This window comes from Lolium perenne, chromosome 5 (genome assembly GCF_019359855.2).
Source record: "Lolium perenne isolate Kyuss_39 chromosome 5, Kyuss_2.0, whole genome shotgun sequence".
NCBI classification, from domain to species: domain Eukaryota; kingdom Viridiplantae; phylum Streptophyta; class Magnoliopsida; order Poales; family Poaceae; genus Lolium; species Lolium perenne.
This window is the reverse complement of record NC_067248.2, coordinates 153,164,664-153,236,752: the sequence shown is the minus strand read 5'-3', so window position 1 is coordinate 153,236,752 and position 72,089 is coordinate 153,164,664. Positions and strand designations below refer to the sequence as shown.

The following is a 72,089-nucleotide window of genomic DNA, read 5'->3' as shown; positions in this document are numbered from 1 at the left end:
AAAAGTCCAAAAGAATTGCTTGATATTTTCTTCCGTAAATACTTTCCTGCTAGTGCTCAACATATTGCTTTGCAGAGAATTTATAATTTTGACCAGGAAGATGGAGAGAAATTGCCTGAGGCTTGGGCGAGATTTTACTCTCTTATTAGAGCTTGGCCTGATCATGATTTGGAAAAGCATGATTTACTTGATATATTTTATAGTGGACTAACCATTGAGTCTAGGGCATACCTGGATAGTTGTGCTGGTTGTGTTTTCAGGAAAAGAACTCCGGATGACGCTGAAGAATTATTGGCTGAAATAGGCCGGAATCATGATGATTGGACTACGCCTGAACCAACTCCAACGCCAATATTGAAGAAGAGGGGTTTAATTAAATTGAATGATGAAGATATGAGGGAAGCCAAGAAGTCTCTCAAGGAGAAAGGTATTAAATCTGAAGATGTGAAGAATCTACCTCCCATAGAAGATGTATGTGAGATAAATCCCCCTTCATCCATGATTGAGGTAAACTCCCTTCAACGCTTTACTAGGGAAGATATTCCGTATTCGAAACCCCCTGCACAATGCTTAGATGAGTTTGATAATTATATTGTTAAGCAAGAAAATTTTAATATGAGAGTAGAGAATCATTTAATGGAAAATTCTCGAGCTATTAGTGAATTGCATGATATTGTAGAGAGAACCTCCAATGATGTTAAGATGCTTGTTAAACATTTTCATATGGTTCAAACTCAAATTGATCAACTCACTAAAGTGCAAAATGACTTGTTGGGGAATAATTCTAAAGAAAAACATGCTTATGAAGTAACAACTAGAGGCGGTGTTTCTACTCAGGATCCTTTATATCCTGAGGGACATCCCAAAAGAGTTGAACAAGATTCTCAACAAACTAAAACTAGTGCTCCATCTAAGAAAAAGAAAAAGAAACATAAGAATGTTGTAGAATCCTCTGAACCTGTTAATGATCCTAATAGCATTTCTATTTCTGATGCTGAAACTGAAAGTGGTAATGAACATGATAAAGATAATGATAAGAATGATGCTTCTGATAAAGAAGATGTTGAAGAAGAATCTGAAAAGCATGCTAAAAATAAAAAGTACACTAAAGAAGATTTTATTGCTGAGAAACATGGTAATGAAAGAGAACCTTGGGTTCAAAAGCATATGCCTTTTCCTGCTAAGAAACTAAAATCAAAGGAAGAAGAACACTATAATAAATTTTGTGATTGGATGAAACCTTTATTTTTGCAAATCCCTTTGACTGATGCTATTAAATTGCCACCTTATTCAAAGTATATGAAAGATATTATTACTAACAAAAGGAAAATCCCCAATGAGGAAATTTCCACTATGCTTGCTAATTACTCTTTCAATGGCAAAGTTCCAAAGAAGTTGGGCGATCCAGGTATACCTACTATTCCTTGTTCTATTAAGAATAATTATGTTAAAACTGCTCTATGTGACTTGGGAGCCGGTGTTAGTGTTATGCCTTTTTCTCTTTATAAGAGACTTTACTTAGATAAGTTGATACCTACTGATATATCTTTGCAAATGGCTGATAAATCTACTGCTATCCCTGTTGGTATATGTGAGGATGTTCCTGTTCAAGTTACTACTAACTGCTTGATATTAACTGATTTTGTTGTGTTGGAAATGCCTGAAGATGATAATATGTCTATTATTCTTGGGAGAACTTTTCTTAACACCGCAGGGGCTGTTATTGATTGCAATAAAGGAAAGGTTACTTTCAATGTTGATGATAAGGAACATACCGTTTATTTTCCCAAGAGGATTGAGAAAGCGTGTGGAGTTAATACTATTTCTAATGTGAGAACTATCAAAGTGGGAACTATTGATTGTCCTATATATGAGCCTAAAGAAGAATATCAAACTCTCGTGATTGGATCCATATCAATACAATTCAAGGTAACATGATTGATTTGAGGTTTATTTCTTCTTATGCTATGTAAAATTTATTTGGTGGCAAGACTTGATCAACCTTGTTAACAAATACTTTTTATATGCATAGAGGAGGTAAACAACATCTCTTTCTTCCTCCACTTGCTCTAGTTGCTGTAGCATTTTTAATTTGCAAAGTTCCTTAGTTAATTGGAGATTTCAAAAAATTTCCTGGCCAGTAATAATAAACTTAATACCCAGAAATGTGCATTTTTCAAAGTTTTCAAAAATTCACAAAAATTATACCGTTGGTCCTATTTTTTGACGAGGCACCTGGGAGCACCAGAGGATGACCTGTGGGGCACCCCAGGGGGCCACCCCACCAGTCGGCGCGGCCAAGGAGGGGGGCGCGCCACCCTGTGGTGTGGGCCCCTCCTTGCCCCACTTTGCCATCTCTTTCTCCCAGAATCTTCTCTCTCCCGAAAAAACTCGAACCAGCTTTCTCTCACTCGCGTTTTTGCTCAAGAGCTCAGGATTTTTCGATCTCTTTGCTCAGCCCAGATTTCTTGCTGAAATTTGGCACATTTGCTCCTTGGTATGTTACTCCTTCAATGATCCAAGTAGAATTTTGTTTGGTGGAGTATATCTTGAATATTTTGCTGCTGTAGGTAACATGTTTAGTGAGCTTGCATGCTTGTTCTAAGTGGTATAAACTAGTTTTGATGCATGATTAGTACTCTAGCAAGTTCCTATAGTAGTTCCCCTTGATTATATGTCACCAAATCGAATTTTTATATTATTTGTTGAAATTTCAGAAAATGGAGTGGAATAGATATCAATTGAACCTACAAGAATTGGAGGTTCAACAAGTCATGAGAGTGAACCGTGAAGAGGGAGTATACCCCTCTTACTACCCGTGCGCGTATTTCATGAGAAGCACGGGAATATTGGAGGATGTTCGGAGTCTAATTTCTCGTGCAGGGCTGAGTGATTTTGTTGAAGGAGAGCCAAGCCAATATGCAAAACTAACTATGTATGTTGTGCAGGACTTTAAATTCAATTGGTCGCGATCTAACCCCACGGTTCAGTATAAGATTTATAATAAAGCTATCAACTTGCCATTCAGTGATTTTTGTGCAGCAATTAGAGTACCACAATGGGGATCATGTGAGAAGATAAGGGGATCGCCGCAAGAGTTCTTGAATCTCTACAAGATGATTTGTCATGAAAGGAGCTTCTCAGAGGATAGTGGTAAAATCAGTAGTATTCAACTCCCAGCCATTCGTTACTTTGCTTATTTCATCACCAAGTGCGTTCTTGCCAGAAAGAATGGGAGTAAGTTATCTATCCCGGATTTAGCCTTCTTAGCTGCTGCATTACAAGGTGATAGGACTTATAACTTGGGTGCTTTGATAGCCTATAGACTTGCTACTAACCGTGAGAAGGGAGGAATTTGTGGAGGTCTCATCGCCTCTCGTTTATTAGCTATGCATGGGGTAGAACCTCACCATCTTGATATTCCGTTCTCTGTAGAGAAACTTGACATAGCCTCCATGATTAAACATGAATTTGTTTCTAATTCATCTAACTTGGGTAACCTGTTGTACAAGATGACTTTTTATAAGAAAACTTGGAGATTAACTAAGAAAACTGAAAAACTAGTAAAATTGCCTGCGCCTGTTCTATTTAACCTTGATTCCAGGAATGATTGGTCAGTCACCGAAGGTGCGCTGAGTGCACACATAGAAGGAGGAGGCCACCATGCAAGAGACAACACGGAGGGCGAGGAACACCTCGACTCATCATCCGATGCAGCAAGTTCCTCGCATCAACATATTGGGTATATGGAGCCTCCACGCTTTTCTTCTGCACAGGAACCTTACTATGACTACGCCATGCATTATCCACCGGCAAGGAACAACGACCCTCGCTGGGGTTGAACTCCACTTAGGCCAAAAGCCTAAGCTTGGGGGAGGTATACCGGCATCACTCATTCTTTGCATATTATGGTTGCTGGATACTTGCACATACTTGTTTAGTCTCTTTGAGTGGTTTTCTAATGAGAGGGAGATGATATTTGGGGAAGTGCTGCCTGAAAACAGATTTTGGACTGTTACTAGAAAAATTCGTGCGCACAGCCAGAACGTTATTTTGAGTTGCCAATTTTTTTGCATGTTCCCCAGGTTGTTATCTAACTTTAATTAGTTGAACACTTTTCGATCTGAGCAACGTAAGATTTTTGTAAAAATCGATTTCTGTACTGCTGTCAGGTTTTGGCAGATTTCTGCCATCTCGCTTTTCTGTGTTTCTTTTAGTTTTCATTTTCTTGTTCTTACTTTGTTTCTTTCCTAAAACACAAAAAGACCAAAAATATTTCTGCTGTTTCTCTTCACCATTTGTTTATCTTGGTTTCTTGCATTTGTTTCGCTTTATTTGCTATTGCCAGTTTGCTATAAGAAAACCCAAAAAGATTTTGCTTTGTTTGTTTGTTTCCTTTTGTTCTTGTTTCCAATTCGAAAACACCAAAAATATTTGCTGTTCTTCTTTGGTTTGTAAAGTTCATCATGAGTTCAATGGTCTTTGGTGGCTGGAGCGTGGTTTTCATTTCATATTATCCAAGCTACACAAGTGAAAGGCAATAATGACGATCTACGACAATTGGATTGTGGTGAGAGGCTGGTATGAACTCTATTTGCTTTCATTTTTGTACATATACTCATCCATGTGAGCATGCTTAGTTGGTTCATGTGAGGTATATGTTATTTGAGAAAGTCTAGTAGTTCATGATCTCTCATGTTTAGCTCCAATTTATTAATATGAGTAGCATGTCATGGATGTTTGCTTGCATTGTTTTATTCATAAGTAAGTATGGCATTGTGGTATCCTCCTCTGAATAATTCATTTATATCGACTTGGCACATGCTCACGCATGCATATGACTGAACAAAAGTCAATTAAGCCTCGATGATTTATATTGCTTCAGAGTTCTTGTATCACTTTTATGCCTCTGTTAATTTATTTTGCCGCAAGCATGATTATGACAAGCATCGCTCTCTTGATTTGTCGCTCCCTAGTCTTTTGCTAGCCTTCACTTGTACTGAGCGGGAACGCTGCTCGTGCTTCCAAACACCTGAAAACCAAGTTGTTCCAAAGTGTCCACCATAAATACCTATGCATGGCATTTCAAACCATTCCAAGTAAATTCTCATGCGCTACCTTTAAAACCTTCAAAATGCTTCTCAATTTGTGTTAATGTTTCATAGCTCATGAGGAAGTATGTGGTGTTTAGCTTTCAACCTTGTCATTTACTTTTGACGGACTCTCATATGGACTAGTGGCACATCCGCTTATCCAATAATTTTGCAAAAAGAGCTGGCAATGGGATTCCCAAATTCCGAATTAATTAACTTAAATAGACACTCCTCCATGGTTTGTGATTGTTGGACGGCACCCGAAGGATTCGGTTAGCCATGGCTTGTGTAAGCAAAGGTTGGGGGGAGTGTCATCATCATAATAAAACTAAAATAAAAAGGCACTCCTTCATGGTATGTGATTGTTGGCAGGCACCCGAGGATTCGGTTAGCCATGGTTTGTGTAAGAAAGGTTGGAAGGAGTGCCACATAAACATACAAATAATTCATGGGAGCCGCTCTTGAAAGTCCGGTTGGCAAGGTAGTTAGTGTACCCATTACCATTCGTTGACAACGACAAACACCTCTCAAAATGATTTTACTCCTGATTTCAAAAATGAAAAGCTCTAGCGCATGTTAATCCCTGCTTCCCTCTGCGAAGGGTCAATCTTTTACTTCTATGTTGTGTCTCCATTATTTCTTTGAGCACTATCTTGAGAGCACAACTGTCATTCTTAGTATAATATGCTTGTCTCAAAATATGATCGATTGTGGTATAACTTTGATGCTTTTATCTTTGACAATCACTACTTCTAGTCTTTCTATGAACCTCAGAGGTGCCTGAGCATTTATGTTTTGCTATTCAAATACAGGCAAGCGAGATACCACTTTATCATACTCTTTTATGAACATTGCAATCCTGCCTACATACATGATTCATGATGCTTATTATTAATTGTTGGTACCTCTCCATGATTGACATAGCTGTTAGATGATCTTATTTGCATATATCTTATTATGAACTGCTTAAGTATTAGCCATATCATGAGAATATATACATCATATGAGCAAATGTGTTCGTGAAAGTTCTTTTATCGCTCAGTTGTTAACTGAATTGCTTGAGGACAAGCAATAAGCTAAGCTTGGGGGGAGTTCATACGTCCAAAACGTATCTACTTTCCTGAACACTTTTGCTATTGTTTTGCCTCTAATTTGTGTATTTTGGATACAACTAACACGGACTAACGCTGTTTTCAGCAGAACTGTTCTGGTGTCTCGTTTTTGTGCAGAAATCCAACTTTCGGGAAAATCTTCGGAATTTATGCAGAAGGCCCTATTTTCCCTGCATCATCGACGGAGCTGTAAGGTCAAGTAAGGTGGAGGCCCGAGGTCCCACACCATAAGGCGGCGCGGCCTAGGGGGGGCCCGCGCGGCCCTATGGTGTGGCCCCCTCGGCTGGCCTCCGACGCCCTCCTTCGGACTACTTATCGGCCTCGACCTAAAAACGCACGGAGAGAGGTCGAAGTCGCCAGAAACCCTCCAGAACGCCGCCACATCGCGAAACTCCGTCGCGGGAGCCAGAAGTCTCCGTTCTGGCACTCCGCCGGGACGGGGAATTGGAGGAGATCATCGCCGCCATCACCGCCAACACCTCTACATCAACCAGCCATGTTTCCCCCATCCATGCGTGAGTAATTCCCCCGCTGTAGGCCGAAGGGGATGGTAGGGATTGGATGAGATTGGTCATGTAATAGCATAAGATTGTTAGGGCATAGTGCCTAGTGTCCGTAATTGGTACTTTGATGATATTGTTGCAACTTGTTATGCTTAATGCTTGTCACTAGGGCCCGAGTGCCATGATCTCAGATCTGAACATGTTATTGTTTCATCAAGATATTCATTGTTTATGGTCTTACCTATAAGTTGTATACACATGTCGCTGTCCGGAACCAATGGCCCCGAAGTGACAAGAATTGGGACAACCGGAGGGGTTGGTAGCGATGCGAGGATCACATGTGTTCACGGAGTGTTAATGCTTTGCTCCGGTACTCTATTAAAAGGAGTACCTTAATATCCAGTAGTTTCCCTTGAGGCCCGGCTGCCACCGGCTGGTAGGACAAAAGATGTTGTGCAAGTTTCTCATTGCGAGCACGCACGACTATATATGGAACACATGCCTATTGATTGCTTTGTACTTGGACACCGTTTTATTATTATCTGCAAATGCCCTGCTATGATTGTTACATGAGTTTCTCTCATCCATGCAACGCCCGTTCATCCGTCCCCGTGCCTACAGTATTTTAATCCTGTTGTTTACTAAAATCATTACTGCTGTCTTTGTTACTCTGCTGCTGTTATTTCACTACTGCTACTGCTATAAAACTGTTACTACTGATAAACTCTTGCGAGCAAGTCTGTTTCCAGGTGCAGCTGAATTGACAACTCCGCTGTTAAGGCTTCCAAGTGTTCTTTGTCTCCCCTTGTGTCGAATCAATAAATTGGGTTTTACTTCCCTCGAAGACTGTTGCGATCCCCTATACTTGTGGGTCATCACGGTGTTGTACCCAGATCTTCCACCGGTAAATCATGCTTAAGAATAGGTTGACGAAGAAAAATTTCCTCAAGCTCATCTCTTTCTTTCCTAAAAACTTCACTCTCGCTATTCTCCAAATGTTGCTGCAAAGGATTATTAGGAACAAGAACAATAGATGCACACTGTTCCATTTTAAATCATTATTAGGCAAATCAGCTTTATAAGGAGTTTTGGTAAATTTAGAAAAGTTAAACTCATAAGATTCACCAGCAAATTTGGTCAAAATTTTCTCTTTCTTGCAATCTATAATAGCTCCACAAGTATTTAGAAAAGGTCTACCAAAAATGATAGGACAATAATCACTAGCAGCAGAACCAAGTACCAAAAAGTTAGCGGGATATTTAATCTTACCACAAAGAACTTCCACATCTCGAACAATACCAATTGGAGAAATAGTTTCTCTATTAGCCAGCTGAATAACCACATCAATATCTTCAAGTTCACAAGAACCAATTTCGTGCATAATCTCCGTATAAAGCTCATAAGGAATAGCACTAATACTTGCACCAATATCACATAAACCATAATAGCAATGATCACCAATTCTAACAGATAGCATAGGAACACTAACTTGTTTGGGTTTATTAGGATGTGAAACAATATTAGAAGCATCTTCACAGAAAATAATATGACCTTCCTCCAAATTTTCAGTCACAAGATCTTTAACTATTGCAGCAGCAGGTTCAACTTTTATTTGTTCTTCAGGTTCTATAGGTTTATTTTCACTTTTATGAACCGCACTATTTATAAAAGAGTACTCCTTCATTTTAGCAGGGAAAGGAGTTTTTTCAATATAAGCTTCAGGAATAACATGATCAACAGTTTCAACTACAACGCATTTATTAATAGATGAATCAATTTTATCTTTATACGGTTCATGATACTTATCAAAATTCTTCTTAGGCAATTCATAATGAGAGGCAAAAGCTGTATAAAGATTTGCAGCAACTTGAGAATCAAGACCATAAGTAGCACTCGTATTACGAAATTTATCAGTATCCATAAAAGCTTCAATGCATTTATAATCATATTTTATACCTGATTCTCTATCTTTGTCGATTTCCCATCCTTCAGTATTTTCCTGGATCCGATTGAGAAGGTCCCTTTTAAACTCTTCCTTGTTGCGCGTGAATGATCCAGAACAAGAAGTATCCAGCAAGGTCTTGTCTTCAAAAGAAAGTCTTGCATAGAAATTATCAATAATAACATTACCAGGAAGCTCATGAATGGGGCATTTGAGCATTAAAGACTTCAATCTCCCCCAAGCTTGGGCAATACTCTCTCCATCATGAGGCCAAAAATTATATATGCGATTCCGATCCTTGTGAATTTCACTTGGAGGATAGAACTTAGAATAAAACCGGGGCACAATATCATTCCATTCAAGAGAATCCCCATTATCCAGTAATTTATACCAATGCGCCGCTTTACCAGACTGCGATATAGAGAATAGTTTCTTCCTCACTTCATCCATAGCAATACCTGCACACTTGAATAAACCGCATAATTCATGTAAGAACAGTAATTGATCTCCAGGGTGGACAGTTCCATCCCCTGTGTAACGGTTATTCACCACGCGTTCAATAATCTTCATAGGTATTTTGTATGGTATCTCTTCTTTACCTGGCGCCTCATCCACTACCTTTGCAGTAGTAGCAGATTTTCCAAATAAACATTCAAGAGGAGATCTCTCCATAATGAATTATGGCAGCAGGCAGAAATAAAATCAGCACAAACAGTAGATATTTCCCTTACCAATTCCACTTACCAATAGCGCTTCACTCCCCGGCAACGGCGCCAGAAAATAGTCTTGCTGACCCACAAGTATAGGGGGTGTATCGTAGTATCTTCGATAAGTAAGAATGTCGATCCCAACGAGGAGCAGAAGGTGTTGACAAGCAGTTTCGATGAAGGATTCACTGTAAATGCTCACAGACAAGTATTCAGGGGGTTTTGATATAATAAAGTACGAGTAAGTAAAGTGCGAGAGTAACAATTGCAGCGAGTGGCCCGATCCTTTTTAGCACAAAGGACAAGCCGGGTTGTTTACTTATAATGACCAAACGTTCTCGAGGACACACGGGATTTTAGTCTAGTGCTTTCGCTACATATGGCTAATTAATCTTCATTATTTTGATAAGTGTTGTGTGGGTGAACCTATGCTAATGTACCGCCCTTCCTAGGACTAATACATACTTGTGATTATACCCCTTGCAAGCATCCGCAACTACAAGAAAGTAATAAAGAATAAATCTAACCACAGCCTTAAACTCTGAGATCCTGCTATCCCTCCTGCATCGATATACCAACGGGGGCTTAGGTTTCTGTCACTCCGGCAACCCCGCAATTGGCAAACGAGTACAAGATGCATTCCCCTAGGCCCATAAAGGTGAAGTGTCATGTAGTCGACGTTCACATGACACCACTAGAAGAATAACACCACAACTTAAATATCATAACATTGAATATTACTCAACCATAGTTCACTACTAACATTTAGACTTCACCCATGTCCTCAAGAACTAAATGAACTACTCACGAGACATCATATGGAACACAATCAGAGGTGATATGATGATGAATAACAATCTGAACATAAACCTTGGTTCAATGGTTTCACTCAATAGCATCAACAACAAGTAGAAATCGATACCAGGAGAGTTTCCCCTATCAAACAATCAAGATCAAACCCAAATTGCTACGGCGGCGACGATGTCCAGCGGTGGAGACGGCGGTGATGATGGTGGAGATGATGATGATGGTGATGGAGATGATGTCCAGCTCGATGACGGTGACGATGGCGTCGATTTCCCCCTCCCGGAGGGAATTTCCCCGACGGATCTCAGCCCGCCGGAGAGCTCTTTTCTCTCTGGTGTTCTCCGCCCCGCAGAGGCGGCTGTAACTCTTCGCGAGGTACCCTCTGTGGCTTAGGTCTTCGGGACGAAGGATTTCGCGAAGAAAAGGAGGCGAAAGGGGCTGTGGTGCCCCCTCACCACCAGGTGGCGCGGCCAGGCCATGGGCCGCGCCGGCCTGTGGTCTGGGCCCACCTTGGGTCCACTTGGCTCCCCCTTCTGGCTTCCTTCGTCATCTGGAAAAATAGGATTTTTGGTATAATTTCCTTCCACAGTTGATCTTCCGAAATATTGCGTTCTGACGGTGCTTTTTCCAGCAGAATCCTGGCTCCGGTGCTCGATCCTCCAATGATCATGAAATATGCAAAATAGATGAAATAACATAAGTATTGTGTCCAAACATGAAATATATCAATGAATAACAGCAAATTATGATACAAAATAGTGATGCAAATTGGACGTATCAACCACCGCCATCTTCATAAACGCTGTTGTCTCCCATGAGGAGGGAGTCGTTCTCCATCGAGGCTCGGGGCTGTACCGGTAGCTATGTGGTTAATCTCTCTCCTATGTACTTCAATACAATGATCTCATGAGCTGCCTTACATGATTGAGATTCATATGAGTTTTGTATCACAATTCATCTATGTGCTACTCTAGTGATGTTATTAAAGTAGTCTATTCCTCCTCCATGATGCAATGTTGGCAGTGTGTGCATCATGAAGTACTTGGTTTATGCTATGATTGTGATCTCTTGTAGATTATGAAGTTAACTATTACTATGATGGTATTGATGTGATCTATTCCTCCTTTCATAGTGTGATGGTCACAGTGTGCATGCTATGTTAGTACTTGGTTTGGTTGTGTTGATCTATCTTGCACTCTAAGGTTATTTAAATATGAACATTGAATATTGTGGAGCTTGTTAACTCCGGCATTGAGGGTTCTTGTAGCCCTACGCAATTAGTGGTGTTCATCATCCAACAAGAGAGTGTAGAGTCTAGCATCTACTTATTTATTCTGTTATGTGATCAATATTGAGAGTATCCACTAGTGAAAGTATAATCCCTAGGCCTTGTTCCTAAATACTGCTATCGCTGCTTGTTTACTGTTCTACTGCATCTGTACTGTCTGCAATATTACCACCATCAACTACACGCCAGTCCTGGATAGCAAAGCACTTTTCTGGCGTTGTTGCTACTGCTCATATATATTCATACCACATGTATTTCACTATCTCTTCGCCGAACTAGTGCACCTATTAGGTGTGTTGGGGACACAAGAGACTTCTTGATTTGTGGTTGCAGGGTTGCTTGAGAGGGATATCTTTGACCTCTTCCTCCCTGAGATCGATAAACCTTGGGTGATCCACTTAAGGGAAACTTGCTGCTATTCTACAAACCTCTGCTCTTGGAGGCCCAACACTGTCTACAAGAATAGAAGCTCCAGTAGACATCAGGCTGCTTCTTTGTCTTGCCCGCCAAGGAATCTTCTGGTGCGCTATCCAAGTGGCCCGCCTTGCCTTCAAGTGCCTTCATGGGCCTCCAACTAGATTATACAGGGTTACCCGAAGGGTAATGCCCACGTCAGATGGTAAGGCTGTTGTTGTTTCCAGTGATAATTCTGATGGCGATTGCCTAGTTTTTTTTGCTGGTTGTGTTTCTGGTAATGATGAGTGGATCCTTGATTCTGCATGTTCATTTCATATTTGTTGTAACAAAGACTGGTTCAGTTCTTATGAGTTTGTGCAGAGTGGAGATGTTGTGCGTATGGGAGATAACAACCCACATGAGATTGTGGGCATCGGCACCGTTCAGATCAAGATGCATGATGGCATGACACGCACTCTGACAGATGTGAGACACATACCTGGCATGGCCAGAAATCTGATCTCTCTCAGTACCCTTGATGTTGATGGGTACAAACACTCCGGTTCACGCGGAGTTCTGAAGGTATCAAAAGGTTCTCTCGTTCACATGATAGGTGATATGAATTCTACAAAGTTATATGTTCTTAGAGGTAGCACTTTGTCTAGTATTGCTGCTGATGTTATTCCCGATGAACCTGGTAAAACTAATCTGTGGCATATGCATCTTGGACATATGAGTGAACATGGCATGGCATAATTGCACAGGAGAGACCTGCTAGATGGCTGCAATTTGAGTAAGTTCGAGTTCTGTGAGCACTGCATTTTTGGTAAGCATAAAAGAGTTAAATTCAATGCTTCCGTTCGTACCACTAAAGGGATTTTAGATTATGTACATGCTGATGTGTGGGGACCTTCCCGCAAGACTTCTCTTGGTGGTGCAAATTACATGCTTACTATCATAGATGATTACTCCAGAAAAGTGTGGCCTTTCTTTCTGAAACATAAATCTGATGTGTTTGATGCTTTTAGAAAGTGGAAAGTTATGGTAGAGAAGCAAACATAAAAGAAAGTTAAATTGCTTCGTACTGACAATGGCATGGAGTTTTGTTCTACTGTTTTAAATGATTATTGCAGCGACGAAGGCATTGTCAGGCATCACACCATCCCATATACTCCTCAGCAGAATTGTGTGGCGGAGAGGATGAACATAACCATCATCTCCAAGGCTCGCTGCATGTTGTCTAATGCTGGTATGCATAGACGTTTCTGGGCTGAAGCAGCCTCCACCGCCTGTTACTTGATAAACAGGTCACCTTGTATTCCGCTTGATAAGAAAACTCCTATTGAGGTATGGTCTGGTTCACCTACTGATTATTCACAGTTGAGAGTTTTTGGTTGCACTGCTTATGCTCATGTTGATAATGGAAAGCTAGAGCCTAGGGTTGTTAAGTGTGTGTTTCTTGGTTATGGTTCAGGAGTTAAGGCATACAAGTTATGGAATCATGAAACTAAGAAAGTGTTGCATAGTAGGAATGTAGTCTTTAATGAGGCTGTCATGTTTTATAAGAGTTCATCTCCAGATGTTACTGATGTTGTTGATTTTTCTGATAATTCTGATGATGAACAACAGAGGATTAGCGTGCAGGTGGAGCACGTGGAGGAGAAAGAAAATGATGTTGCTGAAAATGATAACACTGTTGTTCAGCACTCACCACCTGTTTTGCAGCAAACAAATAGTTCCATCGCTGCTGATAGACCGAGGCGTAACAAAGGTCCACGTCCTCGTTTAATTGAAGAATGTAATCTTGTTCATCATGCTTTGAGTTGTGCTGAACAGGTGGAGCATGATACTGAACCTGCTACATATACTGAGGCCATTGCATCCGTTGACCGCATGAAGTGGATTTCTGCTATGCAAGAAGAGATGCAATCGCTTGACAAGAATGGCACATGGGATGTTGTGCCCTTGCCTAAACAAAAGAAGGCTGTCCGCTTTAAGTGGATATTTAAAAGAAAGGAAGGTTTGTCTCCTAATGAGCCTCCGAGGTTTAAGGCAAGGTTAGTAGCAAAAGGTTCCAGCCAAATCCCAGGTATTGATTATAATGATGTATTCTCTTCGGTTGTGAAGCATAGTTCCATTCGTGCATTCTTTGGTATTGTGGCTATGCATGATCTTGAGATTGAGTAGCTAGATGTAAAGACTGCTTTTCTGCATGTGAGCTTGAGGAGGAGATATACATGGACCAACCTAAAGGTTTTGTTGTGCCTGGTAAGGAGGATCTTGTTTGCAAGTTGAAGAGGTCCCTTTATGGTCTGAAACAGTCTCCAAGACAGTGGTACAAAAGGTTTGATTCATTTATGCTTGCACATGAGTTTAAGAGATCTCAGTATGATAGTTGTGTTTACATCAAGTTTGTTAATGGTTCACCTATATACTTGTTGTTATATGTTGATGATATGTTGATTGCTGCCAAGAGCAAGAAAGAGATCACTACTTTGAAAGCACAATTAAGTAGTGAATTTGACATGAAGGATCTTGGTGCTGCTAAGAAAATACTAGGTATGGAAATTACAAGAGACAGAAAATCTAGTGTGGTATTTCTTAGTCAGCAAAATTACATTCAGATAGTTCTTCATCGTTTTAATATGCACGATGCAAAGTCTGTTAGTACACCAATTGCTTCTCACTTCAAATTGTCAGCATTGCAATGTCCTAGTACTGATGAAGATATTGAGTACATGTCACGAGTTCCATATTCTAGTGTTGTTGGTTCCTTGATGTATGCCATGGTTTGTTATCGTCCTGATTTATCATATGCTATGAGTTTGATCAGTCGATACACGGCTGGTCCTGGTAAAGAACATTGGAAAGTTGTTCAGTGGATTTTCAGGTACCTTCGTGGCACATCCAAAGCTTGCTTGAAGTTTGGCAAGACCTGTGAGGGACTCGTAGGCTACGTGGATTCAGATTTTGCTGCCGAATTGGATAAGAGAAGATCCCTCACAGGTTATGTGTTCACTGTTGGTGGATGTGCTGTGAGTTGGAAGGCAACGTTACAAGCTGTTGTTGCCCAATCTACAACCGAAGGAGAATATATAGCAATTAATGAAGCTTGCAGAGAGTCTGTTTGGTTGAAAGGTTTGTATGCTGAGCTTTGTGGAGATGATTCTTGCATTAACTTGTTTTCTGACAGTCAAAGTGCAATATACCTTACTAAAGATCAAATGTTTCATGAGAGGACAAAGCACATTGATATCAAGTACCATTATGTGCGCGACATTGTTGCTCAAGGTAAACTGAAGGAATGCAAGATAAGTACTCATGATAATCCTCCTGATATGATGACAAAGCCAGTTCCTGTTTCCAAGTTTGAGCTTTTCTCGAGCTTGGTTGGTATAACTGTTTAGCCCAAGTGGTTGTTGGCGCCAGCAAGTGTTTTTCTTTGTTGTTCAGGAGATTGTTGAAGTTCATGCTACAAGATGGAATTTGTCTCAAGGTGGAGTTTGTTATATTGTGATCCAAATTCATATACTAAAGGGAGGCTAACTTCTGACGAGCGGAGCGAGGCCCGTCACCGGAGGCTTGGGCCGAAACGTAGCGGAGTGATACGTCTCCGACGTATCGATAATTTCTTATGTTCCATGCCACATTATTTATGATATCTACATGTTTTATGCACACTTTATATCGTTTTTATGTGTTTTCCGGAACTAACCTATTGACGAGATGCCGAAGGGCCAGTTGTTGTTTTCTGCTGTTTTTGGTTTCAGAAATCCTAGTAAGGAAATATTCTCGGAATCGGACGAAATCAACGCCCAACATCTTAGAATCCCCGGAAGCATCCAGAACACCCGAGAGTCGCCAGAGTGGACCCACAGGGGGCCCACACATGGGGCTGGCGTGGCCCAGGCCCTGGCCGCGCCGCCCTATTGTTTGGTGGCCCCAAACCCCCTCTGACGCCGCCTCTTCGCCTATAAGAAGCCCCTCGACCTAAAACCTCGGGACGGAAAAGCCACGGTACGAGAAACCTTCCAGAGCCGCCGCCATCGCGAAGCCAAGATCTGGGGGACAGGAGTCTCTGTTCCGGCACGCCGCCGGGATGGGGAAGTGCCCCCGGAAGGCTCCTCCATCGACACCACCGCCATCTTCATCAACGCTGCTATCTCCCATGAGGAGGGAGTAGTTCTCCATCGAGGCTCGGGGCTGTACCGGTAGCTATGTGGTTAATCTCTCTCCTATGTACTTCAATACAATGATCTCATGAGCTGCCTTAAATGATTGAGATTCATATGAGTTTTGTATCACTATTCATCTATGTGCTACTCTAGTGATGTTATTAAAGTACTCTATTCCTCCTGCATGGTGTAAAGGTGGCAGTGTGTGCATCATGTAGTACTTGGCGTAGTCTATGATTGTGATCTCTTGTAGATTATGAAGTTAACTATTACTATGATGGTATTGATGTGATCTATTTGGTTATGTTGATCTGTCATGCACTCTAAGGTTATTTAAATATGAACATCGAATATTGTGGAGCTTGTTAACTCCGGCATTGAGGGTTCGTGTAATCCTACACAGTTAGTGGTGTTCATCATCCAACAAGAGGGTGTAGAGTCTAGCATCTATCTATTTATTCTGTTATGTGATCAATGTTGAGAGTGTCCACTAGTGAAAGTATGATCCCTCGGCCTTGTTCCTAAATAATGCTATCGCTGCTTGTTTACTGTTTTACTACATCTGTACTGTCCGCAATATTACCACCATCAACCACACGCCAGTCCTGGACAGCAAAGCACTTTTCTGGTGCCGTTGCTACTGCTCATACTTATTCATACCACCTGTATTTCACTATCTCTTCGCCGAACTAGTGCACCTATTAGGTGTGTTGGGGACACAAGAGACTTCTTTCTTTGTGGTTGCAGGGTTGCATGAGAGGGATATGTTTGACCTCTTCCTCCCTGAGATCGATAAACCTTGGGTGATCCACTTAAGGGAAACTTGCTGCTGTTCTACAAACCTCTGCTCTTGGAGGCCCAACACTGTCTACAAGAATAGAAGCTCCAGTAGACATCAAGCACTTTTCTGGCGCCGTTGCCGGGGAGGAAAGGTAAAAGTCACTCATACTCCTGTTCCAGGTAACGGTACTTTTCTGGCGCCATTGTGTGTGTGCTCGAAGCTATTTCCTTTAGATCCTGCAATTGCATCTTTTTGTTTCTTGTTTACACTAGTTAGGCATAATGGAAAACAACAAAAATATGAGAGATCTTTATGAACTTTATCTTGAATTAGGACATGATGTGTTTGAAGAGAGAATTAAAAAACCCATGGAACTTTATATGCATGCTAATGGGAATGTTATTAATATGAATGCTTTGAACACTATTGCTGCTAATGCTATGGAAAATTCTAAGCTTGGGGAAGCTGGTTTTGATGAGCATGATCTTTTTAGTCCCCCAAGCATTGAGGAGAAAATTTACTTTGATGATACTTTGCCTCCTATTTATGATGATTATAATGATAGTAGTCTTTTGTTACCGCCTGTTATGGAGGATAAATTTGATTATGATTACAATATGCCTGCTATATTTGATGATGAGAATAATAATGATAGCTACTTTGTTGAATTTGCTCCCACTACAACTAATAAAATTGATAATGCTTATGTGGGTAGTAATAATTTTATGCATGAGACTCATGATAAGAATGCTTTATGTGATAGTTATATTGTTGAGTTTGCTCATGATGCTACGGAAAGTTATTATGAGAGAGGAAAATATGGTTGTAGAAATTTTCATGTTACTAAAATGCCTCTCTATGTGCTGAAATTTTTGAAGCTACACTTGTTTTATCTTTCTATGCTTGTTGCATTATGCTTCATGAACTTGTTTATTTACAAGATTCCTATGCATAGGAAGTGGTTTAGACTTAAATGTGTTTCAAATTTGCTTCTTGATGCTCTCTTTTGCTTCAACTCTTATTTCTTGCGAGTGCATCATTAAAATTGTTGCGCCCATCTTAATGGCTATAAAGAAAGAACTTCTTGGGAGATAACCCATGTGTTTATTTTGCTACAGTAATTTTGTTTTATATTTGTGTCTTGGAAGTTATTACTACTGTAGCAACCTCTCCTTATCTTAATTTTGTTGCATTGTTGTGCCAAGTAAAGACTTTGATAGTAAGGTTCATACTAGATTTGGATTACTGCGCAGAAACAGATTTCTTGCTGTCACGAATCTGGGCAAAATTATCTGTAGGTAACTCAGAAAATTATGCCAATTTACGTGAGTGATCCTCAGATATGTACGCAACTTTCATTCAATTTGATCATTTTCATTTGAGCAAGTCTGGTGCCTCAATAAAATTCGTCTTTACGAACTGTTCTGTTTTGACAGATTCTGTCTTTTATTTCGCATTGCCTATTTTGCTATGCTCGATGGATTTTTCGATTCCATTAACTTTCAGTAGCTTTGTGAAATGTCCAGAAGTGTTAAGAATGATTATGTCACCTCTGAACATGTATATTTTGATTGTGCACTAACCCTCTAATGAGTTGTTTTGAGTTTGGTGTGGAGGAAGTTTTCAAGGATCAAGAGAGGGAGATGATACAATATGATCAAGGAGACTGAAAGCTCTAAGCTTGGGGATGCCCCGGTGGTTCACCCCTGCATATATCAAGAAGACTCAAGCGTCTAAGCTTGGGGATGCCCAAGGCATCCCCTTCTTCATCGACAAATTATCAGGTTCCTTCTCTTGAAACTATATTTTTATTCGGCCACATCTTATGTACTTTGCTTGGAGCGTCTGTTTGCTTTCGTTTTTGTTTTTGTTTGAATAAATGCTTGTGTGGGAGAGAGACACGCTCCGCTGGTTCATATGAACACATGTGTTCTTAGCTTTTAATTTTCGTGGCGAAGGTTGAAACTGCTTCGTTAATTGTTATATGGTTGGAAACGGAAAATGATACATGTAGTAATTGGTAAAATGTTCTGGATAATGTGATACTTGGCAATTGTTGTGCTCATGTTTAAGCTCTTGCATCATATACTTTGCACCCATTAATGAAGACATACATAGAGCATGCTAAAATTTGGTTTGCATAATTGGTCTCTCTAAGGTCTAGATAATTTCTAGTATTGAGTTTGAACAACAAGGAAGACGGTGTAGAGTCTTATAATGTTTACAATATGTCTTTTATGTGAGTTTTGCTGCACCGGTTCATCCTTGTGTTTGTTTAAAATAACCTTGCTAGCCTAAACCTTGTATCGAGAGGGAATACTTCTCATGCATCCAAAATCCTTGAGCCAACCACTATGCCATTTGTGTCCACCATACCTACCTACTACACGGTATTTCTCCGCCATTCCAAAGTAAATTGCTTGAGTGCTACCTTTAAAATTTCCTTTCTTCACCTTTGCAATATATAGCTCATGGGACAAATAGCCTAAAAACTATTGTGGTATTGAATATGTACTTATGCACTTTATCTCTTATTAAGTTGCTTGTTGTGCGATAACCATGTTCCTGGGGACGCCATCTACTACTCTTTGTTGAATATCATGTGAGTTGCTATGCATGTCCGTCTTGTCTGAAGTAAGGGAGATTTACCGCTAGAATGGTTAGAGCATGCATAATGTTAGAGAAGAACATTGGGCCGCTAACTAAAGCCATGATCCATGGTGGAAGTTTCAGTTTTGGACAAATATCCTCAATCTCATATGAGAAAATTAATAATTGTTGAATGCTTATGCATAAAAGAGGAGTCCATTATCTGTTGTCTATGTTGTCCCGGTATGGATGTCTAAGTTGAGAATAATCAATAGCGAGAAATCCAATGCAAGCTTTCTCCTTAGACCTTTGTACAGGCGGCATAGAGGTACCCCTTTGTGACACTTGGTTAAAACATATGTATTGCGATGATAATCCAGGTAATCCGAGCTAATTAGGACAAGGTGCGGGCACTATTAGTATACTATGCATGAGGCTTGCAACTTGTAGGATATAATTTACATAACACATATGCTTTATTACTACCGTTGACAAAATTGTTTCTTGTTTTCAAAACCAAAGCTCTAGCACAAATATAGCAATCAATGCTTCCCTCTGCGAAGGGCCTTTCTTCTACTTTTATGTTGAGTCAGTTCACCTATTTCTCTCCATCTCAAGAAGCAAACACTTGTGTGAACTGTGCATTGATTCCTACATACTTGCATATTGCATTTGTTATATTACTCTATGTTGAAAACTATCCATGAGACATACATGTTACAAGTTGAAAGCAACAGCTGAAACTTAATCTTCTTTTGTGTTGCTTCAATGCCTTTACTTTGAATTATTGCTTTATGAGTTAACTCTTATGCAAGACTTATTGATGCTTGTCTTGAAGTAATATTCATGAAAAGTCTTTGCTATATGATTCATTTGTTTACTCATGTCATTTACCATTGTTTTGATCGCTGCATTCATTACATATGCTTACAATAGTATGATCAAGGTTATGATGGCATGTCACTCCAGAAATTATCTTTGTTATCGTTTACCTGCTCGGGACGAGCAGAAACTAAGCTTGGGGATGTTGATACGTCTCCGACGTATCGATAATTTTTTATGTTCCATGCCACATTATTGATGATATCTACATGTTTTATGCACACTTTATATCGTTTTTATGCGTTTTCCGGAACTAACCTATTGACGAGATGCCGAAGGGCCAGTTGTTGTTTTCTGCTGTTTTTGGTTTCAGAAATCCTAGTAAGGAAATATTCTCGGAATCGGACGAAATCAACGCCCAGCATCTTAGAATCCCCGGAAGCATCCAGAACACCCGAGAGTCGCCAGAGTGGACCCACAGGGGGCCCACACATGGGGTTGGCGCGGCCCAGGCCCTGGCCGCGCCGCCCTATTGTCTGGTTGCCCCAGACCCCCTCTGACGCCGCCTCTTCGCCTATAAGAAGCCCCTCGACCTAAAACCTCGGGACGGAAAAGCCACGGTACGAGAAACCTTCCAGAGCCGCCGCCATCGCGAAGCCAAGATCTGGGGGACAGGAGTCTCTGTTCCGGCACGCCGCTGCGACGGGGAAGTGCCCCCGGAAGGCTCCTCCATCGACACCACCGCCATCTTCATCAACGCTGCTGTCTCCCATGAGGAGGGAGTAGTTCTCCATCGAGGCTCGGGGCTGTACCGGTAGCTATGTGGTTAATCTCTCTCCTATGTACTTCAATACAATGATCTCATGAGCTGCCTTAAATGATTGAGATTCATATGAGTTTTGTATCACTATTCATCTATGTGCTACTCTAGTGATGTTATTAAAGTAGTCTATTCCTCCTCCATGATGTAATGTTGGCAATGTGTGCATCATGAAGTACTTGGTTTATGCTATGATTGTGATCTCTTGTAGATTATGAAGTTAACTATTACTATGATGGTATTGATGTGATCTATTTGGTTATGTTGATCTGTCATGCACTCTAAGGTTATTTAAATATGAACATCGAATATTGTGGAGCTTGTTAACTCCGGCATTGAGGGTTCGTGTAATCCTACACAGTTAGTGGTGTTCATCATCCAACAAGAGGGTGTAGAGTCTAGCATCTATCTATTTATTCTGTTATGTGATCAATGTTGAGAGTGTCCACTAGTGAAAGTATGATCCCTAGGCCTTGTTCCTAAATACTGCTATCGCTGCTTGTTTACTGTTTTACTGCATCTGTACTGTCCGCAATATTACCACCATCAACCACACGCCAGTCCTAGACAGCAAAGCACTTTTCTGGTGCCGTTGCTACTACTCATACTTATTCATACTACCTGTATTTCACTATCTCTTCGCCGAACTAGTGCACCTATTAGGTGTGTGGGAACACAAGAGACTTCTTGCTTTGTGGTTGCAGGGTTGCATGAGAGGGATATCTTTGACCTCTTCCTCCCTGAGATCGATAAACCTTGGGTGATCCACTTAAGGAAAACTTGCTGTTGTTCTACAAACCTCTGCTCTTGGAGGCCCAACACTGTCTACAAGAATAGAAGCTCCAGTAGACATCACGGAGTCAGAATTTAGCCCATACGTTGTGCCCTACAGGGACGCCTGTGGGGGGTGCGGGGGCGGCATTGGTACGGTACGGATCGTTGGCACCACCTATATATACATCTTGTAAGCCGCCGGCTAGGGTTTATCAGATTATAAGATAACCCACGGCGTTTGTAAACACTCCCCGATATAGTGAACTTTTACTGGCTGGCGCCCGTGGTTTTTTTCCCTTCTGTGTTGGAAGGGGTTTTCCACGTTAAATCTTGTGTCCCCTGCGTGTGTTCTTGTTTCGTTCTTCGTTATTTGCTTGTCGCTTTTATAACACCATTGCTCTCAAGACATATGATGGGATGACATCAGGAGTGCATTGCATTCATCTATATTTTTTCGTTTACAAATAAATATATTTCTAACTTTAACCTATTTAAAATTTTGAACAATTTCATAGGAAAATGAGACAATATTTAGTTTCATGACTACTTATAGTACAAGTACATAGGAAAATCGCCGGCGTGAAGGCTTCGTTTCCGCTTAGCTCTGAGGAGCAGAAGTCATCTGTGGTTGAGATCACGCCTGAGCTTCATGAGTTGTGTGGGGATTCATTTGTGGTGCCTGAGCTCCTGGAGTTGGGTTGTGATGAGGTTATGCCTCCTTCCGTCGATGAAGTGAGGCATGTGGTTCCTTTTGATGTTGGAGTTGCTAAGTCAGGCTTGCAGACCACGGTTTCTGGTGGTGTCGTCGCTAGAGAGGTTTGCGATTTTCTCGCCACCTTGGCTACTACCTATTCTGCATCCGCAGTTGATTGATGGGTGCGGTGCCCCTAAAGTCTTGGCATGTCTTTGTCGGCGCGGTGTTGGAGTGTCGTGCTGGAGTTCATTCGTGTCGCCATGTGGTTCTTTGTGTTGGGTTCTTGTTAGGCTTGGTTGTGTGTGTGGGTGCATCCCTGTTGTTTGGGTTCTTGTTAGGCTTGGTTGTGAGTGTGGGTGCATCCCTGTTGTTTGGGTTCTTGTTAGGCTTGGTTGTGAGTGTGGATGTGGTTTATGTGGGCTTGGTCATGTTGTTATGGTTTTCGCCCGTTTTCTCCTAAAAACTGGGCACCTCCTTCTTAATTAATGAATGAGGCAAAGATTTTGCCTCCGTTTGAAAAAAAAGTACTAGAAGTAACTTCTGGAACAACTTAGTGTCCAACTCGACAAATTTGTTTGTGTGCAGTGAGTTAATGAGGAGAGACCATGAAAAAGTAACATAGGTAGTTACTATAACATCATATTTTTTAAGATACAATGAGTCTACAAGCTAATTAATGAAGCGATGTATGATAGCACTCTAATGTTAGTATGCACTATGAAGGCATGTCACTAGTCTAAGTTACTATGCACTATGACTAGCCTAATGTACCAACTTAATACACGTAGGCCTAGGTGTGTTTTGTACGGTCGATTTATTTCTCGAGATTTCTACTTACCATGGCAGATGAAAAACTATATATGTCTTTTCTCTTATTATCCGAATCTTAAAACAAAACCGATGGTAATGGAAACACATCCATGCGTACAAGTACAAAAATATTTCCCCCCAACTTTATATCATATCTTGTTGCTACTATTTTCTGAAAAGTAAATCAAATTATAAAATTTTTATTTAGTACAAAACTAGAAAGACACTCTACCTGTGGACGGAGGGAGTAAAGGTGAATAAAGTGTGCACGTTTCATCCGTACACAACAGAAGCTATGATGTGCCTCTTCAATTGCTCCTCCTCAAAATAGGCTTTCGCCCCGCTATATTAATATAGTAACAACCCGATACAACTTGCTGGGGCAGCAGCACAAGCACGCCCAAAAGAAAACATAAAAGAAAGAAAAGAGAAAGAATGTCGACATGGTCGGATCAACAAAAAACGGAGATGTCTCGCAGCCGTTGCGCCCTCCGGAAATTTCTACCACACTCCTAGCACTCTGGAACGCCGTACCAAGCAAAACCTCCAAGAAGGAATGCGACGATGATGACGCTGCTGCCCGGACGGATCCTAGGGTTTCCCCCGGTACACACATGGCAGCGGAGGAGGGCTTCACCCAACGCCCTTCAGGAAGGTAGGGTGGAGCCCTCGGGCGTCACCACGTCGGTGTCAGCCAAGCCGACAGGGATTTCCCCCGACCCTCGCAACCCTGCCCCGGACGCGCCGTCGTGCTCCACCATACTTGCCGCCCACCAGCACGCGCCACCACGGCCTTGCAGACATCGCCGCCGTCTCACCGTGGCAAACAGAACGGGACCAACAGGATCAAGGAGAACCAGCCGAGAACGAGAGACAGCAGGTCGGCGGACATGCTGGAGAGACCCGTCTCCACCGCCGCCTGCGAGCACCGGCCGGACGCATCGACAGGAGCAAACCAGGCCCACCTGGCCCGGCCGAACTAGAGGGGGTTCGTGAAGCTCCCGTCTGCGCGCTGCAGTACATGTGCCGCCAGCACCGCTGCACCCAGCCCAGGCCGTCTCCTCTCACCGCCGGAAGCAGCAGGGGCAGAACCCGGCCTGCCCGGACCCAGATGGGCCCCGAAGGGCCCAGATCTAGGCCAGGCAGGCGCCAGCCCTAGCCATCCCGCCGCCCCGCAACCAAGCGGTTGCGCCGCCGTCCCCCTGCCACCCGACGTCGCGCCGCCCCGGGATGCGCCGCCGCGCCACCCAGGAAGACCCTCACCGCCGGAGCCGAAGCCGACCTGAGCGCACCGCCGCCGATCGAGGAGACCCCACATCTCCCCTCCACGCGCGCGGGGAAAGGCTGCTCCGCCGCCGCCGGCACCGTACGGGGCTTTGCCCGGCAGCCTGCGCCGACGGCGGCGGCTGGGGAGGCCGGAGGAGGAGGGCGAGGGGGCGCTAGGTGCTGGGGGCCCTCCTGCCGCCCGCGGGGAGCGGCAGCAAGGGCCGGGGGAGAGGAGGGGGTTGGGCCGGAGGCGAGGACGGCCTGGCGGCGGCGGCGCGACGGGGCGGAACCCTAGGCCTTCACGTCGCGGGAGCTCAACCCAACTTCCGAAAGCCTCTTCAATTGCTCATGCGGTCTTCTTTTAAGATCCAGCGTCAACCAGCTCGTGTTGTATGAACTTGTGTGTGGCTTTTGCAATGTGTGCACGATGATAGGAACTTCATAGTTATTATTATTATTGGTAGTGGTGTTTCTTACTTCCTCTGTCCATGAACAAGTATATATTTTTTCTTTATTGAAGGTCAAACATTTTTTAATTTAATTATTTTTTATGCAAAAATAGCAAAATATGTGGATTAAATTATTATTATCGAACTACATGTTAAGATGAATCTAGCAATATTAATTTAGTTTTATAAATGCTTTTACTTTTTCCTAAGAAGTTGGTCAAAGGAAATAAAGCTTGACTTAAGATATGTGTAAACGTAAGCTTTTTTGAGAATGGAGGGAGTAAGATACAACCACTTCAATACATTGTCTCTTAAGTTTGTATCTACATTTAATAATTTTTATGACATGCATGCACGTGATTGTGCTAGCCATATTTTTTTTCCTATGGCTCCATGCAATTTTTATATCTTAGCTACGATGCCACATAATCATTATACCCTATATAATTGCTAAACAGTTTGGCACCTCTATTAGCGATTGGAGCACTGTAGATCGATAATTTTTACGTATCCTTTCTTGCCATCTGTCCCACGTTCTGATCGGTTACTCATTCCCCTTGAATTTTTCCTTTTCTTTTTTACTTCCTTTCTTCCGGTGAGCTTCCGGTTCCCGGTTACCTGTGGTTGATTTCCTTCATATTTTGTCACATACGTCACCACATCGCTTGTGGGTCCATCTTTTGCGGTCGTGGCAGTTTCTTAGGATGGCACCGTCTAATGACGTTTCTGGAAACCATTGGTCACATTCTTTTCTTATCCCCCAATCGAAATCTCCACCCTTGCCCATGTGCTTCTGCCTCCATCAATCTCCCTCTGCCTCCCCTTTCGCGAGGTACCTTTGGCCAAGCTCCTCAATGGCATGCAGCCGTACCGTGGATTGGATCCTCCTCTTGCGATCTGTCGATAGGTCCCTCTCCTCCACTTCTTTCTCATCAGCCGACTTTCTGTTGCTCAACCAATCGTGAATCCTCCTCTTTCCCCAGGTGAGGCACCCACAACCATGTCGTGTGGCGGCCAATCCTAGGTGCGGCAGCGCCCCTCGGCCGCTCCTCTCCTTGGTTGTACCAGCTGCCGAAATCTTCTACCCATTCCAATCACCCAATCCATCCCTGTTTTGTATTATTCTTTGAATCGGAAGCCTTGAAGACATATAAGTTCACTCCACTGACATAAATAATAAGGAGTACTCCCTCCGGCTCAGTTTACTAGTCTTTCCCGTATCCCTAGGTCGCCAATTTGATCTATATAATACAAAAATTATATTATTAGAAAATAGAACATCTAAACTTTCTAATGATATAATTTTTATAACATATAACTAATGCTAACTTGATCAAATTTGCGATCTAGGGTTACGCCCACGCCTAATAAACCGTGAGAGAGGGAGTATGTCAGTCAATCTCGATGCTCCACGACACCATTTTTATTCTTATGTATATGCTCTATGGATGTGTGCCCATGTATGTGTGTCTAAATTTGTACTTGGTATTTCTCAAGAAAAAAGAAGGTGGAAAATAAAAAACAGCAGGTCGGTGACAAGGGATTAACTTATCAATGCCTACAGATTGTAGACTAGGGTTTTAGTCGGAAGTAGAGGGCAAGTAGATCTCGAAAGTTTCAGCCGAAAAGTACTCGACGATTATGAAAGCTAGGGTTGCGTGAAACAATGGGTTGTTCATTTCTTTGTCCCTCGACTCCCCCTTATATAGGATGCGGAGCCGAGGGAGTCGTAATACACAAGTTACAGAGTCCGGAGGGTTTCTAACCCGTCCCGTAATATTACAGGTATGTATTTCCTAATACAACTCTAACTTTCCTTAGTACTTATCTTGGGCTTCCAAACTTCATATTCATCGAGTCGTGAGCCTTCAGTAAACCCCGGGTACCATCTTTGGCAGGCCCATTGGGGATGCCTATGTCAGTGGCCCCCGAGATTTTGCTTGAATCGAAGAATCAAGGAAAAATCTCCAACTTTATAATCATTCAATAACTTCGCCAAGCTTATCACATATCTTTGGATATGCAGTTATATATTGTACAGGGATAACGGTAGTTGGGGCTGGTTCATCTGACGGATCAGGTAATAGTTAACTGCTCTAGTGGCAATCCGCAAAAACCTACTTCAAGATCACGTCCCTGGACATGATCTCGGGATACTGGTGTTAACTCGACAGGTGCCACTTAAGGTCTTACCATCTGTCGAGTCCCAGTCATGTTTTATCGGGTACCTAACGCGTCCGTTAGGATTTTTCTTCGTATCTGTTGATACGGAAAAAAGTAGCAAACCGACGTCAGAGACGGTGCCACGCCGCTCAGAACGGATCTGGGGTCTTACCTTCGCAAAGTTTTGCGGCATTCAGAGATTATTCGCAACTTTGGCGTTCTGAGAATATATTGTCAAGTGCTTTTTCGGCTGTTTGAATAGCATATTTTATTGAGTCAACGGATGACTTATCTTGCCTTCCCGATGGGAGTATATGTAGAGTTATTTGTATAACTCGAAATATGCTCACTTCTTTTTATAATTTCATCGGGCACGCGAACAGCGTTCCCGATGGGAGTAGCCCCCGAGGCTACAACCAAGGACTTGTGCTTGGTTGTAGGCTCAATATTTTAACGCCTTATGTCGCTATATTGTCATTCTTTCTCGAGCTTTTCATATCTATCGGGTGCGCGACCAGCGCTCCCGATGGGAGTAGCCCCCGAGGCTATGAACAAATGCTTGCTTTTGATGATAGGCTCTCGCCATTTCTATTTTGTCATACTCGAGTTTTTCTTTTTTCCAAAGTAGCCCCCGAGCATTTGAGTAAAAACTTGTATTTGATCAAAGGCTCTCGAGATAATCAATAGTCCTCTGCTGCCGCCAATTTTATTAATGTTCACAACCGAGATTTTCACTTGGCAAGGTGACATCATTACTGACGATAGCCACGATCACTGTATCGGGAAGACGCGAGTACTGCTCTCTCTCTGTCTTGCGGGCCCAAAATCATCATCAATTTGACACATCGTGCAAGTGGGGGACACACGTCCTCCGCTTTTCCTGGCGCACGCACTGTAGCGCCTGTTCCTTTCCTTCAAAGTGAAAATACACTTTTACCCCTTATCCACGTGTACAACATCCATCTCACAATTTTTCCATCCAACGGTGCGTCGATTCGCTAATTCTCTATTTAAGGTCTTCTTCTTCCTCCGTTCACCCTTTCGCTCGCGCCGCACCTCTGCTCTCCTCTGCAAAAACTCCCCATTGCGCCCAACACTTCTTGAGCTCGGCCACTCTCGCACTTCTCGCCTACGCCATCGTTGATGCCACCACGCGCACGGCTCACCAGGCACATCACTCCTGAGTCGAAGATGGCGGCGGAAGATCTGGAGTGGGAGAGATCCAAGATCTCCAACCAAGACCTGAACCTGATGAAGAAGCTCGGGTTCATGAAGAAGAAAGAGGCTCTGCGCTTCCCCAGCGAGGAAAGCTATCCATCGCCTCCTATCCAGTATCGGGTCAGTTTTGTTGACCACCTCATTCGCGGCCTCTCTACCCCCATTCATGATTTCCTCCGCGGTCTTCTTTTCGTTTACGGGTTGCAGCTGCATCAGCTGACTCCCAATTCCATCCTCCATGTCTCGATTTTCATCACCCCCTGCGAGTGCTTCCTCGGAGTCCATCCTAATTGGGCTCTGTGGAAGCGCATCTTCTGCCTCCGCCGTAATGGCTCCCACAACATCGCCTACAACATAGACAGTGTTGTTATTTGCGTTCGCCCTGACGTCAAGTATTTTGACTTCAAATTCACCGACTCCGTCCAAGGGTGGCGCAAAAGATGGCTCTATGTGCACGAAGAAAGCTCCAACTCGAAGGAGTACAGCATAGCTCCTTTCGATGGAAGTGCCAAGATTCTTCGCCACCGATCCTGGGACGCTGAAGCCACCGAAGAATAAAAAACGGTGACAGAAGCACTGATGTCCCGTATCCATGAGCTGCAAAACACCCGTGGCAAGGAATTGTCAGGTATCCAGATCACGGCGTACTTCCTTAGGATTAGAGTGCAGCCTTTATAAGCTCGCAGAAATCCCCTTTGGATGTATGCTGGCGAAGAAGACGTCGATAGGCTCTCCAAATACCTTTCTGTAAAGGACTTGGAGAAGCTTATCCAAAGAATTTCATCTCTCAGCAAGAAAGATGCTATTCCGACCTCTTGCCGCGTGGAGCCATATAGTGGCACCAACGCCCTCCCTGAGGTAATTTTTTGACTATCCTCTCTACTTTTTTTGTCCTCTCGACTTTTTTTGTCCTCTCGATTCTTTTGAATATTTTTCGACTACTATTTTGCTGACATTCCTTCCGTAACTTCTTGTCGTCATTCCTTGTCTTTGTAGAATCATCCAGTTGTAGCTTCTCTTCCTCCTCTTCCTGAAGGTGGAGAAGTCGAAGAACGGACTGTTGTCACCGACGACAACCAGGGTACTTCTCGCCCTGAGAGTGAAGTCACGTGTTCTCCAAAATCCGCGGCCTCCTCTGAAAAAGAAATTGAATCCGAGGCTACCGCATCGACACACGCCCTCCCCTCTGCTGTTTCTCCAAGGAACAAGAGAAAAAGGGACGAAGTTGCCGATTCCGGCACCTCCAAAGCCGGCGCACCTCCTGCCGAAGAAGTTGTTCCTACTAAAGGAAGGACAACTTTCAATCCTTACGAAGATGCCCTTGTCAGCTCGTAAGTTCTTGCTGATCTTTGTTGTTTGCTCTCGATATTTTGTCTATGTTGTTTCTTATATTGTCGACTATTTATTGTAGTGGTGACGAGGATGAAAATCCACCTATTGACGCGACTGCTCGAACGAGTACGTCGCGTACTTTAGTTGTCTCTGAAGCTCAACCTGATGGGGATGAAACCTCGCCTCCTCAGCAAGACATCGAGCACCCAACTCCAGTTGTGAGCCCCCGTGCCTCTTCAGCAAAGAGAGCTAGGGTCGAGCCAGCCAAGGAGCCCACCCTGCTAATTGGTGGTTCCACGACTCCTTCAATGGATGATGTAAGTTTTCACTTCTTCTTTTACGTTCTGAATATTTCAATGCTTTCGACTCTCCTTTGTTTTTTGCTTCTCCTTTCCTTGTTGCTGTCGAACTTTTCGCTTTCTATATTAATTACTCTTTCTCTGTTTTTCTTTTCAGCCTTTGATGAAGGAGTTTATCCGTCTCGGTACCCAATTCGTCGGGTACCGTGACCATGCTAAAAAGCTTGAAGGTACTATTTTTGTTGCTTCTTCTGCTAAATAAGCTCTCCCTCATTTTTTTGTCATGACATTTGTTACTGTCAATTGTTTTGCCAGCCAACCTTGCGGAAGCTAACAAACGTGTTGATGCTCTTGCTCTTAAATTGTAGCAAAGCGAAAAAGCTCGCAAGAAAGCTGAATCAAATGCCGCTGTTGTCGAAGATCTTCGAAAAAGACTTCACGACGCGGAAACTTCTTTAAGTGACCAAATAGCTCAGCAATCTACTCGTGAAGATGAAATCTTCACTCGCTTGGAGTCGCAGAGTCGACGTTTTGTTAGTAAGTACTCAGATCATTGCTATTTCTTCGGGTCATCACATTCTTCCTGATTCGCTTTTTTGACAAGCTTCCTTTTGCTCATTTAGGGAAAACGCAGCAAGATTATGATCTAGAGAATCCTGAAGGTGATCGCCTTCTCGATGCGCTCTCCCTCCTTGAGATTCATGGAGATGAGGCACGCCAAGGCCTTGCTGACGCTAGAGCAGGTCTGTCGTGGCTTTTTCCATACTTCTTTGTGAAGAAGGAAGAACCCGAGACTTTTACTGCTCTCGCTAAGTGCTTCAATTCTAAAGAAGATCTTGGGCTCAAACTTCGACAAGAAGGCCTGAAGATTGGTGTTGAAGGCACCATTGCCTTGGTTGCTGATAGCCAACAAGACGTCGACTGGGCTAAAGTTGGCGATGTAAAGGAGATGGAGACGAAGAAGTGGCAGTCTTTGATTAAGGCTGCCAAGCCACACTCGAAGAAAATCCTTGCCTTCCTTGGATGCAAGCCAACTCCAGCTCCTAGTTCATCGAAGCCGGAGGTCAAGTAGACCACCTTGCCTCTTGTTTTGTTTTGTTTTTCTTTTGATGCTGTCGCCATAATAGCTTTGGCGAAAACTACCCCACTAGTTCAGTAGGAACCCTTCTTTGTAATAGTCATGTAAATATCTGACCTTATTAATGAAAAGCTATATTGCCGAGTTATTGATATCGAAGTATTTCTCTCCAGTTGATTTTTGACAACTATACCGTGGTGCCTTCCTCGGCTGCTTTGCCTGCTGCGTCTTGCTCGAAAAGGTCCTCCGCCGACGAGTTTATTGGAGGTTCTTCGAGTGCTGCACATAATGAAGACTTGGACGAGCTCCGTCAACAACTGCAGTCGATGAGAAAACAAGCTCTCGTGATAATGGAACAGTCTCGAAGATCATCTGAAAATGAAAAACTTGCTATTCATCAAGCTCAAGAAGCCATAGCATTGAAGGAAACTGCGGTTACTGAAGCTGCTAAAGCTGCTTCCCGAGAAAATTATATGCTTCAACTGATGAACGACTCTAGCTTGGATATGACGGGTACGCTTTGCAAACTTGGTCATACTTTATTTTGCCCTTATTATCCTTTATTCCTTGCTGATGCTCTCAGTGAAATAGGTTCTTTTTTGGATACTGCTGCCGAAGATCAGCGTGTTGAAGCCCGGACCAATGTTCTTCTCAAACTTGCTCGTCGGCATGGTTCCAATTTCTGGGTTACTCCTGACCGTACTCGCCAAATCGTCAGATTTCAAGATCGTGCGAGTCGGGTCCGCGATTTTCTCGACTTCTGCACAAGAACATTGTCTCTAGTGTATAGTACCATGTTTCCACGCAACAAAATACCAGAAACCCTTCCTGCTCTGATGGAGAAATTCCGAGATGCCCCTCGTATTCATGACTTTGTGCGGGCTCAACTATCTGCTGGGGCAAGATTCACCATGATTATGATACAGATCTTCTACCCGAAGTTAGATCTGACTCAAATTGTCACCAAGTGTCTGGCCAAGCAAGCGAAGCGGAAGAGGAACATCGACAAAATCAACGACACTGTAACCCTTATAGCAGAAGAGATGATGGACGAACTTCTTTGGATGGATGCTGAATTCTTTGTGAAGGGTAGTGATACGTCTCCAACGTATCGATAATTTCTTATGTTCCATGCTTGTTTTATGACAATACCTACATGTTTTATACATACTTTATGTCATATTTATGCATTTTCCGGCACTAACCTATTAACAAGATGCCGAAGAGCTAGTTGCTTTTTTCTGCTATTTTTAGTTTCAGAAATCCTAGTAAGGAAATATTCTCGGAATTGGACGAAATCAACGCCCAGGATCTTATTTTTCCACGAAGCTTCCAGAAGTACGAAAGGGAAACGAAGTGGGGTGACGAGGCGGCGACATGCCAGGGCGGCGAGGCCCACCCCCTGGCCGCGCGGCCCTGTTGTGTGGGCCCCTCGCGTCGCCCCTAAACCTACCTCTCCGTCTATAAGAAGTATTCGTCGATAATAACTCCAGTACCGAGAGCCACGATACGGAAAACCTTCCAGAGACGCCGCCGCCGCCAATCCCATCTCGGGGGATTCAGGAGATCACCTCCGGCACCCTGCCGGAGAGGGGAATCATCTCCCGGAGGACTCTTCACCGCCATGGTCGCCTCCGGAGTGATGTGTGAGTAGTTCACCCCTGGACTATGGGTCCATAGCAGTAGCTAGATGGTTGTCTTCTCCTCATTGTGCTATCATTGTCGGATCTTGTGAGCTGCCTAACATGATCAAGATCATCTATTTGTAATGCTACATGTTGTGTTTGTTGGGATCCGATGAATATTGAATGCTATGTTATGTTCATTATCAATCTATCATCTATGTGTTGTTTATGATCTTGCATGCTCTCTGTTATTAGTAGAGGCTCTGGCCAAGTCGTTACTTGTAACTCCAAGAGGGAGTATTTATGCTCGATAGTGGGTTCATGCCTCCATTAATCTGGGACAGTGACAGAAAGTTCTAAGGTTGTGGATGTGCTGTTGCCACTAGGGATAAAACATCAATGCTATGTCTAAGGATATTTGTGTTGATTACATTACGCACCATACTTAATGCAATTGCCTGTTGTTTGCAACTTAATACTGGAAGGGGTTCGATAACCTGAAGGTGGACTTTTTAGGCATAGATGCATGCTGGATAGCGGTCTATGTACTTTGTCGTAATGCCCAATGAATTTCACACTACTCATCATAACATGTATGTGCATTGTCATGCCATCTTTATTTGTCAATTGCCCAACTGTAATTTGGTCACCCAACATGCTATTTATCTTACGGAGAGACACCACTAGTGAACTGTGGACCCCGGTCCATTTCTTTACATCGAATACAATCTACTGCAATACTCGTTCTACTGTTTTCTGCAAACATCATCATCCACACTATACATCTAATCCTTTGTTACAGCAAGCCGGTGAGATTGACAACCTCACTGTCACGTTGGGGCAAAGTAATTTGGTTGTGTTGTGCAGGTTCCACGTTGGCGCCGGAATCCATGGTGTTGCGCCGCACTACACTCCGCCACCATCAACCTTCAACGTGCTTCTTGGCTCCGACTGGTTCGATAAACCTTGGTTTCTTACTGAGGGAAACTTGCCGCTGTACGCATCACACCTTCCTCTTGGGGTTCCCAACGGACGCGTACTGTACGCGTATCAAGCACATTTTTCTGGCGCCGTTCCCGGTGACCTGAAGAAAAGTTACACCACAGAGATCTCTAACTCCCACGTCAACTGCACGCCAGCAACATTTTTCTGGCGCCGTTGCCGGGGAGATCAAGACACGCTGCAAGGGGAGTCTCCACTTCCAATCTCTTTACTTTCTTTTTGTCTTGCTTTATTTTATTTACTTCTTTGTTTGCTGCATTATATCAAAATACAAAAAAAAAAATAGTTGCTAGCTTTACTTTATTTACTATCTTGTTTGCGTTCTCCATATTAAAAACACAAAAAAATTAGTTACTTGCATTTACTTTATCTAGTTTGCTTTATTTACTATTGCTAAAATGAGTAATCCTGAAGTTGAAGTTCGTTCGTTTAAGCAACAAGGGGAAGAATGTTTAAAAGATGCTTGGTATAGAATTAGTGATGCTCATAATAGGTGCACTAAGAAACACTCCACCACTATCCTACTTAGGAATTTTTATGTTGGCATCTCTATCTGCAATAGGTATGTTCTTGATTGTCTCACGAGAGGAAATTTCCTAGGCACTCCTGCCTTAGAAGCTAGTTGCATTATCAAGAGTTTATTTGGAATACCACCTGTTAATGAAGTTAAAATTGAAATCTCTCTTGAAGATGTCATGAAAAAGTTGGAAATCATAGAGCAAAATCTTCCAAGTATTGAGACTAAATTGGGGATGTTACTTAATAGCACTGATAAACTTGATAAATCTCTAGGTGGGATTAATGAGAGAATTGCCATCTTAGAAGCTTGTGCTATTCATGATAATCAAACCCAGAGGATTAATGAACTTGAAGAAGCTATGGAAACTTTAGGTTCAACTTTTTCTTCTATTAAGTTTAAGGAGAAAGCTTATGTGGGTAAGGAGCAAAAGTTCATGTATGTCTCTAAGGTGCCTAAACCCAAAAACTATTATAGGCCTAAAATTGACAAAGCCCTTAATACCACTATAGATAATGGAGCATCTAAGATACCTACTGAGGCAAGTGTTGAAAATTATGATGTTGATGCTTCATCTCTTGATAATACTTGATATACACTTTCTGCGCCTAGTTGAAAGGCGTTAAAGAAAAGCGCTTATGGGAGACAACCCATGATTTTACTTCTGCACTTTTGTTTTATATTTGAGTCTTGGAAGTTGTTACTACTGTAGCAACCTCTCCTTATCTTAATTTTGTTGCATTGTTGTGCCAAGTAAAGTCTTTGATAGTAAGGTTCATACTAGATTTGGATTACTGCGCAGAAACAGATTTCTTGCTGTCACGAATTTGAGCAGTAGTCTCTGTAGGTAACTCAGAAAAATCTGCCAATTTACGTGAGTAATCCTCAGATATGTACGGAACTTTCATTCAATTTGAGCATTTTCATTTGAACAAGTCTGGTGCACCTAAAAATTCGTCTTTACGGACGATTCTGTTTTGACAGATTCTGCCTTTTATTTCGCATTGCCTGTTTTGCTATGTTTGATGGATTTCTTTGTTCCATTAACTTTCAGTAGCTTTGTGCAATGTCCAGAAGTGTTAAGAATGATTATGTCACCTCTTAACATGTGAATTTTGATTATGCACTAAACCTCTAATGAGTTTGTTTTGAGTTTGGTGTGGAGGAAGTTTTCAAGGATCAAGAGAGGAGGATGATACAATATGATCAAGGAGAGTGAAAGCTCTAAGCTTGGGGATGCCCCCGTGGTTCATCCCTGCATATTTCAAGAATACTCAAGCATCTAAGCTTGGGGATGCCCAAGGCATCCCCTTCTTCATCGACAACATTATCAGGTTCCTCTAGTGAAACTATATTTTTATTCCGTCACATCTTATGTGCTTTACTTGGAGCGTCTGTATGTTTTTGTTTTTGTTTGTTTGAATAAAATTGGATCCTAGCATTCATTGTGTGGGAGAGAGACACGCTCCGCTGTTGCATATGAACACATATGTTCTTAGCTTTATTCTTAATGTTCATGGCGAAGGTTGAAACTGCTTCGTTAATTGTTATATGGTTGGAAACAGAAAATGCTACATGTGGTAATTGGTATAATGTCTTGAATAATTTGATACTTGGCAATTGTTGTGCTCATGTTTAAGCTCTTGCATCATATACTTTGCACCTACTAGTGAAGAAATATATAGAGCTTGCTAAAATTTGGTTTGCATGATTGGTCTCTCTAAAGTCTAGATATTTTCTGGTAAGGGTTTGAGCAACAAGGAGGATGGTGTAGAGTTTTATAATGCTTGCAATATGTTCCTATGTGAGTTTTGCTGTACCGTTCATACTTGTGTTTGCTTCAAACAACCTTGCTAGCCTAAGCCTTGTATTGAGAGGGAATACTTCTCGTGCATCCAAAATCCTTGAGCCAAAAACTATTCCATTTGTGTCCACCATACCTACCTACTACATGGTATTTCTCCGCCATTCCAAAGTAAATTGCTTGAGTGCTATCTTTAAACAATTCAAAAATGTATTACCTCTTATTTGTGTCAATGTTTTATAGCTCATGAGGAAGTATGTGGTGTTTATCTTTCAATCTTGTTGGGCAACTTTGACCAATGGACTAGTGGCTTCATCCGCTTATCCAATAATTTTGCAAAAAGAGCTGGCAATGGGGTTCCCAGCCCCAATTAATTAACCTTCATAATTTTACAAAAAAATAGACACTCCTCCATGGTATGTGATTGTTGGACGGCACCCGAGGATTCGGTTAGCCATGGCTTGAGAAAGCAAAGGTGGGGAGGAGTGTCATCTAAATAAAACTAAAATAAAAGACACTCCTTCATGGTATGAGATTGTTGGCAGGCACCCGAGGATTCGGTTAGCCATGGTTTGTGAAAGCAAAGGTTGGAAGGAGTGTCACCCAAAAATAAAAAAATTCATGGGAGCCGCTCTTGAAAGTCTGTCTGGCGAGGGGGTTAGAGTACCCACTACCATTCGTTGACAACAACAAACACCTCTCAAAACTTTACTTTTATGCTCTCTTTATGTTTTCAAAATAAAGCTCTAGCACAAAAATAGCAATCCATGCTTCCCTCTTCGAAGGGCCATTCTTCTACTTTTATGTTGAGTCAGTTTACCTACTTCCTTCCATCTTAGAAGCAAACACTTGTGTTAACTGTGCATTGATTCTTACATACTTGCATATTTGCATTCATCATATTACTTTATATTGACAATTATCCATGAGATATACATGTTACAAGTTGAAAGCAACCGCTGAAACTTAATCTTCCTTTGTGTTGCTTCAATGCCTTTACTATGAATTTATTGCTTTATGAGTTAACTCTTATGCAAGACTTATTGATGCTTGTCTTGAAAGTACTATTCATGAAAAGTCTTTGCTATATGATTCAGTTGTTTAACCATTGTCTTTACCATTGCTTCGAATCGCTGCATTCATTACATGTGCTTACAATAGTATTTATCAAGATTATGATAGCATGTCACTTCAGAAATTATCTTTGTTATTGTTTACCTACTCGGGACGAGTAGGAACTAAGCTTGGGGATGCTGATACGTCTCCAATGTATCGATAATTTCTTATGTTCCATGCTTGTTTTATGACAATACCTACATGTTTTATACATACTTTATGTCATATTTATGCATTTTCCGGCACTAACCTATTAACAAGATGCCAAAGAGCCAGTTGATGTTTTCTGCTGTTTTTGGTTTCGGAAATCCTAGTAAGGAAATATTCTCGGAATTGGACGAAATCAACGCCCAGGATCTTATTTTTCCACAAAGCTTCCAGAAGTCCGAAAGGGAAACGAAGTGGGGCGACGAGTCGGCGACACGCCAGGGCGGCGCGGCCCACCCCCTGGCCGCGCGGCCCTGTTGTGTGGGCCCCTCGCGTCGCCCCTAAACCTACCTCTCCGTCTATAAGAAGCCTTCATCGATAATAACTCCAGTACCGAGAGCCACGATACGGAAAACCTTCCAGAGACGCCGCCGCCGCCAATCCCATCTCGGGGGATTCAGGAGATCGCCTCCGGCACCCTGCCGGAGAGGGGAATCATCTCCCGGAGGACTCTTCACCGCCATGGTCGCCTCCGGAGTGATGTGTGAGTAGTTCACCCCTGGACTATGGGTCCATAGCAGTAGCTAGATGGTTGTCTTCTCCTCATTGTGCTATCATTGTCGGATCTTGTGAGCTGCCTAACATGATCAAGATCATCAATTTGTAATGCTACATGTTGCGTTTGTTGGGATCCGATGAATATTGAATGCTATGTTATGTTGATTATCAATCTATCATCTATGTGTTGTTTATGATCTTGCATGCTCTCCGTTATTAGTAGAGGCTCTGGCCAAGTCGTTACTTGTAACTCCAAGAGTGAGTATTTATGCTCGATAGTGGGTTCATGCCTGCATTAAATCTGGGACAGTGACAGAAAGTTATAAGGTTGTGGATGTGTTGTTGCCACTAGGGATAAAACATCAATGCTATGTCTAAGGATATTTGTGTTGATTACATTACGCACCATACTTAATGCAATTTTCTGTTGTTTGCAACTTAATACTGGAAGGGGTTCGGATGATAACCTGAAGGTGGACTTTTTAGGCATAGATGCATGCTGGATAGCGGTCTATGTACTTTGTCGTAATGCCCAATTGAATTTCACACTACTCATCATAACATGTATGTGCATTGTCATGCCATCTTTATTTGTCAATTGCCCAACTGTAATTTGTTCACCCAACATGCTATTTATCTTACGGAGAGACACCACTAGTGAACTGTGGACCCCGGTCCATTTCTTTACATCGAATACTATCTACTGCAATACTCGTTCTACTGTTTTCTGCAAACATCATCATCCACACTATACATCTATTCCTTTGTTACAGCAAGCCGGTGAGATTGACAACTTCACTGTCACGTTGGGGCAAAGTAATTTGGTTGTGTTGTGCAGGTTCCACGTTGGCGCCGGAATCCCTGGTGTTGCGCCGCACTACACTCCGCCACCATCAACCTTCAACGTGCTTCTTGGCTCCTACTGGTTCGATAAACCTTGGTTTCTTGCTGAGGGAAACTTGCCGCTGTACGCATCACACCTTCCTCTTGGGGTTCCCAACGGACGCGTGCTGTACGCGTATCAAGCAGGTAGCTATGCTGAACATAGAACTGGTGCTGCAAATAATGACAGGATAAAAATAGATGATATACTAGGTAGCAACTGAATTTTACTATATTGCGGGAGTTCATATATATTTTTCCTTGTCGAATATTTCTTGATGATAAGGTTGTGTGTATTGTAAAATATAATCTATATTGCAAAGCCCCCGAGCCTTTGGCCGGTGCTCGAGCTATTTTTACGCCACGATTAATTTACTATTTTGCGAGAGTTCATATATATTTTGTTATCACGGTTTATGAGCCCCCGAGCCTGTCGACGAAAAAAGATGTATATCACCAATATCTTTTACTATATTGCACCACCGCGAGCCTGCCTCATTAAAAACCTTTCAGCCCCACTCGGTGCCCTGAAAGGAAAATAGTGCGTCTGAAAACTCGCGGGCGTTTCAGTACATTGTATGTTTACAAGGAGGACTATATTTCGACTTCAAGCGTAAAAATGCCTTAGCTGCGCCACGTTCCAAGGATTTGGCTCTGCAACCCCTATCTTCTTGTCCTTTATCATGTATGATCCTCCTTCGATTACTTCTGTGATGATGTAAGGGCCAAGCCATGGTGGCTCCAGTTTTTCATGGCTTTTTTGTCTGAGCCGAAGAACCAGGTCACCTAACTGAAAGGATCTTGGTCGCAAACGTCAACTGTGGTAGTTTTTCAGGTCTTGCTGGTACTTAGTGACCCGTGATAAAACTTCGTCTCGAGCTTCATCAAGTGCATCGACATCATCCTCCAATGCTTTTCTTGAAGCTTCTTCGTCATATTCCGTGACTCTTGGAGAATCATGCTCTATTTCTATCGGCAGTACTGCCTCAGCTCCATGGACCAGGAAAACCGGAGTTTCCTGTATCGCTATATTTGGTGTTGTTCGAATACTCCATAACACACTGGGCAACTCCTCTGGCCAAGTATGTCGCGCTTTTTCCAATGGTGCTAACAGGCGCTTCTTGATACCATTGCAGATGATACCATTGGCTTTCTCGACTTGACCATTGGTCTGCGGGTGCGCAACTGATGCAAAGTGTGGTTTGATGCCTACCTCTGCACAATATGCCTTGAATTCCTTGGATGTGAAATTGCTGACGTTGTCTGTGACGATGCTGTGAGGTACTCCAAACCAAAAGACGATACTTTTCACAAACTTGATTGCAGACGCTCCGTCTGGTGAATTTATCGGCTTCGCTTCTATCCACTTTGTGAATTTGTCGACAGCGACGAGCATATACTCGTATCCACCTGGCGAGGCTTTGTGTAACTTTCCCACCATATCGAGACCCCACTGAGCAAAGGGCCAAGACAGCGGTATTGGCATCAACTCTGCTGTCGGAGAATGAGGTTTTGCGGCAAATCTCTGGCACGCGTCGCAAGTTCGAACTATTTCTTTCGCATCCTCGATTGCTGTCAACCAATAAAATCCTGCTCTGAAAACCTTGGCTGCTATAGCTCGGCTGCTTGCATGATGACCACATATTCCTTCGTGTACATCCTTCAAAATTAGCATTCCTTCTTCGGGTGTGACGCACCTTTGTAACACTCCCGAGATACTTCGTTTGTACAACTCCCCTTTGACCACAGTAAAGGCTTTAGAACGTCTAATAACTCGCCTTGCTTCAACTGGATCGTCGGGTATTTCTTTCCTTAGGATGTATGATATGTATGCTTGCATCCATGGAATTTGTACCATCATTACTAGGTCCTATTCCTCTTCTTCTTCGAGTGCCGCTTTTCTAGCCCCCGAGGGTTTCTCATCCTTCTCCTTCTTCTTTGGTTTCTTCGGCTTTGTAGATATCTCGGTTATCTCCTCCCAGAACACGCCTGGTGGAATCGCGAGACATTGCGACCCAATGTTTGCAAGGACATCGGCTTCATCATTGCTCAACCTGCTGATGTGATTTACCTCGCATCCATCAAACAGCTTCTCTAGCTCATTATACACTTCCTTATATGCTACCATACTATCATTGACTGCATCACATTGGTTCATGACTTGCTGAGCCACCAACTGTGAGTCACCAAAGATTTTTAATCGAGTTGCGCCACAAGCCTTCGCCATCTTCATCCCGTGTATGAGAGCTTCGTATTCTGCCTCATTATTAGATGCGTTTGGAAACATCATCCGTAAGACATACTTTAATTTGTCGCCTTCAGGTGATATTAGTATCACGCCTGCTCCCGCTCCCTCTAATCTCTTGGACCCGTCGAAGTTCATAGTCCAGGTTCTCGATAAATCCGGGGGTCCCGTATTTTGTAGCTCCATCCACTCTGCGATGAAGTCTGGTAGAATTTGCGACTTTATTGCTTTTCTTTTTTCGTATGTGATGTCCCGAGGGGAGAGCTCTATTCCCCACAGGGAGACACGACCCGTAGCTTCTGGATTGTTTAATATATTGGATAAAGGCGCCTCATTGACCACTATTATCGGATGCACCTAAAAATAGTGCCGCAATTTTGTTGCGGTTGTAAACACTCCATATGCTAGCTGTTGGTACTGCGGATACCGCTATTTTGAGGGAGATAAAACTTCACTGATGAAGTATACTGGCCTTTGTACTCCATGGAGTTTTCCTTCTTCCTCTCTCTCGACTACGAGTGCTGTGCTGACCACCTGAGGCGTGACTGCAATGTATAGCAAGAGTGGTTCCTTCTCCTTAGGCGCCACCAGGATTGGTGGTGTCAAGATTGTGCGTTTGAGATCCTCGAAAGCTCTATCTGCCTCCTCGTTCCATTGAAACTTCTCTCCTTGCTTGATCAAAGCATAGAACGGTAACGCCTTTTCTCCCAACCGGGCGACGAATCTGCTTAAAGCTGCGACTCGCCCAGTTAGTTGTTGTATTTCTTTCAACTTTGTTGGCTTACTCATTGTTACAATAGCTTGAATTTTCTCTGGATTGGCTTCGATCCCTCTTGCTAAAACTAGGAACCTGAGAAGTTCTCCCGCAGGAACGCCAAAAGGAACACTTTGTCGGGTTCAGCTTGAGGCAAAACTTGTCGAGGTTGTCGAAAGTTTCCTTTAAATCCTCGATCAGTGTTGATCCCTTTTTTGTTTTTATGACGACATCGTCGATGTACACTTGTACATTTTTTCCAATCTGTGTTGCAAGACACTTCTGCATCATCCGCTGATATGTTGCTCCCGCGTTTTCCAGAACAAAAGGCATTGTTTTGTAGCAAAACACGCCATAAGGTGTAATGAACGCTGTCTTGACCTCATCTTCTTATTTTAATCTGATCTGGTTATAACCAGAATATGTGTCCAGGAAGGAAAGACGTTCACATCCTGCCGTGGAGTCGATGATTTGGTCGATCCTTGGGAGGGGAAAGTGATCCTTTGGACAGTGTTTACTGAGACACGTAAAGTCAACACACATGCGAAGGACTTTCGTGTTTTTCTTCGGGACCAGTGATGTCTACTCACGCTTCTTTTCCTGTAGACAGTATTGGGCCTCCAAGAGCAGAGGTTTGTAAAACAGCAACAAGTTTTCCCTTAAGTGGATCATCCAAGGTTTATCGAACTCAGGGAGGAAGAGGTCAAAGATATCCATCTCATGCAACCCTGCAACCACAAAGCAAGAAGTCTCTTGTGTCCCCAACACACCTAATACACTTGTCAGATGTATAGGTGCACTAGTTCGGCAAAGAGATAGTGAAATACAAGTTGTATGGATGTATATGAACAGTAGTAACGGCACCAGAAAATAGCTTGCTGCTACAACTGGCGTATGGATGATGGTGGTAATATTGCAGGCAGTATAGATGCAGTAGAACAGTAAACAAGCAGTGATTGCAGTATTTGGAAACAAGGCCTAGGGATCATACTTTCGCTAGTGGACACTCTCAACATTGATCACATAACAGAATAGATAAATGCTATACTCTACACTCTCTTGTTGGATGATGAACACCACTAATTGTGTAGGGCTACAAGAACCCTCAATGCCGGAGTTAACAAGCTCCACAATATTCGATATTCATATTTAAATAACCTTAGAGTGCATGATAGATCAACACAACTATACCAAGTACTAACATAGCATGCACACTGTCACCTTCATACTATGAAAGGAGGAATAGATCACATCAATACCATCATAGTAATAGTTAACTTCATAATCTACAAGAGATCATAATCATAAACTACGCCAAGTACTACATGATGCACACACTGTCACCATTACATCATGGAGGAGGAATAGAGTACTTTAATAACATCACTAGAGTAGCACATAGAATAATAGTGATACAAGCACATTGCAATCATAAAGGGATATAAATAAGCACTTCACTATGCTATTCATAACAGTGAATAAGTATTCTGTGAAATATAGCCTAAGAGACCCACACGGTGCACACACTGTCACCTTTACACACGTGGGACAAGGAGTCTCCGGAGATCACATAAGTAAAATCCACTTGAATAGCATAACGACATCTAGATTACAAGCATCATCATATGGATCTCAATCATGTAAGGCAGCTCATGAGATCATTGTATTGAAGTACATAGGGAGAGAGATTAACCACATAGCTACCGGTACAGCCCTTAGCCTCGATGGAGAACTACTCCCTCCTCATGGGAGACAGCAGCGGTGATGAAGATGGCGGTGGTGTCGATGGAGATGCCTTCCGGGGGCACTTCCCCGTCCCGGCGGCGTGCCGGAACAGAGACTCCTGTCCCCAAGATCTTGGCTTCGCGATGGCGGCGGCTCTGGAAGGTTTCTCGTACCGTGGCTTTTCCGTATCGAAGATTTAGGTCAGAGACCTTTAAATAGGCGAAGAGGCGGAGTCGGAGGGCTGACGAGGCGGTGACACCATAGGGGGGCGCCCCCCCCCCCCTGGGCCGCGCCGGCCTGGTGTCTGGCGGCCCTGTGGCCCTCTTCTGGTGGCTCTTGGGTGTTCTGGAAGCTTCGTCCAATTATAAGATGCTGGGCGTTGATTTCGTCCAATTCCGAGAATATTTCCTTACTAGGATTTCTGAAACCAAAAACAGCAGAAAACAGGAACTGGCACTTCGGCATCTCGTCAATAGGTTATTTCCTGAAAACGCATAATAATGACATAAAGTGTGAACAAAACATGTAGGTATTGTCATAAAACAAGCATGGACCATCAGAAATTATCGATACGTTGGAGACGTATCAACCAGCACTGGGTTAGCTACCCACGTGGCCTCTGTATGCAGCTCTTTGATAAAACCAGCTTCTCTGAGTCGATCAATCTCTGACAGCATGGCTTTGCGGTTTGGTTCCGAAAAACGCCGCAAAGGTTGTTTAATTGGTCTCGCTATTGGATCCAAGTTTAGGTGTGAAGGAGATATGCCCTAGAGGCAATAATAAAGTGGTTATTATTTATATCTTTATGTTTATGATAAATGTTTATATATCATGCTATAATTGTATTAACCGAAACATTAGTACATGTGTGATATGTAGACAAACAAAGAAGTCCCTAGTATGCCTCTTAACTAGCTTGTTGATTAATGGATGATTAGTTTCATAATCATGAACATTGGATGTTATTAATAACAAGGTAATGTCATTGTATGAATGATGTAATGGACACACCCAATTAAGCGTAGCATAAGATCTCGTCATTAAGTTATTTGCTATAAGCTTTCGATACATAGTTACCTAGTCCTTATGACCATGAGATCATGTAAATCACTTGTACCGGAAAGGTACTTTGATTACACCAAACACCACTGCGTAAATGGGTGGCTATAAAGGTGGGATTAAGTATCCGGAAAGTATGAGTTGAGGCATATGGATCAACAGTGGGATTTGTCCATCCCGATGACGGATAGATATACTCTGGGCCCTCTCGGTGGAATGTCGTCTAATGTCTTGCAAGCATATGAATGAGTTCATAAGAGACCACATACCACGGTACGAGTAAAGAGTACTTGTCAGGAGACGAGGTTGAACAAGGTATAGAGTGATACCAAAGATCAAACCTCGGACAAGTAAAATATCGTGTGACAAAGGGAATTGGTATTGTATGTGAATGGTTCATTCGATCACTAAAGTCATCGTTGAATATGTGGGAGCCATTATGGATATCCAGATCCCGCTATTGGTTATTGGTCGGAGTGAGTACTCAACCATGTCCGCATAGTTCACGAACCGTAGGGTGACACACTTAAAGTTGGATGTTGAAATGGTAGAACTTGAATATGGAATGGAGTTCGAATATTTGTTCGGAGTCCCGGATGAGATCCCGGACATCACGAGGAGTTCCGGAATGGTCCGGAGAATAAGATTCATATATAGGAAGTCATATTCCAAGTTTGGAAATGATCCGGTGCATTTATGGCAGGTTCTAGAAGGTTCTAGAAAAGTCCGGAAGAATGGTATTTTGGAAAGTGGAGTCCCGAAGAGACTCCACTTGCATGACCAGCCAACCCTAAAGGGGAGGAGTCCAAGGTGGACTCCCCTAGGGTGGCCGGCCAACCCACCTCAAGGAAAGGTGGGAGTCCCACCTTGGGTAGGACTCCCTCCTTGAGTAGGTTTCCCACATATGGGAGGTTTTAGTGTTGGGGTCTTATTCGAAGACTTGGACTAGAACTCTTGGGGCTTCCACCTATATAATGAGGGGCATAGAGAGGGGGCTGAACACTTGAAGCCTCAGCCTTGGCCGCACCCCTTAGAGGGCCGGCGCCCAACCCCCCTCTCTCCCCAAACCCTAGCGGTCTCTCTCCTCCACCACATCCCGCACGCTTAAGCGAAGCTCCGCCGGATTTCTCCACCACCACCGACACCACGCCGTCGTGCTGTCGGATTCAAGAGGAGCTACTACTTCCGCTGCCCGCTGGAACGGGGAGGTGGACGTCGTCTTCATCAACAACCGAACGTGTGACCGAGTACGGAGGTGCTGCCCGTTCGTGGCGCCGGAAGCGATCGTGATCAAGATCTTCTACGTTTTGCAAGCGGCAAGTGATCGTCTACCGCAGCAATAAGAGCCTACTCTTATAGGCTTTGGAATCTCTTCAAGGGTTAGTCTTGATCATCCCCTCGTTGCTACCGTCTTCTAGATTGCATCTTGGCTTGGATTGCGTGTTCGCGATAGGAAATTTTTTTGTTTTCTATGCAACGTTTTCCTATAGTGGTATCAGAGCCGTGTCTATGCATAGATGGTTGCACGAGTAGAACACAATAGTTTGTGGGCGTTGATGCTTATGTTATCTTTAGTTTGAGTACTTTGCATCTTTGTGGCATAGTGGGATGAAGCGGCTCGGGCTAACTTTACATGACCGCGTTCATGAGATTTGCTACACGCTCGACATGCAACTTGTATTGCATAAGTGGCTTTGCGGGTGTCTGTCTCTCCTACTATAGTGAAGATTCAATTTACTCTTCTATTGACAACACTAGTATCACCGTTGTGGTTCATGTTCGTAGGTAGATTAGATCTCTATCGAAAACCCTAAACCACGTAAAATATGCAAACCAAATTAGAGACGTCTAACTTGTTTTTGCAGGGTTTGGTGATGTGATATGGCCATGATGTGATGATGAATATGTATGAGATGATCATTATTGTATTGTGGCAACCGGCAGGAGCCTTATGGTTGTCTTTAAATTTCATGTTGAGTAGTACTTCAAAGTAGTTGTAATAGTTGCTACATGAGGTGAACAATCATGAAGACGGCGTCATGGACCTTGACGCTACGCCGACGATGATGGAGATCATGCCCGTTGATGATGGAGATCATGTCCGTGCTTTGGAGATGAAGATCGAAGACGCAAAGACTAAAGGGCCATATCATATCACATATGAATTGCATGTGATGTTAATCCTTTATGCATCTTATTTTGCTTAGATCGCGACGGTAGCATTATAAGATGATCCCTCACATTAATATCAAGATAATAAAGTGTTCTCCCCTCGTATGCACCGTTGTACAGTTCGTCGTTTCGAAGCATCTCGTGATGATCGGATGTGATAGACTCAACGTTCACATACAACGGGTGTAAGCAATGTTGCACACGCGGAATACTTGGGTTTGCTTGACGAGCCTAGCATGTACAGACATGGCATCGGGACAACGGAAACCGAAAGGTTGAACACGAGTCATATGGATGATATGATCAACATGTTGATGTTCACCATTGAAGCTACATCATCTCACGTGATGATCGGTTTTGGTGTAGTGGATTTGGATCGTGTACCACTAAACAACTATGAGGGATGTTGTATTAAGTGGGAGTTCATTAGTAATTAGATTAAAACATGAACTAATTATCATAAACATAGTCTGAGTAGTATTTTGAATTAATTTGTAGTATTGGCATCCGTTTTTCTACCATGCGCTAGTCTTGTTATTGAGATAGAAATACTGTTAAAATCTGACAAGAAACTTTACGGATTGGTACCGTATTGTTAAAGAATCAAGAATTAATTAAGTCCTATTGCAAACTTTTAGTAAACCTCACATTGTTGATTCAAAGAGCTATGGTTTCAATTAGTACCTAAAGTTATCTTGTCTCCGTCAAACTTGAAGTTCAAATTTGTTTGAAAAGTAAGGAGCTGAAAATTTAGTTTTCAGAAATAATCAAGGTATGAGATATATGTGATATCTAAGACCTTATTGCAAGATGATAGAATATAAATTTGGTGAGACTACATAAACTCATAAGTTTTATGGGAATGTATGAAGGTTGAAGACGCCAGGCGTCACAATCCTCCAACTATTGGGGCACTAATAATATTCGAATATCCATGAAGTGACCATCCTTAATATGCACCGTTGCTAAGACTCGTCGTTTCGAAGCATCACGTGATGATCGGGTGTGATAGATTCTACGTGTGCATACAACGGGTGCAAGCTAGATTTGCACATGCAAATACCAAGGTTAAAAACTTTACGAGCCTAGCATGTACAGACATGGCCTCAGAAAGTCGTCATGATATGATGGATAAAACTATGAGTGAAATTGTTCATCATATTACAAAGTTACTAATAGTGAAATCTGAAACACTTGTCATATGATGATCAACTTCAAAGTAAGAACCTCAAGGTTATTGGTATTTGACCAACAAACCTAGAAGTTAATGATATTGAAGTGTTTTTCTGAATAATGAGGAAAGCTAAAAATAGAAACTACAAAAGATATTTTGGCAGAAAGAAAAGAAAAGACTAGAAAGTCTAGCTCAGGTGTATATCAATGATATACATGTTATGGATGTATTCCTCGTTTGGTCACACAATGAAATTCTTGGGTATTTGTACCATATTGGTTGGTATGAAGTGTCATACAAAACAACGCAATACAAGAATACAATGGCCTAAGTGACTGACAAGGAATATGATAGGAATGCACGTCTGGAACAAAAATAAAGTGTTATTATGTTCATCGTTGGCATTCTATCTAGCCCTTAGAATTTATAATAAAGAACTTAATAATTGTTATTTTGCTCTTGTCAAATAAAAACAATGAGTTGTTCAAATTATGACATTACTCCATGAACGATGGATAAGTTATTATAAATTTTAATGGTGAAACACACATACATAACACTGACGCTAAAATGCCGTAAGGCAAATGATTTGAATTCCACTTATTTGTGGAACCGCCATTTAGGTCATGTTGGAAAGGAACGCTTGAAGAAACTCCATGCAAATGGATTTTTTGAGTCATTTGATTTTTGAATCATTTGGCGCTTGCAAATCTTTTCTAAAGAGAATGATTAAAATACCGTTCATAGGCCAAGAGTTGAACGGGCAACAAACTTAGTGGAAAAATACATAATGATGTATGTGGTTCACTGAGCATAGTTGTGTGCGGGAGATTCTTCTACTTCATGAAAACTTTCAACAATGAATTGAGTATATATGTGGATATATTCAATAAGGAAGAAGTTTGAAACATTTGAATGAATTCAAATAAGTTTCAGCATGAAGTGGAAATCATCGTAATAGAAAAGTCAAATATCTATGATTGGATCATGGTGGAAATATTTGAATTACGAGTTTTAGCGAACATCTAAGAGAGTTATGAAATTGTTCTACAACTCACATTTATTGGAGTATCATAGTGATGATGAAGTATCCAAGAGATATATCCAAACTTTGTTGGATTAATGATGAGATAAAATATTGATGCCATTATATTTTTGTGGATTATGCTTTAGTGACTACCGCTTTTACACTGAATAGAGCATCATCATGATCCGTTAAAATGACACCATACAAGTTATGGCATGGGTATAAACCCTAATAGTCAACCAAAATCGGATGAATGTCTTTGTTGGTTATCCCAGAGATTTAATTGGGAATTCTTCCCACGAGACAATGACAAAAGTGTTTGTCAATGTTTCTTATTTCCGAGAAATTGTTTCTAGCGAAGTATTTGAGTGGGAGGACAATAGAACTTGATAAGGTTTATGAACCTGAGCATAATGATCAGAGTAGCACAGCATCGGAATTGGTTTCGGAAGTGGCCACGACGATCATGGCTCCCATGACTACAAAGTGTTTTAGCCATGGAGATCGAAGTACATATTGAACCTTGTAGGTATGGTTTACTTTGTGATCAAATAAATGATTTGTGGACAAAGGATTGATTTTGAACAATGATAAACCAACTACAAACAAAGAAGTTATGATGGGCCCTGACTCCGTTAAAATGGCCATACGCCATGAAATCCATAATAGATGAATACTTTTTGAAAGTAAATGGATCTATAGACTTGGATGAAATATCCTTAAAGAAGCTCGACTTGTCGAAAAATTGTTTACGACAAAGTTCAAAGAGTTGACTACGATAAGATTAGATCTTCCGTAGCAATGCTTATAGTCTATGTGGATTATTCTAGTAATCACTACATATTTCTTTTATGAGATATGCTAGTAGGATGGCAAAATACACTACTTAACAGAAGTATGTATACAAGATACAACCAATTGTTTTGCTAGTCCGTAGAATACTAGATAGGTATACGAACTTCAATTGGATGAAGTGAGTATTACGGAGTTGGAATCTTCACCAGATGAAATAGTCAAAAGAGTTTTTGATTTCATCAGAGACGATGAAGAGGCTTGCATTTGCAAGAAATTAAGTGGGAGCGCTGAGACATATTTATAATACTTATGTAGAAGACATATACTTGGTTATAAATGATGTAATTATATACTTGATTAAAAGGTTTCATTGAGAAATTAATTTCAATGAAAGGATATGGACAGAAACATATTTAGTGTCAAGATCTATGAAGATAGATTGAAACACATAATAAGTTTAGTCAAAGTACATAGAATGGATATTGAAGTAAGTTCAATATAGAAATATTAAGAAAATGTTCTTGTCATGTGAAGGTTTAACAAGACTTGAGTGTATCTGACACTCAATAAGTAAAAACACATGAGTGATTATAGATCATGGATAATATGTACACAATCAGATGTCCCGTGCTCTTAAAAGTGTTATGAGCATGTACCAGAATGATTCATGTGATGATCATTGAAAAACAGTAAGGATATTCTTGAGTACATGAGAAGAATCAAGGATATATATATATAGTTTTATATGGAGAAATGACAAAACAAATCGCTGTAAGATGTTGCACCGATATTAGTTTTGTCACATATGAAAATAAAATTTCAAATCTCAAATTAGACTAAGTGTTGTTTAAAAGGTAGCACAATGAGCTAGAAGTTGTCTATGCTAGATTTAGAAGAGTTCTAAATATTGTGACGGATTCTACAAAAGAAGGCAGAGTATGTCATTATTTTGACAATGACAAAGGATGTTAAGTCAAGAGGTTCTTTGAGAACTTGGTGTAGTTCCGACAGAGTCAGAACTTTGAAGCTATATTGTGTGTGACAATATTAGTGACATATTTCAGACAGCGGAATTAAGGTTCCACCAGAAGATCAAACATATTTAATGCCAACTCATTTGGAAATGAGTGATGCGTTGAGACGCAAATGAATTACAAAATACATACGTTTCTGAGCATGTCAGATCCGTTGACTAAAACCTCTCTCATGAGCAAAACATGATAAAGCACCGGAAGGCCAAGGTGTTATATCTTTACAAATGTAAACTAGATTATTGACTCTAGTGCAAGTGGGAGACTGAAGGAGATATGCCCTAGAGGCAATAATAAAGTGGTTATTATTTATATCTTTATGTTTATGTTAAATGTTTATATATCATGCTATAATTGTATTAACCGAAACATTAGTACATGTGTGATATGTAGACAAACAAAGAAGTCCCTAGTATGCCTCTTAACTAGCTTGTTGATTAATGGATGATTAGTTTCATAATCATGAACATTGGATGTTATTAATAACAAGGTTATGTCATTGTATGAATGATGTAATGGACACACCCAATTAAGCGTAGCATAAGATCTCGTCATTAAGTTATTTGCTATAAGCTTTCGATACATAGTTACCTAGTCCTTATGACCATGAGATCATGTAAATCACTTGTACCGGAAAGGTACTTTGATTACACCAAACACCACTGCGTAAATGGGTGGCTATAAAGGTGGGATTAAGTATCCGGAAAGTATGAGTTGAGGCATATGGATCAACAGTGGGATTTGTCCATCCCGATGACGGATAGATATACTCTGGGCCCTCTCGGTGGAATGTCGTCTAATGTCTTGCAAGCATATGAATGAGTTCATAAGAGACCACATACCACGGTACGAGTAAAGAGTACTTGTCAGGAGACGAGGTTGAACAAGGTATAGAGTGATACCAAAGATCAAACCTCGGACAAGTAAAATATCGCGTGACAAAGGGAATTGGTATTGTATGTGAATGGTTCATTCGATCACTAAAGTCATCGTTGAATATGTGGGAGCCATTATGGATCTCCAGATCCCGCTATTGGTTATTGGTCGGAGTGAGTACTCAACCATGTCCGCATAGTTCACGAACCGTAGGGTGACACACTTAAAGTTGGATGTTGAAATGGTAGAACTTGAATATGGAATGGAGTTCGAATATTTGTTCGGAGTCCCGGATGAGATCCCGGACATCACGAGGAGTTCCGGAATGGTCCGGAGAATAAGATTCATATATAGGAAGTCATATTCCAAGTTTGGAAATGATCCGGTGCATTTATGGCAGGTTCTAGAAGGTTCTAGAAAAGTCCGGAAGAATGGCATTTTGGAAAGTGGAGTCCCGAAGAGACTCCACTTGCATGACCAGCCAACCCTAAAGGGGAGGAGTCCAAGGTGGACTCCCCTAGGGTGGCCGGCCAACCCACCTCAAGGAAAGGTGGGAGTCCCACCTTGGGTAGGACTCCCTCCTTGAGTAGGTTTCCCACATATGGGAGGTTTTAGTGTTGGGGTCTTATTCGAAGACTTGGACTAGAACTCTTGGGGCTTCCACCTATATAATGAGGGGCATAGAGAGGGGGCTGAACACTTGAAGCCTCAGCCTTGGCCGCACCCCTTAGAGGGCCGGCGCCCAACCCCCCTCTCTCCCCAAACCCTAGCGGTCTCTCTCCTCCACCACATCCCGCACGCTTAAGCGAAGCTCCGCCGGATTTCTCCACCACCACCGACACCATGCCGTCGTGCTGTCGGATTCAAGAGGAGCTACTACTTCCGCTGCCCGCTGGAACAGGGAGGTGGACGTCGTCTTCATCAACAACCGAACGTGTGACCGAGTACGGAGGTGCTGCCCGTTCGTGGCGCCGGAAGCGATCGTGATCAAGATCTTCTACGCGCTTTTGCAAGCGGCAAGTGATCGTCTACCGCAGAAATAAGAGCCTACTCTTATAGGCTTTGGAATCTCTTCAAGGGTTAGTCTTGATCATCCCCTCGTTGCTACCGTCTTCTAGATTGCATCTTGGCTTGGATTGCGTGTTCGCGATAGGAAATTTTTTGTTTTCTATGCAACGTTTTCCTACAAGGTGGTGCTCGGCAAGTTCCCTGGGTACTCCTGGCATGTCAGCTGGACACCATGCGAAGATTTTCCAGTGCTCACGGAGGAACTCGACGAGCGTGCTTTCCTATGCGAGGTCCATGTCTGTTGCAATGGACGTCGTTTTCTTTGGATCTGTCGGGTGAATCTGCACCTTCTTAGAATCCTTGGTAGTGTTAAAGGTTGGCTCCCTGAGTGGCCTTCCTACATCTGCCAACACATCATAATCAGTTGTTATCCTTGATGCCATATATTCTGCTTGCATCCCGAAAGTTTCCGACAGTCGATGAAAATCCTTGTCGCATTTATCAGCTAACGCGAAACTGCCTTTAACTGTAATTGGTCCCTTAGGTCCAGGTAACCTCCACAACAGGTATGTGTAGTGTGGTACCGCCATAAACCTGGCATATGCTGGTCGTCCCAACAAGGCGTGATATTGCGACGGGAAATCCACAACTTCGAACTCCAGCCTTTCTATCCTGTAGTTTTCTCGGGTCCCAAACTGAACGTCGAGATTGATCTTCCCCAGCGGATAACTTGGCTTCTCTGGCGTGATGCCATGGAAACGCGTGTCAGTTGGTTTTAGGTTTGCCAAGGATATGTTCATCTTCCTTAGTGTATCTGCATACATAAGGTTTAGACTGCTCCCTCCATCTATGATTACTCGAGATTTGAATCCTGCGATCACTGCTGGTAAGATAAGTGCTGACTGTCCTGGTCGAGGAACTTGTTGCGGGTGATCCGCTATTGTGAAGCCAATGTCCTGTCCCGACCAATTTAGGTACTCAATCGTTGGTGGAGGCATCTTCTCTGCCATGAACACTTGACGCGAGATTACTTTCTGAGCCCTGTTAGACGGCCTAGCTTTCTGAATCATCGAGACCACGCCGTTGGAGTTGGGGTCGATATATGGAGGTGGTTGTGGTGCTGCCGCTATTCTGAGCTGGTGCCGATTTTCGTCCGTAATTGCGGGAGGAGGTGGCAGGTGGATCTCACTCCTGGGCCCTTGGGGGTTTCTATTTGTTGCTTGAGCATTGGCTTCCCCTGCAAACCTCAACATTGCTTGAAAATTTCGACAGTCCTTCTGCAGATGTCCTGACTGCCTCTTCCCATTATTATCGAGATAGAAATGCATCTGACATGGCCCGTTCATCATATCCTCGGGAGACACAAATGGTCTCTGGAACCTCGGCCCACTATTTTGCCTATAATTCCGGGAGTCGTCTCTATTGTCGCCTCGCTGCTCGCTACTCCTTTGATATTCATCTCTAGTGTTTCCTCCAGTGCTTCCTCGAAAGCCAGCCAATATTTGGCCAGGAGCATCATAATTCGAGAACTGCCGAGGAAATCGTCGTCTATTTTAAAAATTTCGACTTCGGTCCTCCTCTGGTGACCTGTGTCGCTTATTGTGAACAGCATCTTCTCCATCTGCCCACTTGTTTGCTATCTCCATCAGTGCTGACACTGTCCTTGGGTTGGTTCTCCCCAAGTCTTCGATAAAATCTCCTCGTCAAATTCCTGCCACGAACGCATCTATTGCTCTCTCGTCAGATATGTTCTCTGCCAAGTTTTTAATGATGTTCCACCTCTGGATGTATTTTCTCATTGATTCATCATGCTTTTGTCGACACGATCTCAACTCTTCTAGTGATGCAGGTTTTTTGCAGGTGGATCGGAAATTCTTGACGAATACATCCTCAAAACTATCCCAGCTGTCGATAGAACCTGGAGGAAGCTTTTTTATCCAAGATCGTGCGGCTCCACTCAGATGTACTTGAATGCTCTGCATAGCTGTTGCTCTGGTTCCACCTATCAGCTTCACCGTCTCGAGATAATCAACTAGCCAATCCTCGGGATCTTGCAGGCCGTCGAATTTTTTGAAATTATCGGGTAACTTAAACCCTGAAGGAACTCGAGTTTTCTGGACCCTCCTTGTAAAGCACGGTAGCCCACACATATCATCGTCATCTATCTCTGGGGAATGCCGATGTTCCCTTCTATTTTGTCGTGCTCTGTCAACCTGTGCTTGTGTTGCTGAGTCTCTTGCCCCACTTGTTCTCTCGGGACCTGGTGCTGCTGAAGTGGGTCGTGGACTATTTTGCCTTGCTGATCCTTCGGGAGGCGAATTTAACGCCGTTCCCATGGCTCCAACTCCTTCGTGGATCTCCGGGAGGTGGCTTGGATGCGAGGATGAAGGCTTGCGTCGCCATGTACCCAGCTTCTGGTGTCTTAGGGATAATGTTCCCCCTTGTGTCTATCGACATAAAGGACATGTCGAGGTTTTGAACCAGATTCTCCCTATCTGCCTCAGGTATATTTTGCAGCCGAGATCTTGCTCTATTTGGTGCTGCCCTGTGGCTATCTCCCGAAGTGCCAGACTGTTGACTCAAGTTAGCTCTTCGCCTGCTTGACGCAGAAGCTGCTTCCTGCCTCCTATCCAACTCGATTTTCTGCTTCTCGAGCTCCCGCCTGGTACGTGCAAGCCTATATTGATACGCTTGTAACTCCTCAGGTGTCACTGTTATGATCATTGGCTCTGTACCATCAATAGCTCTTGCGACTCGATCCCATACTGCCTGCGGAAATCGTACCATCTCTCGCGTTCCTGGTCCGATATATTTTGTTCCTAAACCTCGCGTGAGATCGGTAGGATCGACATACGGATTTCCCGCATCGTCGAAGTTCTCTGACGTCTCCTCCCCTGGGCGACTTGGTTCTCCAATTACATAGATCTGATGATATTTTGGATTCTGAACTTTGTCGGGTTTGGTGACACCATCAATGAGATTGGTGAAGACCTTTCCAACAGTAGTGGATCTGTCGATGAAGTTGAAGCTGTCGATGTTGCTCGAGTCATCGCTTATATCGGAGTCCGCAGATGACTCGAAAGACATGTCGCTGAAGATCTTGGCGAGTTTTTCACTTGCCATGGTGCTGATGAAGCGTGGCGGCGAAATCTCCTCGTCGCCTGACTCGATTGACGATGTTGAACCCGAAAAATCGGGATCGACCGCTGATAATCCCGACGAGATCGGAATTTCGAGACGATACGATCCTTCCTTCTCGACGCGGAAGTGGAACTTTCCGAACGTCATCTCCATGGGCTCCTCCAGATACGCATATGCATCCAAACGGGAGGGCGGGTGAGGAACAAAATCGACTAGACCAGTTTCGATCTGTTTACCTCTGTCCATCGCGTTGCTTGCAGTTGACGAAGTCGACGAACTTGAACGTGCCATCGAGATCAGCTACTTGACACCTCTAATTCCCACAGACGGCGCCAATTGACAAGGGATTAACTTATCAATGCCTACAGATTGTAGACTAGGGTTTTAGTCGGAAGTAGAGGGCAAGTAGATCTCGAAGGTTTCAGCCGAAAAGTACTCGACGATTATGAAAGCTAGGGTTGCGTGAAACAATGAGTTGATCCTTTCTTTGTCCCTCGACTCCCCCTTATATAGGAGGCGGAGCCGAGGGAGTCGTAATACACAAGTTACAGAGTCCGGGAGGGTTTCTAACCCGTCCCGTGATATTACAGGTATGTATTTCCTAATACAACTCTAACTTTCCTTAGTAGTAATCTTGGGCTTCCAAACTTCATATTCATCGAGTCGTGGGCCTTCAGTAAACCCCGGGTACCATCTTTGGCAGGCCCATTGGGGATGCCTATGTCAGTCGGTGACTATGAAAGCCAACTTTTATTTTTGCAAAACTCTATCATGATCAACTTGGCTCTACTGAATGCCAATGAAAATTCTACTTTTTTCTAGAATACATCCTGAAAGATGTATCACATATCACATAAGACATGCCAAGCACCAACTTTACAATGCTTGCTAGCGGCTTAGATTGTTGTCAACATCAGGTGATACCCCCTCGACCATAAGCCTACTCTCTTTCTAGCAACCAAAGGAAAATCAGAGGCTGAAAAGTGAAATGAAAAGAAAAAACGTGAACCCAGCGCCCGTAGCGAGCGGTGGCAAGATGACCAACACATTGGTTTGAATCAAGGTCATCGAATTGTCCACTCTTCCTTCTCCATTGTTCAATCTTCCACCAATGCCCCTATCGCGCACACTATAGGGGTTCATCCAAAAATGCACCGATATATCAACCTACTCCCTGAATGGTTGTGTCCTAATTAAGAAAGCAAACCTCCTTAAGTGAGAGCTAATCTGCAGAAAAACATGTGAGCACCTCTAACACTAGATTATTTTTATTGTATTCATCGTGAAATATATTTCCATAGATATTAATATATTTTTCTATGAATTTGGGCGACAAGACCGAGGATGTAGTTAGAGCTTAAGTTAATTTAGAATTGGGGGTTTGCTAGTTCTCGGCTAGCTGAGAACTAATTTCGTGTCCAGTTAAGTTTTCCACCGCTCGATTTGCATCGTGATTTGTGCTAGTCATAAGTTCCAGCATGAGTTACAACTTTAATGGAACAAAGTTAGTTCGACATGAGAAATAGTCACACCTTGGAATTGAGTGAGTAAATAATTGCAGATGTGAACACAAATAACCAGAAAACGGGCTTGATCATAACGTAGGAGACGTGTGTTGTCTCCCACCTTGGTCCGTGACATCACCCGACGGCATCCCTCCACCAAAACCATGTGAAAATACGGTGAAAACAAATCTGTTATCTGCCCAATTCCACCCGAATCGTGCGTAACCCTTCGCTTTCATCGAGTGCCCACCATCTCCAGCTGCCATCCAAGTCAACCGAGTGAGCCACCCACCATGGCACAATGAGCTATAGCTTGCTAGCTGCTTGCCACCATTCTTAGCCAAACTGCTTCGCCTTCACACACCACAATATCGGCTATCGCCGGCCTAAACCCATCCGACTCCTTGTCATCTTGCGTCGCCTTCCTATCTTCTCCTACCTGCCCTGCCCCCCACCGCCACGCGCGCATTCCCCATTGATCCCGACCTCCACCGCTCAGCTCCCTCCCCAACTTTAAACTCCCCCACACGCGCGCGGCCACCACTTGCTAATTATGCCAATCCATCAGCTAACAACGTCCCCGACACCTACCTAGCATCTTCCACCTTGACGCCAACTACTGATTACCACCTCCAGCGGCAGCTAGCTGCTCGCGCCATGTCGCTTCGCCGGCTATGCTTCGTGCTGCCCATGGACGGGGACGAGCTCCTCGTGGCTTCCGACGACGACGTCCAACGTCATCCTCGGCAAAAGCTGGGATCTTACGTCCGAGGCAAGGTCGGCCGCGCGCTGTCCTGCCTCCGCGGCTGCGGCTGCCACGATTCCCGGTCAGTAACAGCGGGCTTCGAGGACATGGACGGCGTGTACGAGCTCGGCGCGAGGAAGATCAAGGGCGCGTCCGGGCCCCGGGTGTTCAGCTACTCGGAGCTCTACATCGGCACCAGCGGCTTCAGCGCCGACGAGGTGCTCGGCAGCGGCGGGTTCGGGCGCGTCTACCGCGCCGTTCTGCCCAGCGACGGCACCACCGTGGCCGTCAAGTGCGTCGCCAGCGTCGGCGTCGACCGCTTCGACAAGTCCTTCCTGGCCGAGCTGGCCGCCGTCGCCCGCCTGCGCCACCGCAACCTCGTGCGCCTCCGCGGCTGGTGCGTGCGGGACGGGGAGGAGCTGCTGCTCGTCTACGACTACATGCCCAACCGCAGCCTCGACCGCCTCCTCTTCTCCCCTGCGGCGGCCCCCGCGGCGCCGCTCGGCTGGGACCGGCGACGCCGCATCGTGGCGGGGCTCGCCGCCGCGCTGCTCTACCTGCACGAGCAGCTCGACACGCAGATCATCCACCGCGACGTCAAGACCAGCAACGTCATGCTCGACTCCGAGTACAACGCGCGCCTCGGCGACTTCGGCCTCGCTCGCTGGCTCGAGCACGCCGTCGAGGACGCCCCGCCCACCAAAAAGCTCGACCTGCTGCCGTCGACGCCTTCCGTGCGCTCCACGTCGTCGTTCTCCTCGTCGGCCAACTACCAGTTCCGGCTCATCGACACCAGCAGGATCGGCGGCACCATCGGGTACCTCCCGCCGGAGAGCTTCCAGCCCAGGGGCGGGGCGACGGCCAAGTCGGACGTGTTCAGCTTCGGGATCGTCCTCCTGGAGGTGGCCACGGGACGCCGGGCGGTCGACCTGGCGTACCCCGACGACCAAATCTTCATGCTGGACTGGGTGCGCCGCCTGTCCGACGACGGGAAACTCCTAAACGCTGGCGACCGTAAGCTGCCGCAAGGCGGCATGTTCGACATGGTCCGGTTCATCCACCTCGGCCTCCTCTGCTCCATGCATGACCCGAGGTCTCGTCCGACCATGAAGTGGGTGGTGGAGAACATATCCGGAAGCTCCTCCGGCGACCTCCCGCCGCTTCCGTCCTTCGTAGCTCATCCAAAGTACATCTCTCTCACTTCATCCTCTTCCGACGACTCGGGTACGTCCACGACCATCGTCGGCACGAACAGCACAGCCTCCCCTGCCTCCTCGCCGATGAAGCCCATGTACGCCACGGCGGCTGGAACCACCATCTACCTCACCGCAGAAGACGGCAATAAGACGTCGTCCGGCGGCGGCTCGGGAACTGACAAGAGCGGCAACAGCCAGCGATCGTCGTTGTCACCGCGGCCAGTGGTGGCCGTCCCGAACGTGGATACCCCGCGCGAGATATCGTACAAGGAGATCGTGGCGATCACCAACGATTTCTCCGAGTCGCAGGTGGTGGCGGAGCTGGACTTCGGCACGGGCTACGAGGGGTTCCTGGACAACGGCCGCGGCGGCCGGATCCACGTCCTCGTGAAGCGGCTCGGCATGAAGACGTGCCCGGCGCTGCGAACACGGTTCGCGAACGAGCTCTGCAACCTGGCCAAGCTCCGGCACCGGAACCTCGTGCAGCTGCGCGGCTGGTGCACGGACCACGGCGAGATGCTCGTCGTCTACGACCACTCCCCGGGGAACCTCCTGAGCAACCACCTCCTCGTCCGGCACAGCGATTCCGAGACCCTATCGTGGCGCCACCGGTACGGCATCGTCAGGGCGCTCGCGTCCGCCGTGCTGTACCTGCACGAGGAGTGGGACGAGCAGGTCATCCACCGCAACATCACGTCGGCGGCGGTGTTCCTGGACCCCGACCGGAGCCCACGGCTCGGCAGCTTCGCGCTCGCCGAGTTCCTGTCAAGAAACGAGCACAGCCACCACGTGGTCGTGCCAACCGTCTCAGGGTCGGCGCGTGGCATCTTCGGGTACATGTCGCCGGAGTACATGGAGAGCGGCGAGGCCACCACCATGGCCGACGTGTACAGCTTCGGGGTGGTGGTTCTTGAGGTCGTCACGGGCGCGATGGCGGTGGACGTGAGGTCGCCGGAGGTGCTCCTTGTCAGGAAAGTGCAGCTCTGCCAAGAGCAGGACCGTGACGTGGAGGCCCTCGCGGACAGGCGGCTCGACGACATGTTCGATCGGCAGGAGCTCGTGAGGTTGGCCAAGATCGGCATCGCGTGCACGCGGTCGGACCCGGCGGCGCGGCCGAGCATGAGGAAGATCGTGAGCATTCTCGACGGCAACGACGAGGTGCTGCGGAAGTTCGAGCGGAGAACGGAGAGCAGGGTAGAGTGGGAGAGGAAGAATGCAACAGCTCTGTCTTTGGTTAGGAGATTGCAGGCTCTCGGCATACACTGAAACATGCACAGCATACAATCTTAAAAAGAGGCACGGTGCATCAAGAGAATCTTTATTTTGTTCATATACAAAAATCTGGAGCATTTTGTGTGGATAATTATAGTAATGCTAAGTTACAGAACTTTTTTTTTTACATAACGCAGTTACTGAATGATGTGGAGGGAGGATGTAGGGATCATGGCCCTAAAATCAGAGAAAAATTCAAAAATAAAACCACCATAATTGTGTATGAAATTCATCAAACGTACCGTTGGGATTCGTAATTTTTTCAAAAGATTGGTGTACATATGGTTTGCTCCCTTCTTCTGACGGCCTCTTCTAATATATAATGATGCATGCTTTGGCATGTGTTCGAGAAAAAAAAATCAAAAGATCACCCGGACTTGCGCTGGTACTTTTCAAAAAAAGAAATTATTGAGTGTTTATTATAATCACGTTAATAATTTGCTTCATGTCTCCCATCGGAAAGTGCATGGAGCTCCTATGGGTTTTTTTTTGCATTAATTCATATTTGTATGAATTGTGCATATACCTTATTAAACTATTTGTTGGCTTCATGGTTGAAAGAAGAAGTGAAGAAGGTCAAATGTTGACCAAGGTGTCATTTTGGAGTGATCCGAAGATTGTTCATGAGAGAAGTTCAGCCTATGACAAGCATGCCGTTAAAAATAAGATTGAGTAGGTTCTCATGCATTCCTTCAAGACATCATTAATATGAAGAAAGAAGAAATGATTCAAGGTTGATCAAGTTGAAGCGCAAGTTCAAAATGAGTCATCTAGAAGAGATTATATCCTTGAAGCTTGTCATTGTTTTGGTGATAATAGATATGTGAAGATATGCTTAAGAAGGGGTTCTCCCGTAGTGGAGTACGGGGAAGTAATCCACAAGACTTCAACGAGCAAGCGCAATAAAGAAAGGTGGTCCAACTTGAGAAGGTCAAGATTGTCATCATCTAGCTCAAGTCTAATGCACGAGGCTAAGGTTTGTTCTTGACATATTTTCTCTTTTATCGGCCTCTTGGTGTTTGTTGGGAGGCCAAGTTTTAGGATCGGAAGTCGTAATATCAAGGAGGTCTCTCGAGTGAGTATCTTGATCATCTAGTTTGGAGAGAGATTAAACATTTACATCTTTGAAATCATTTTTCTTGGTTGTTACATGGATCGTATCCATGTGAAGATTTCGAGCTTGGGTTATTCTTATGACAATCTCCAGTTCACTGAAAATAGATTTCGTATAAAAACATGTTACTTTTAAAATGTTGGAGATTTTGCCGGTTCTTCGTTAAAGGAGTTTAACCTCTAAATTCTTGGCAAATTCTCCCTTAAATTTGTTACATCTTATGAAGTATCGAAGTTGCCACCAACCATATCATATCTTCCATAGGAGAATCCATTGGATCTAGATCTTTTAAAAATTTAGTTTTCTCCTCTTTTGTTCTTCGCCTATTATTCCCTCATAGGTTTTATAGCTTTGTTGGAATTTATGAGTGGAGGACCTGAGGACGCCATGTGTTCTTGCCTTTGCATTTGGTGTACCAGTTTGAGTTCTCCCCGGAGACTTGGTTGGTAAAATTGTGTGAACTAATTATTCTTGGGTGCGTGTACCTAGAGCTTGTTACTCTTGGGTTATTGAAACCCTAGACTGCTTTGTGGCCTTGTGATATTTCAGTTAAGTATTAGAGATAACTCCAAGTTTGAAGTCTTTTGTGGCGATTACTTGGGAGCCTTCAATTGAGTTATGGAGTTTTTCTTAACCTTGTACGGGTTCGGCGACCACCGTCAAGGATCAAATAGTGAATCAAGGATATCCCTTTTGGTGAGAAAGCTCGAGGAAAACACGGCGAGCCATTGTGGTGATTGGCTAGCCTTGTGCCGACACATCACTCCAACATAGAGTAGCATCCGCAAGAGTGTGACATTCAGGATACATCGTCGTCTTCATGTGCCTGGGTTATCTTATGCACTTTACTTTGTGATAACCTTCGTGCTTCAGCTTCTCACCAAGAGCCAAGCGTTGCGGGCCTAAGGGCTTAGCGACTTTCTTTTATTTTGTGGGTTTATTTTTATTTTTATTAGCTAAGCGCCTAACTAAGAACTTCTTTGTTGTGGATGCTCTAAGGCTGCTCCATAACAAACATTATGTAGGTATCGTCACAAGATATGGATAAATAACAATAGGGAAGAATATCAATATGATGTGTTGTATTTGTTGTCTTGATCGTGGCTTTAGCAACACATACTTTTTCGATGAAGTGAATATATTAATATCAAAAGGATACCAATTACACCCAGCCTCTGCAACAACGCACCACCCTAATGGCACTACGGATGCACACAGCTAAAAAAAGGAAAAAAACTAAGAAACAAAAGTCTCGGGTCTAACAACAGCAATACATCCACCGCCAAGACAACACCTAAAATACAGACTCTCCAGAAACGACGCCTCCAAGAAGAAAACAGTGCTCTAACACCATTGTCGCCCGATCAACGATCTTAGGTTTTCACCCTGAAGATAGTCCCCGCTCTCGAAACAATGCCTCCAACAAGGTCATTGCCAGACACAACCAGTTAAGGCCAGACCTTGGGTTTTCACCCTGAAAGGTAGGACTCTGAACTTCACATGTGTTGTCGCCCCCACTTTCATACCGCTGCTGTGAAGCCCGGAACACCAAGCAAGTCCCTCAACAGCACGGAGACTTGAACCTCCCTTAGCTAGTCCTCCCCTCCGGCCTTCATGAACTTCTCTTCTTCCGACTTTCATCATGGATCCATAGTCACTTGATGTCAACACAGAAAAAGAGCTTCGGGCCGCTCCCTCCAGAACCAATCGGTCGGAATAAAAGCATGGGTGCGCACGACCGAATACCACCGATCCAGCAAACTTCAGGCAATAAAGCACTGTTACATTCACCGGCGGAGCCTTCCGGAACTCAACACTCCGGCTAGATCACGAGTCTAGGCCTCCGGTAGGTCTTCCTCTTCACGCAAGAGAGACCCTAGGACCACCGCCTTTATTCAGGTCGGACCCCCACGTCGGCGACCATCCCGGGCTGGACACTCCAACCCCCCACCGGCGCCTTCGTCGCCGGCTTCCAAGCATCTCCATCTCGCCGCCGAAACGCGGTGATAGATCGATAGATCCACCACCACCAACCGCAGGCCGACCCCTCTGGCGAAGAAGAGGGCCACCTCCACCGTCGTACCCAAGGCTGCTTCCCCGAGCGACCTCGTGTCGCGGGTGAAGCCCGAGATCGCCTCCACTCACCGGCGAGAGGCGGGGGGAAATTGGCGCAGGCCATGGGCCTGGCCGCCGCCCACCACCAGCCCCTGCCGGAGTGCTGCGGAGAGCCGACGGGAGGAGGGAGACCGCAGCGCTGGCCGCCGCCACCCATCCCAACCGCGCCGGCCGATCCACCAGGGGAGAGCCGGCGGGAGAAGGGGGCGCAGCGCAGGCCGCCGCTGCCCATCCCATCTGCGCGTCCGCCATGCGTCAAGGAGGGGAGATCCGGCCGCCGTCCACCATGCGTCGGCGAGGAAGGGCCCCCGCCGCCGCCACACCCCGTGGGTCTTTGCCCCGGCGGCGCTACCGGCAGCGGCGGCGGTGGCGGCGGTTAGGGCTGGGGAGGCTGGGGTGCGGGGTGCGGGGTGCCGGTGTGGTGGACTTAGTTTCTTCTGTGGTAGAAAAACAGAAAGATCGCAACACATACTTGCCAAAACCACAATCAATATACATTTATGAAGAATGCAACATGTAGAAACCAGCTTAATTAGACGGGTAAGTGTGAAACGAATTCTGGCCTGGGATCTTAAATTTATTCTTCGATACCGTAAATGCTCTCCCAACTGTGATCCTAAGGCTCGAATGCTCTCCCAACTCATTCAGATCTTGTGAAGTGTTGTAGAAACCTACAACATATCATGTGATCCTAGCATTGTTCCTAGAAGAGAACTCACTCAATCTGTTTTCCGATACTGCAAATATCCTCTTAGATGTGATCCTAAGGACCGAATGTCATCGAATCGTTCTTTGGCCGTCTCAGTATAGTGTCTCCTAGAAGAGAACTCATTCAAGTCCTCAATGGTTGTAGAAATCACGAGGTCTATACTTTTTTTTTTTCCGAGGACATCGCAGGAGCTCTGCGTCATGAGGTGTAAAACATGATGCGAATAGTGTAATGTATGTTCCGTGCATAATTCGACCATGAAATCTGTCCTCAGAGGCGCACTTGTTTCCCCACTCAATCCATTATGCTAATGATCTTTGTTTTGTCCAATGTTGACTAGTTTTGGTTTGAGAATGAATAAATATAACAGCTGCGAGGGAGCTATCGGCCCCAAAATCCTATCCACCCACCACCTGATGGCGACATGCATCCACAACCGAAGACAATGTTGCATGCCCTCTCCTCTGGCTGCATTCCTGAAGTGTCGCGTGTGTGCTCCATCATCGCGTGGAAAGCTGAAAGCGGCCGACAGCAAGAGCCCCAAGGGGAATCGACCCTGCGCCTGAACTGGAGAGCTTACCTGACGGAGCAATGGCGCCCTCCATCGCACGTTTTCCCCCGTAAAGCTGTTGCTGAACGTATCAGACCTCGTGGTCTTGCTGTTCATAGATGTTGGCGCTTCGGCCGGTTGGAGAAACTGGCCGGCAACGCTGACAGGTAGAAAGGGTTAGGGTACGATGTGCAACAGTAGCAGGGAGACGAACTGGTTAGCATAGGATGGTGGAGCCGTGCTTGCTATAGTGGGTTTTGGACCAGGACAGCGAACCATCATCCTTGCTTGCTTGAATAAGATGATCGACTCAGGCAACACGCATTTCTGGAAGATGCCTTACTCACGCCAGCAGGGGAAAACGTGTGACGGGAATGATCTTCTTCATCGCTTTGCTGGTGTAACTCAATCTAAACGAAAGAGACGATTTTCCTCCCAGTGGTAAGTCATGGTTGTAGCAGCTCCAGGGTCGAAATCTAGCAGCTGACGCGGTTACTCTGGAAAAGCGAGAAGCAACGGAGCCCATCGTCGCGCATTATACTGGAGGGAGCATAAGACGTTGTGATTTAATGGGGTTTTAGGCAACGTTGCGCAAAGACGAGAAACATCGAGCCATTATCATCATTCGAGAACTTTTTTTTTCTTTCTTTGAAAAAGATGGTTGACTCACACCACACACGCATTTACAAGAAGGTAATCGACTCACGCCACAAGGGAAATCTGGCAATGAGAATTGTCTGCGCTTATCGCTGCTGGGTAACCATGAGCCATCACTTTACTGATGCAAACCGATCATACGTAAAGGCATTGACTTTGTGCTGTACGTAGTAATAGTTTATCTATAGGTAAAAACCAAAGCGAGCAACACACTTACAAACTTGAGATTCCAACAGCTCCTTACATTCTCGGCGAATTGATTTTTAAAATGAAGAATTTTAGACACCGAGGAAGGAACATATTCACTATACAATGAAGGAAAAAAAAGGTACAATACAAGTATTTGTCGAGTGCGTTCCTTGGACTTTCAGCTGTTTAAAACTTTTACTACTTTTTTTGCGAATAAAAACTTTTACTACTTAATTCCGCTGAAAAAAATAGTTGTTTGAGATTGCTTGCGTGCAAGTGAAGACGTGGATCTTACACTAAGACTAGCCACAATGGGAGTATCATAAGTAGTATCATGCATGTCATGTTGGCAAAAATCTGATGACGTGGCACTACTAGCCACAATGGGAGTATCATAAGTAGTATCATGCATGTCATGTTGGCAAAAATCTGATGTGGCACACAAATTAATGAGGTGAAAGATGAGAGTGGTATCATAATATGATACCGTATAAATAGCACGTAAAACTAGAAAATTTAATGGCAAACACATCATGTACATACATTTGCATTGAGATTCTACAAATATTAAATATGATGATACTATGATACTATCTTATGATACTATGCATTGTGGGGTTAGTATTATAAACTAGTATCATATACATGATACTAGTGTATGATACTTACCACTGTGACTAGTCTAACATGCAATGATGTGCTAGGTCACTGTAGCAAGAGTTGCGTCGCTGTTTTCTTGGACGGTTACCATTGCACGCGGAGCAAAGCGCTCCGGCGTCTCGCGCATGCCAACTTGTACTTTTTAGTCCATCTTTATGTCGGGAGCGCCTATATGCCGCCTTTAGCGGCAGTTTCGCGAGTCACCGCGTACCCCTGCGCAAATGGGCTCGGCCCATATTACTGTGTTCCACTGTTTCGGTGTTATTTCAGGTATTGTACATTTACACTCGCACAATCGCGCGCGTCCGCTGCCTCTGCATGCTCCGACATTTTCTCTAGAAACACGTGAGCTTTGTTGACTACAATGACGGGCGCCGTGCCTTGTTGTGCCACAAGCTCTAGTCAATCCAATTTGTAATAAACGGATCTCCCACGGACTTGCATGCCACGCTCTGCCTAATGAAGCCACCCGCTGATTCCCTGATTTTTTTGGCTTCTCAAATGGAGCAGTACAAATAATACATTATTAAACATAAAATTTGAATCTCCAATTTTTTCTTAAAACACATCAACAATTTTTCAAAACTCATGAACATGTTTCGGAACCTTTGGACTATTTGTTTAATGAATGAATATAACTTTTTTTATCCATGTGAACATTTTTATCCAGATGTGTCAACATTTCTTTTTGAATCCTTAAACGTTTAAGAGTTCACGAACATATTTTTCAAACCCATGAACAATTTTTGAATCTCGTGAACATTATAGAAACTACCAGAACATATTTTAAGTATGAAAAACATTTTTTTGAATCCATAAACATATATTTTGATATCTTAACAATTTATCGAACACGTGAACATTTTTCAAAATTATTGACTCTTATTTTAAAATTAATGAATGCATTTTTTGAACCAATGAATATTTTAAACACCGTGAACATTTTTTCGTATACATATGAACTTTTCTTATGATTCCGCGAGCATTTTTCATTTTACGAACGTATTTCATGAAACAACTTTTTTACCCCATGAATATTAGTTCACATACATAAACTCATTTCGTGAACTATCTCCTATAAAATAAATTTTAACCTCATGAACATTATTTTAATTACATGAACAAAATTAAAAATTAAAAATAGTATATTTTAAAATTTGTGAACGTTTTTTAGAACACATGAACATTTTTTGAAACTGTTCAATTTTGAAAACTGTTTAAAATTTAAAAGCTAAATTCTAAATAAATTCAAATTCAAATTCGAAAAATTTGAAAACTAAAAAATGTTTTAAAAAGGTTCAAAAATAAAAAAATGTTCAAATTCGAAAAGAGTGCAAGAGTAAAAATGTTCTAATTTTAAAGATGTTGAAAAATGGTTTAATTTTTTAAGAAAAATCGCTGGAAAAATCATTAAAAAATGAAAACCGGACAAAAAACCCAGCAGAAATAAACATAGAAAGAAACTGGAAAGGGAAAAAACGAAATAAAAAAACGGACAGAGGAACCAAGAAAACCTGAAGTGCATGCGTAACGGGCCGGCCCAACATAGCTCGCCCTTATGCGGCGCCCAGTTACATCCCGCAATAAGCGGTGAATAGGGATCCACGCAAAACCTATTCTCCGCCCAGCAGCGGGGCGGATAAACGCCCGCACGCGTGCGGGATGGAGCGGACCGCGGCCCATCTAGTTCTGTTTTCCGTTTTTGGTTTTTTATTCGGTTCTTTTCTGGTTTGGCGGCTTATTGTTGGTTTTTCTTTTTTATTTCTTTTTCGTTTTTTGGTTTTCTGTTTTTCGCCTTTTTTCTTGTTTTAAACTTTTTAAAATCCAAGAAAAAATTAAATTCGATAAAATTTCAAATTTTATTAATTTTTAAGTTCGAGCAAATTTTAAATTGGAGCAATTTTCAAGTTTAAGCAAATTTTAAATTCGGGCAATTTTTAAAAATTAAACATTTTCAATCTGATGGTTTTTAGATATGATTTTTTTAAATCTAAAAAGTTTCAAATCTGAAATTTATTTAAGAAGTTAAAATTAATACTCTCTCCAACTCATATTACTTGCCACTAAAATGGATGTATCTACAATTAAAATTTGTCTAGATATATTAATACACCTTAAGTAATATGAATCGGAGTGAGTAGAAAAGACTGCAGATAACCTCTCTTGACGGCTGGGCTGGCCCAATAAAAGGTAGCGAGGAGGAGCCGTTGCACGTGTGCATTAATCTCGCACGCACGCGAGTGGGGTATAGGTGCGCCAGTGGTAAGGCATAGGCAGTGGGGGCTCCTAGTTAATGCTTCAAGGGGAGCGAAAAGCAGTTGACGCGTCGCTTGCCTTTTCGCTCTTAGCGGGCCGGCCCAATTCACGTGTTCGGGATTTCAATGAGGATACGGTACCTGCCCATCCAATTGTTTTTCCTTTTTCGTGTATTATTTCTTTTCTTTCTTTTCTGTTGGTTTTCCAATATGAATATTTTCAAGATTTCGAAAAGAAATCAATTTTTATATTTTGAACCAAAACTTGTTCAGAATAGAAAAAATTTCAGATTTCAAAAAAGTTCAGATTTTGAAATCATGGTCAGATTTGAAAATTTTAGATTTGGGAAAAATGTTCAAATTTAAAAAATTTCAGATTTTAGAAGAGGTTAAAATATCAAATTTTGAAAAATGTTCAGATTTCGAAGTTAAAAAGGTTCAAATTTTATCAGAATTTGTTCAAAATTAAAAAATGTTCGGATTTAAAAGCAAAAACTAGAGAGAGAAAAAACAAAAAAAATATAACAAAAAACAGAAAAAGGAAAATATAAAACCGAAAATCAACAAAAACCCAACCGAACCCAGAAAACCCCGAGAAAGCCAAACTAGAATGTTCTGGATGCTTCCCAAGACCGGAAAAACCGAGGCACCCGCGGCATTACTGGGCCGGTCGCTAAGAAACATCTTCGTTGGAGGGGTTAGAGCATCTCCAACAGGCGCGCTAAAACGCCCGCGCGGCATAAAAACTGTCGGTTTGCAGCGCGCGGGAGGAAAATCGGCCCTCCAGCAGGCGCTGCAAACCGCGCGGCGCTGTAAATTTTTTAGGACGCGGGTGGGATTGCGCTATCGCGAGCGGGATAGTTTGTGCGCCGGCTACAGCGCGCGGCATCGCTCGTCCACGCGCGAAAAAACCCCCGCGCTGAAACTTCCCCTTCCGCGTCGCCGCCCGAGCAACCAATCTGTCATCTCCGCGCGGCCGCCGGTGCAACCCCGACGATGCACGGCCCCTCCGGCAACCCACTGACCCCTCCCTACCCCGTCCCACCCTTCGCCGTCGCCACCGCTTCCGCCGCGCCGCCGCCCAATGCGCCAAACCCTAGCGGCGGCGCCGACAGCGGCAACACAACGGCAGCTGCGTGCGCGCTCTTCGTCCCGCCGCGCGGGGCGCTGTACGCAGTTGCAGCCGCCGCGCAGATGGCAGCTGCGCAGGGAGGGGGGAGGCGCCGTCGACCAAACGGTCGTCCATCGGTGCCGCCTCCGTCGCGCCACCGAAGAGAGCGAAGGCGCCCGTCTCCCGCCGGCCGCAGCCTCCTCCTCCTCCGATGAACCAGACTCCTCCTCCTCCGACGACGACGAGCCAGCCGGCGCCTCCGTCCGGCAACCGCGCATGCGCACATATGGTGCATGATGAAATGCCCGAGAGGTAAAAACACAGCTTTTCATCTAAATTGTAGTTTAGATGCATACCTAGCCAGATAATAATGAATTTCATTGCAATGTAGAGTCGATGATGACACATTCATGGAGACAATGAATGTTGGATCTTCGTTCATGCATGATGAAGCCGCCGATGGAGAGGAGGAATATGAGGACGTAGATGAGGAAGGAGAAGGGTTGATTGAACCTCGCCATCCCGGTCGGTCGGCCAACTACACCATAGCGGAGGACAAGTTGCTTTGCAAGACGTGGTTGAAAATTGGAATGGATCCAACAACCGGTACCGATCAAACAAGAGAAACATATTGGATGAGGATGACAGAGTACTTCAACACACACAACACAAGTGGGAACGAGCGAACCATGCGCTCACTTCGGTCCCGTTGGTCCGGCATCAACACCGATTGCCAAAAATGGGCGGGAGTGCAAGCCAACGTCGATGTTCTTAATCCAAGTGGCACAAATGAGAATGATAGGGTTGTATGGATTCGTTGCATAGAAAACAAAAAATTTCCTACCGCGAACACGCAATCCAAGCCAAGATGCAATCTAGAAGACGGTAGCAACGAGGGGATTATCGAGTCTCACCCTTGAAGAGATTCCAAAGCCTACAAGATGAGGCTCTTGTTGCTGCGGTAGACGTTCACTTGCCGCTTGCAAAAGCGCGTAGAAGATCTTGATCACGGCGCCACGAACGGGCAGCACCTCCGTACTCGGTCACACGTTCGGTTGTTGATGAAGACGACGTCCACCTCCCGTTCCAGCGGGCAGTGGAAGTAGTAGCTCCTCTTGAATCCGACAGCACGACGGCGTGGTGTCGGTGGTGGTGGAGAAATCCGGCGGAGCTTCGCTAAGCGTGCGGGATGTGGTGGAGGAGAGAGGGCCGCTAGGGTTTGGGAGAGGGGGGCGCCGGCCACTAGGGGTGCGGCCACCTTGGTGGTTGTTGAGGTGGCCGGCCCCCTCCCCTTGGCCCTCATTATATAGGTGGAAGCCCCAAGTGTTGGACTACAAGTCTCCGAATAAGACCTGAACCCAAAACCTTCCATGTGATAGGGAAACCTACCCAAGGTGGGAATCCCACTTGGGGTGGGATTCCCCCCTTCCATGTGGGGGGTTGGCCGGCCCCCTTAGGCCTTGTTTGGTGCCAGTGTTTTTGTGAGTTTTGATGGGGGGTTTGAGGGGTGTTTTGGGTGAAACAACCACCACCCAAAACACTACCCAAAACACTACAAAACCCCTATCTTCCAAAACACTTGTCAAAACACTTGTTTGGCACACTTGTTTTACAAACCAGTGTATTCAAGTGTATTCAACACAAATAGATAAAAATTCGATCTTTTTTTACAGTTTAAACTATATTTGTATAGCAAATAAAAATATGATCTTTAGCACACTACAAGATCATATCTTGCAATCAATACATAAATATGCATTATAGCAACAATAGCATCTGTTCATCACAGCTACAACCATTAAACAAATAGAGAAATTCGAAGTGGATAGGCACATAAATAGAGAAATTCGAAGTGGATAGGCACATAAACCATGAAACAAATAGAGAAATTCGAAGTGGTAGCATCTGTTCAACCTTTTACATAAATATGCATTACAAAGAATAAAGTTAGCTCATAGCCTCAGATTTCATAGTCCATTTTTCGGAGACATGAAACAAATAGAGAAATTCTACAATATGTTGAATAAGGCACCAACTCAGCCCGGGAGAGTCCTCTTAAAAACATGCTTGTTCCCTTCAATATTACAAGAAAATCAGTCCAAGCAACTTGTTTCCTGCCAAATCAGTCCAAGCAACTTGTTTCCTGCCAGGAAACAAGATGTAAACCATCAAATACTAATATACAACCACATGCATTAGCTAGTTGTTTCATGGCTACAGTACTTTGGACTATAA

The 72,089-nt window shown here is 43.8% G+C and overlaps 1 protein-coding gene across 1 annotated transcript; it reads left to right on the top strand.

Moving 5' to 3' along the window:
• Positions 1-57,624: 57,624 nt before the first annotated feature.
• On the top strand, positions 57,625-60,620 carry LOC127300284 (receptor like protein kinase S.2). The gene has a single exon (XM_051330380.2). It carries the CDS (start codon positions 57,939-57,941, stop codon positions 60,486-60,488), a length of 2,550 nt encoding a protein of 849 aa, XP_051186340.1. The 5' UTR covers positions 57,625-57,938; the 3' UTR covers positions 60,489-60,620.
• Positions 60,621-72,089: the final 11,469 nt, after the last annotated feature.

Excerpts from the sequence above, each read along its gene's own strand:
- LOC127300284 (XM_051330380.2), top strand. The coding sequence starts at position 57,939 with ATGTCGCTTCGCCGGCTATGCTTCGTGCTGCCCATGGACGGGGACGAG.